Source organism: Geotrypetes seraphini, chromosome 10 (genome assembly GCF_902459505.1).
Source record: "Geotrypetes seraphini chromosome 10, aGeoSer1.1, whole genome shotgun sequence".
Taxonomy (NCBI): domain Eukaryota; kingdom Metazoa; phylum Chordata; class Amphibia; order Gymnophiona; family Dermophiidae; genus Geotrypetes; species Geotrypetes seraphini.
Window position 1 is genome coordinate 142022250 of NC_047093.1, and position 72089 is coordinate 142094338.

Consider the following 72089-nt stretch of genomic DNA (forward strand, 5'->3'; position numbering starts at 1 on the left):
ATAAAGGTCTACAGGGAAAAGAATTAGGAATGCATCTAAATAATTCATCCTCTGAAAACAAGATCCCTAGAAATGACTTTACTTCACCTGGAGAATCTAAAAAAGTTTTTAAATGTTAAAATTAGGTCATCAGGCAGGTCAAAGTTTTATAAGTATAATACCTGATTTCATATCCTGAGAAAGAGGCTTATCCAGTCCTGATTTTGCCCCAAAGAACCCTGGGACTTGTGGTTTTGATTTTTTTAAGGAGACCAGTCAGAACTACAAGTCCCATGATTCACTGGGGTAAAACCAAGCCCATAATACTTTCTTCTTTAGGACATGAAGTTAGGTGGCAAATCTATATATAAAAATCACCCTGAAAACTCTGATATTTGATAAATAGGAAAACAAGTCAAGGAGGCTAATGTTTTGCTCCTTACAGGCAAATCTGAAGTGATCTTGTTTTCAAGAATCGAGAAAATTATACCCAGAGAAAATCCTAAAACCAGTCAAGAGACAGGAGTTTCCAAATAGCTCCAGTTGTAACAACAATTTCTTTCTAACCATTTCTATTCACCCTGCTTTTGAATATCTTTGCACAGGACCAGCAATAATTCCTTCTCCTATAGGAAAAGTCCCTTATATAAGATCTTTGGACCATGGGAAGAGTAACCTCTCCTATAGGAAAAGTCCCCTATATAAGACCATTACACAGTCCCAGCAGTAATCCCCCTATAGGAATATTTTCCTCTATAAGATCTGTGTGCTTTCTTCTCTGCGGTATCTTTGCTCAGTACCTCTCTAACTCTTGCTCTTTCAGTCTCACTCATTCTCCAAAGGTTGATGCCACTTTATCTTGCTTCAAATTCAATGCTGACATTATTCCTAGACCTGATGGATGGCTCCTGTTACCTTGTGCCACCCCACCCCCGCTTACCTGTCTGCATTTCTTGGGTCTCAGGGAGTGGTTTGTCCTCTTTGTAAGCCTCTCTTCTGAGAAGAGGGCTGGAGTAAGCTCCTGCCTAGAGGACTTGGCTATGTCAGAATTCCTTGACAGCCTGCCTGTAGAGAGAAGGGAGTAATTAGACCTGCTGGTCTCTGGGTTGGTTATGATGAAGGCTGCAGGTGAGAGAAGAAGGAGGGCTATCAGTATACAGAGACTGCAAAAGAGATGGAGGTGAAGTACCACGAAGCACTATGGAACCTGGCACTGACTGCACAGCTGAGTTTTATTGTTGGTGGAGGGTGGCAGGCAGTTTTTGCAGAGAACAGACCTTCCACGTCAAAGAAATGTAATTAATGCTCCAGATAATGTCCAAGCCTGGAGCAGCCAGCTGGTGGCTAAGACCTTGGCAAGGGTACCTGTCCCTGTCTGGGCTGTTGAGGGGCCATTTGAGGGTGTAGGGAGGGTTTAAAGGTTTAGGGGGGTAAACCGAAGTGCCCATTCCAGTGTGGCACTCTCCTTCAGGCACCTGACACATTAGATCCTTAAGACCAGGACTCTCGCACTCTGATATGATCCGGGAGATACCGGACAAGTCAGTTTATTCCAGAGTCTTGGTCTATTAAGATAAAATGTGGAAGATAAGGTAAGGAGCAGAGGAAGGTTTCAACTCACGTAATACAAGTTGAGCTGCAGCCAACCGCAATAAGAGAAAGGATAAAGGGGGGGTGGGCACTCGATGTGTTCCAACATATCTGGAATCTGTGCTCTAAAGCAGCAGCATCTGGAACAGAGGTTGAAAATTCCCAGAAAAGAGCAGAGAGAGAGACAGGCTGGAGTGAACAGGGCACAGCTGGGAGCTTGGGGTGGGCAGACTGCTTCTCTTCTCAGATATGGGGAGCGGGTCAGCAGGGTGTGCCACTGTTATGAGCTCAACCTGGTAGAGAATAAAGAGGAAGACCCCCACCCCAGTACCTAATCACTGTCAATATCCCAGCCCATCCTTTCTGTCTCCTGCTGATCTTCCTACTAGAGAAGGACACGGGGAAAAATTTTGTTCCTGTCTCCGCCCGGCCCCGTGAGCTTGGTCCCAGTGCCCACCCCATCCCCACAAGCTCAGTCTCTGTCTCTGCAAAGTATCTGATTCCATCCGCACAAGCCTCAAATAGTTATGATTTTATATTAAACTTATTTTATTAAAGTATAAAAAGAGACTATTCTGTACAATTGTCATTTTATAAACACAAATAATACAGAGCAAGAATCAACAAATCCCCTGTCTCTCCTCCCCTTCACAAATATCCCCTCCACTATGGAGAAAACTGAATAAGCCAAATTATTACAGAATGCTGCACAGAAAAATCAAGCTAACAGAATACTTCAATCACACATGGCAGGAATAATGTTAGGGGAGTGCAACTAGGGCAACTGCTCCCTGGTCAGAGAGCCCTAAGCCAGCTGGAAGCTAAAGAAGCCTGGCCTGGGCTTTGCAGTCTTCAGTTATGTCTAACACCAGCTCTAGCAGGATACATATTTGAAATCTGATATATTCTAATTACCAAATAGAAAATAAAATGATTTTTTTCTACTTTTTGCTGTCTCATCATTTTATTCTTCAAATCATATTGGTCTCAGGTGCTGGTCTATTTTCTTTTGTCTTCTCTTAATTCACTTGCCAGGGTCTCCTGGCTATTTGACAGTTCTTCATGCTCACCATCCATCTTCTATCTCTATGTATGTATTGTTCCCCATGTTCAGCATCTCCCTTCTCTATGTCTTCTATACATCCCTTTCTAGTATTTCCCTTGTGCCCATCTCCCTGCCTTCATCATCTCACCATTCCATGATCCCTTCCCCCTTTATACAGGGGATGGAGAAAGAGAAAGAGACAGATCCATGGTGCATCTCTCCCACTCCCTCTACTGCCACATCCAACATTTCTCCCTCTCTCATTCCCCAGATCATGTGCAGCATTTTTCACCACTGCCCACCAGCCCCATGCCCAACATGTCTCCTTCTATCACCCCTCTCCAGCACATATCACACCTCTCCTTCCATAATTATGTCCAACATTCCTCCCCTTCCTCCCCTTTAATCTGTCCCACTGTTCCCTCTCCACCCCCTCTCATCCTTCTTTTCCCCATGTATCTCTACCCCTCTCCTCTTTCTCTATGACCAACAATTTTCCTCTTTCATGCTTTCCCCATGTGCACCATCTCTTTCCCTCTCACTCACACACTCAAGCCCAATTCTCTCTTTCTATTCCCTCCCTCCTTCCTATGTCCGGTTAGTGCCCCCTTATTCCCTCCCTTGTGGTCCAAGTTCAGGCCCCCTTCCTTTTGTGCCCCCTGTTCTTGCCCCCCTCCCTGCCTTCCAGCCTATGTCCCAAATTTGTGCCCCTCCCATGTCCCAATGCTCCATTCCCCCTCACTTTCTCCCATATTCATATCCCCTCTCTCCCTTACATGTTTCCTTCAGGGCCTCACTTGCTCTCTTCAGGGCCATACAACTGGGCTGCTTCTTCCTGCCTTCAGCCACACTTGTTCTTTGCTCTTGCATGCTGCACATGGCTGACCTGCAAGCATTCCCTCTCTGACCTGCAAGCATTCCCTCTGACGCCAGCTCTGACTTTGGAAGGAAGGCTTCCGGGTCAGCCACCTGCAGCATACAAGAGCCATTACCCGCATCCCTGCAAAGAACAAGTGCGGCTGAAGGCAGGAAAGAGCAGCCCATATGGAAGAAAGACTGTTGAGATAACTGAGATCCCCAGCTGACCCTGAAGGTTTCCCTCCGACGTCAGTTCTTTTTTTTTTTTTTAATAATTCTTTATTCATTTTTGCATCTTACAACAAGTGAATTAAACATAATATAAACAATTTCCACATATCACTTGTATTTACAATCAAATATTCTTATATGATAAATTAAATACCCCCTTTTTATTATCAATCCTATTCCAAATGATATACATTCCCCAACCCACCCCCACATATATACTACCCATGTGCTCTGACATTGGAGGGAAGTCTTCCAGGTTGGCTTCAGCAGAGACGGGGTATACAGCTGGAGGGCAGGAAGGAGCCATGTTTACAAATGGGATCCCCAGTGGCGGCAAAAGGCAGTGGCTCCCCATTAGGGAGGAAGGGGGCGGAAGACCCGCACTGTGTTGTGTACCCCCCACAAGCAGTTAATGGTAGTAAGGAATGAAGGGGTGCTTTCAACTGTGGGGACAAAACTTTACACCGTTCTTGCTGGTGGTGAAAAGTATTGTTCCTGTGTCTCTTCTTCTTCTTCCAGCCCTGTTGAGGCTTGCAGCTATAATCCATGATAGAAAATATTCAAATAAATCGTAGCTCCCGGAATTAATCCAGTAAAAAGATCTCACAGAAGTCCCTTGAAGGCCTATTCCAGAAAGTGGCCACAGAGGGTGCCACTTTATTCAGTCATGCTCAGTGCTGCCACTTGGTGGCCATTATCCAGAATATAAGTTGGGGGCTGTGTTAGTCCACCGTTTCTTTAGTTTTACTTCAATTTATTACCTGAGTTGCAGAGAGGGTGAGCCACCTGCTCGGAGCCTCCCCAGACCATGATGGAGCTATTTTCTCTTTTAAATATAACAGTAAACTAGTGTTTTAGCCCGTTACATTTGTTACAGTAACGGGTGCTAGAATAGCCTCACCTATACCCTGATCCTGACTCTGACCCCACCCATGCCCCGGCTCTATCATGCCCGTACCCTGCCTCCCACTGATCCCAGTCCCACCACCTCACCTTTCACCATTTCCTTTGTACCCTTTAGCCCTCATAGATCCTCCATTGCATTTATCACCTGACAGGGTCTTTACTTACCCGAGTCGGCAGTAGCAGTCCTGACGTACCAACGTTTCCTCCCTCAGTGCCCCAAAGCAGCAGTGGTCCTACCATTTCCATCTCTCCCTTTCCCCCTTTCACATCCTCTATCATCTCTCTCTGGCCCTGTTTCACCCCTTTTGCCATCTTTCCCTTTCCTGTCCCCCTCTATCCCCTACCATCTCTCCTGGTCCCCCTAGTAGCTCCTCTGTCCTTCTCATCCATCTGTCTCTCTCTCCTTTCCTCACTTGAGTCCATTTCTCCCTTCTCCCACTCCCTCCCCCAAATCCATCACCTCCTGCCTCTCTACAGCCATTTACACTGGCTCCGGCTCGGGGGAGAGAGAGAGAGATTTGCGCGCATGCGCACTCCTACCTGCGGTGCCCTACAGCGCACGGAAAACGGAACACGCAGGTGGGAGTGCGCATGCGCGCTTAGAGTTTTATCATATTAAATAATAATATCCATTCCTGAAGCTGTGTATTGAAGAAAAAACCACTCAGTGAAAGATAAGCATGTGTCTGCTTGAGCAGAAAGGTTACATGAAGCATAAACATGAACAGACACTGTGAGTCAGTCATTGTGCAACCACAGGACATTCCTTTGACTGGAGACATTTCTGCATTTTTGTGATTTGGTCACACTCAGATGCGAATGAAGACTCTGTAGTTAGTACCAATTATTCACTCCTTTGATGCCACTCACAATGCCAACAATGGAAGTAGCAGTGACTTCCAAGAGCCCTGGGCACCATTTTGTCATTTTTGAATGCTTGAGTGTGACACTGTCATATTTATTTATTGGGGCTTCAGCCATCTACACTGGCTCCGGGTTCGCCTGCCTCGGCCTGCAGCCGCCGACAGCCGCCAACAGCCACCACGGCCAGCAGCTGCCACACCATCTTGTTGAAGAGTGTCGAGCGGTGACGGAGGCGACGGGGAATGGAGAACAGGTTCAGGGCTGCAAGGGGGGAGGGAAGAGGGGAGGAATGAGCCCGGCTGAGACTGGCAGGAAGAGGAAGGCGGGGCAGGTGAGGCTATCAGGCAAGGGAGAGAGGGGATGCCAGGTGTGAGGCTGGGCAATCAATGGAGATGGGGGGGGGGGGTCATGGTTGAGACTGGTAGGCAATGGGAGGAGAAAACAGCCGCCGCGGCCGACATCCGCCTCGGGGGAAAGAGAGACAGAGATTCGCGCGCATGCGCACTCCTACCTGTGGTGCCCTACAGCTCACAGAAAACGGGAGCACGCAGGTGGGAGTGCGCATGCGCGGCTTTGGGTTTTATTATATTAGATACTTCCTGTACCTAAATGAAGCTTGCCTTAGAAAAAGGCGTGAGCTAAATGCAGTGGCGTACCTAGCATATGTGACACCCGGGATCCATCATTTTTTGATACCCCCCATCTATATGAAAAATATGATTTTTAGTAACAATCCACATATCGCACAACAAGAGTGTACCTAGGAAAAGGCTGCATCTTAAACACTGCAGTGAGCACTAGAACACCAACACATACATTGTAAAACTAAACAAACCAGATCCTGCACAGTCAATTGATCCAGTACAGTCGATGCTATCAGAAAGCCATGTTCCTTTCATACACACAGACAGATACACCTTTACCCAATATGGAATAATCACAAACTAAAAATAGAAATATGTAGACAAAAGTTAAACTGAACTGCCAAGAAACCAGACTCTGCATACAATGCAACACCACAACGCCACAAAAATAGTAATACATGTCCTCTAATACTGTGCAAAATATAAAGACAGTAGATGTAAATTTGAAAAACTGATACATAACAATCACCACTTTACAAATCAACAAATAAAAATAAAACAAATAATGAGAAATATGAAAATACCATTTTATTGGACTAATCCCCGTAAGCTCGGTCCTCATCCCCACAAACCACCTGATTCCATCCACACAAGCCTTGAATTGTTTTATATTGAACTTATTATATTAAAGTATAAAAAGAAACAATATTCTGTACAATTGTCAATTAATAAATCAGCGTCTTCTCCCCACTCTCTCTTCCCCATTTCCCTTCAGCGTCCTCAGCCCACTCTCTCTCCACTTTCCTTCAGTGCACGCATATAAAAACAAGCAAGTAATTTTATATCATTTTCATTCTATTCATTCATAGAAATTAAAGTCTAAATAATGCCTTTCACATAACAAAACATGATTTTACAAAAATAATTCCCTGCAGTCAAGCCTGCAAGGATTACTAGATGTCTTTCAGCAGCTCCCCTCCCTCCCTCCCCGTTACCTTCGTGGCCAAGTCAAAATGATCTACCAACAATAAAATTTTAAAAACACAAAGCACATTGTACGCAGAGAAAATATTAATTATTATTTATATTCCGCGGGTTTTCAAAGAGGTCAAGGCAGATGACTTTATGCAATGTCACCTCAGTAACAACTATACAAAAATAGACAAATATACCCCCTCCCTTTTTATTAAACCGCAATAGTGTTTTTTAGCGCAGGGAGCTGCGCTGAATGCCCCACGCTGCTCTCGATGCTCCTTGCGCTAAAAACTGCTATTGCAGTTTAGTAAAAGGGGCCCATAGTGCAAAATATAGACAGCATATATAAATTCTCAAAACGGACACATTTTGATCACTAAATTGAAAATAAAATCATTTTTCCTACCTTTGTTTGGTAATTTCATCAGTCTCTGGTTGCACTTTATTCTTCTGACTGTGCATCCAATATTTCTTCCCTTCTTTCAGCCTCCTATATGCTTCCTCTCCTCCAGACTTCATTCCCTCCCCCAACTTTTTCTTTGTTTCATCCTGTCCCCTTCTTTCTTTCTCTCTTCATGCCCCCTTTCTTTCTGTATGTCTGTCTTTCTCTCTCTCTCTCTCCGTGCCCCATTTCTTTCTTTCACCCTACCCCCTTCTTTCTTTCTCTCTCCATGCCCCCTTTCTTTCTTTATGTCTGTCTTTCTCTCTCTTTCCCCATGCCCCATTTTTTTCTTTCTTTCACCCTGCCCCCTTTCTTTCTTTCTGGATCCCTGTCTCCCCCTTGCTTTCTTTCTAGCTCCCCCCCCCTTTCTTTCTTTCTCCCTTCCCTCCCCCATGCCACCGCCGCTACCACCACCATGCTGCCACCACTGCCGGAGAAAGGCTGCCACTGGCCATCGGAAACAGGCCGGCGCCGAATTCGCCCTCCTTCTTTTCCCGCGGGCCAACCAACTCTGGCTGCCCGACGTCAATTCTAACGTCGGAGAGAACGTTCCGGGCCAGCCAGGCAGCGATTGGCTGGCCCAGAACGTCCTCTCTGACGTCAGAATTGACGTCGGACGGCTAGAGTTGCTCGGCTCGGGGAAGAGAAGCAGGGAGGGAGAATTCGGCGCAGACTTCTTTCTGATGACAGCAATGGCAGCCTTTCCCCGGTGGCAGCCTATATCCCGGTAAGTGGCCAGCTGTACACCCCCCGGGCCTTGCACCCGGGGCGGACCTCCCCCCCCCCCGCCCCCCGCCTTGGTACGCCACTGGCTAAATGCTTAAATAATAATTATTTATTTTTACACATCATTTTTACAGAATCTCCAGGACATTCACAGTGCTGATCGGTGATAATAAATATTCAGTACATTAAGTCTCAAGCTTCAAAGCTTAGTTAAAGGCTTAATGAGCATTTAAGGCAATGAAAGATACAATATCTTGCATAAAGTCACAAGGTGTGTTGGTGGTAGATGTGAGATTGGAACCTAGATCCCAGTCTGCTTCTTTAACTAATATGCTACACTTTCTCAGAGTGATGCAGTCCTGTCCAACAAGCATCTCTTTAGCTGTTCTTTAGCTGCTCTTTCTGCTCATACTTCTGAGGTCCTCGGACTGAAAGGACCTGGCATTTACTCTGAATCATGCATAATTTTAATTTCTCAAGCTTTGCTTCCAGAAATTTACCAAATATGTCCTAGAAAGATCTCAGATTTATTCAGATTTTGACAAGTAAGAGGAGAAAAAGGGGTTAATTTGATTTCTTTAGTTTTTGAAGAAGAGGTGAAAGGTCAGCAGGGATCCCCTTCCACTCTGGTAGGAAAGCAGCATCGTAATGGAAGACTTTCAAGAATGCAGACTCTGGTAGAGTGAAGTTGGTGAGGTAAATAGTCTCCCCTCCTGTCATGTAGCCCGCCCAGTAACCAAAGGTGCCTATGGTCATGATAGTGTGGTTACAATGAGCAAGGATGGCAAAATCCTTCCCAGGTGAGGACTCCATCCCATCCCCGGAGAAGTGGACGTCTCCTCTAGAAACATTAATGTTCTCCTTACACCACTCCATTCCATTACTGGTCACCACAAAGACAGGTTCCTGATACTTATTACGGAAATAGCTCATTGCCTTCTCCAGGTAGGTCTTGTCTGCCACTACTCCTTTCCATGTGTTGGGCATTACATTGACGTAGTCTCCCCTTCGCACGTGAACTCCAATGAAGGTGGCATTCTTCCTTGTCCCTTTCACTTGCTCTAAATACTTGTTGGTCTCATCTCTGATGAAGTCATGGAAGGTGAACTCCCGGAGGATCTCCTCTCGGATGTGGTGGTAGAAGGTCCATGAGCAAGGGTAGCCTGTGAACATTACGTATTTCCCTTCAATGTGCTTGTATTCCTCTGACATCCAGTCATGGACCCAATGGTATTTCCAGGGTATCTTACCAACCACATCTTTGTGTAGCACTGGTAAGCTGATCTTGAAAATTGGGGCCAACCAGTTAAAAGTTGCCTGTTGTAAGTAGGCCTCATAACCATTAAGTTTTGCCAAGGCATACAGTGTGGCAAATTGTCCCATTTGGTTGCCCAAGCGACCACTGCTGTTCACTGTCCAAATGCCCTTCCCCTTCTTGGTTTTGCATTGCTTGTTCTTGTTACTGTCCTCTGTGGCTTTATCCATGCTTGGCATGAGAGAAGCATCCAGGAGCTCTTTACTTTGTTCATTGACCCACTTATTACTGAGTTGAAAGATTACAGACAGAGAGAAGACAACCAGGAGGAAGAACCCAATGATGTAATACTTCCAGGACATCCTGAAAGCTGCCTCTTTCCTCTTCACTGTGATCTGAGGATGGCCTAGGAAAGGAAAATGAAAGAGTTACAGTAAAACATAATTTTTCTAAACCATAATGTACCAAAGAGCTCAAGAAAGTTTGCAAAGAAAGCATTCATATACATATGGTAAACCAAACCAATATCATGCCATTATATCCTACTATTAAAATATAAACTTAGAAATATACTTTACAAAAAAATTTTATTTTTTTTTCCATGAAAATTTTATTGAATTTTCAAAAAGTTGTAGGAATGATGCTGCACACACAAGGCTCAGAGTGGGATGAGGCGACCTAAATGGATGGTCTCTCCCCCTTTTATTGCAAATCATAGTTCCATTAATGACTTAGCTAATGCTCTACAAGGTTATGATGTCATAATGCATTTACAGTGAGGATTAGATCAAGTCAATACTTTGTTTATCTATTTCATGTGATTATAAAGTTACTATATCACGTGACATATGAATACATAATAACAGTTACAATAAAGTGAATTCCAATGTGTACATTTCTGATATGTCTCAAATCTTACTATAGCATGTGACAGTCCAAAGGTTATAATGCATACTCCTTAAGCTCTTAAGTCAATGCCTGCTCAGGCAAAGTCTGATTGTTGCCCATATAAGGGATGCTTAAACAAGATATGAGATAAGATGGGAATAAACCTGTGTCAGGTTAATAAGTGGCAAGAGTCGGGGGGCTCAAGGTGTAACCTTTGTCCTTGCTTAGAATGAATACATGGCAGGAGGGAGAGGGAGAGGGAGAGGAGATGAGAAACAGGGCCTCAAAACCAAACTCAAGCCTGGATCCACACACAGGCCTATATCCGCACACAGGGCCTAGGTCGGTGTGCCGACCTGACCTGCGCTCAGAACCACCTGAGTGTTGACCCTGCCTTTGTTCTGATGCCTTGGATCAGAACTTATCAGATCTCCATCCCTACAAAAAGTTACATGAAAACTAGAACAGAACTTCTTTGAGTTTCACAGTACATCATTGCAGATATCAGCATAAAGTATAGCAGTGCAATAACAATGGGTATGCTTACAATGATACAAAGGAGACAAGAAAGTTGGCATGAGTTAAATAAAAGAAAAAAATCATTAAACACTATGTGGTAGTGACTGCAGATACAATTGTAAAGGAGACCAATTTTTATTAAAAGAGATCGTGTGCGCAAATTTCTTGGCAAGGGTCGATTCATATTTATAATACTGCATAACTAATTGCCACCATAGGTGTGAGGAGAGAGAGTTAGCCGATTTCCAGTTGGAAAGAATATTTTTAAGTGCTATGGAGAGAAGAGCATCTATGAGTTTAGTATGATCATCGTTGATAACTTCTCCTAAAGCTTGAGATTTGAATATTATTGTGGAGAGAGAGATATCAATTTGAATACATACATACATTCATATATCATATGAAGCAATGAGCCAGCAGCTTGTCCACAATTCCAACAATTGCTAGTATGGAGAAGACCTGCCAATGAAAGTTTATGGGGAGTCCACGGGGCCTTATGATACAGAAAAAACATGGATTGGGATATACTAGCGGAGGCTAGTGGTCGTGCAGATTTTTTCCAAAATACAGACTAATCTTGTTTGCTTAAGGACAAACCACAATCTTTTTCCCAAATGTGTTGCAGACTCTCAACAGACGAAGTATCTGCAGATATTAGCATGTTATATAATTTTGAGGCCGTGTGACCATTATGCAATAGAACGGTGGCATGGGTTGAAATAGAGGGGATACGAGTGTGAAAATTTTGTAGAAGATTTTTGTGATGTAAACAGTGATAAAGTTGCAGCCACTTATAGTAATCCTTAACATCAATTGAAAATTTGTCTTGTAATCCAGAAAAAGGAATTAAAGTTTTCTCAGGGGTTAGGACATCTTGAAGTCAAAGAATACCTTTATCAACCCATTCTTTCCAAAGGAAAGGAGTTCTGTTAATATGTATTTTAGAGTTGAATCAAAGATAGGCATATGTGGATATGTGAAAAGGAAATTCAAGCGACTTATCAAATTCTTGTAAACATTAATATGTAGAAAGTACAAGTGGATTTTTAATGAGCGAGGTCGGCGCTGACAATAGTGTTGTTAAGGGGATAGGTTGAGATATTTTTTCCTCCAACGAGTAACAAGAGATCGTGTAGTCAGAGTGATCAGTGAGCCAATGAAGCCCTTGTTGAGTAATAAAGGCTTTATGATAACTGATAAAGTCAGGGAACAGCACCCCACCTTGTTCTCTCTTAAGTTTTAATTTTTTCAAAGCCAATCTAGGTTGTTTATGTTTCCATAGAAAAGCTGTGAGAATATGATCTATATTTTTATAGAAGGAGGCATGGAATAATACGGGGATCATGAGTAAAATATAATTTATTTTTGGAGTAATCATCATTTTTATTGTTTCCAATCGACCCCACCAAGTTAGATTGAGTGGATGCCAAGAGTGAGTTAATGATTTAATGGATGAGAATATTTTATCACTATTAATGGCAATCGTATCATCTAGGGAATGAGAAAGTTCTATGCCAAGATATTTAAGTTTGTTTGGCACCCATATCAGCCCAAGTGAGGTGACTAAAGAAGAATGAACAAGTGAATTTAGAGGTAGGGACTCTGTTTTTTGTTGGTTTATTTTGTAGAAGGTAGAGAATTCTGCAATAGTGTTTAAGATCGTGGGGATCGACGTGTTGGGATCTGAAACGTACAAAAGGATGTCATCTGTGTATGCGGATAATTTAATGTCCAGAGAGTCTATTAAGAGTCCCTTAAAATCTACATTCATTCGTAGTGCAATAAGCAATGGTTCGAGAGCAAGGTTGAATAGATATGGAGAGAGGGGGCAACCCTGCTGAGTACTTCATTGCAAATGAAAAGGAAGAGATAAGGAATTGTTCACTATAATTGTTGCAGACGGGTTAGTGTAGAGGGTTTGTATCATTTTGATGAGATTAATTGGAGCACCAAACCATTTAAGAATTAAGAAAAGGTATTTCCACTCTACTCTATCGAATGCCTTTTCTGCATTGAGCGAAAGGGCTAGAGCAGGAGCTGAAAGAGATTGCGCAATGTGAGAGGCGTGAAAAAAAAAACGTGTATTGTCCGAAATTAATCTGCCCGGCATAAATCCAGTTTGGTTGGGGTGGATCATCTTGTTGACAATAGATTTGAGCCGGTTAGAAAGGACCTTTGCATAAATTTTGTAGTCAACATTGAGAAGGGAAATAGGTCTAAAATTTTGAACGAGAAGAGGATCTCTGTTAGGTTTAGGCATGACAGTGATAACAGCATCAGTGAATCTGGTAGAAGAAACTGATTCTGGAGAAAGGTGTTGATAGAAATTAAGGAGCCATTTTGATAAATCGGATTTAAAAAGTCTATAGAACTCAATTGGGATTCCGTCTGGGCCAGGCGATTTTCCAATAGGCATTTGTTTAATAGCTGTGAGTATCTCTTCCTCGGAGATCTCTTTTTCTAAGAAATCAACATCAGAGGAGTTCCACTTGGATCCTGACAAAGTATGGAGAAAGTTTTGAATACAAGAAGCCTCTGAAGTTGATTTTGATTGATATAATGTTGCATAGAAATCGGAAAAGACTTTAAGGATGTCCGGGAATGCAATGACAGTTTTGTCATTATTATCTTTTATAGCTGTTACGCGTAATCTTTCTGTTTTTCGTTTGAGATAATTTGCTAACATTTTGCTTGATTTATTGCTTTCAATATAGAATCTAGCTTTAGTAACAAATATTTCCTGTCCTGCTTGCACAGAGAGCTTTTTATTATATTCATATTTTAATTGGCAGAGTTTGTTGTAAACAAGAGGGTCATTAGAAACAATATATTTGGATTCCTCAAGTTTAATAGAAGATTCTAGTTGTGATAACGCAATTTTGTCCGATTTAGTTTTAAATGCCGCCATGGAGATAAGTTCGCCACGCAGGGCAGCTTTAAAGGACTCCCTAAGGGTTGAGGGAGATACATCTGAGCTATTGTTGATAGAAAAGAATTCCTGAATAAACTGCTTGATATGTGGGAGATTATCTTCTGCCAGAAGTGAAGGTTGCAGTTTCCACAAAGGAGATCGAGGAAGGCTTGTTCCCCGCCATATAAGTGAGATAGAGGTTATTGCAAGATCCGAGATAAGGATTGGTGAGATGTTAGATGAAGTCACTGATTGTAGTAGGGAGTGGGATACAAAAATATAATCTATACGAGAAAAACAATGATGTGGAAATGAGTGGTGGGTGTACTCTCGAGCATCAGGGTGCTGAAGTCTCCATGGATCCACCAGAATTAATTGCTGTAATATGGAGTTAAGTGCGGATGTGGATCTCTGTGGAGAGAGCTTGTGTTTAGATTGTCTATCCAGGACATGGTCTACTAAAGTATTAAAATTGCCAGCTACTATTAGTGGGTGGGGTTCAAGCTCTTGAATCTTATTGATAAGACTGAGAAAAAATTCCGGAGAGTCAGAGTTGGGAGCGTATATATTTACCAACAATAAAGTGACATCATTCAATTTAACTTGTGCTATTATCCATCTGCCCTCTGGATCTATAAATTGTTGAAGAATTTGAAAGTTAAGTGATCTGTGAAAGAGAATAGAAACTTCACCTTTTCTTCCGATAGAGGGAGAATCAATAAAAGTTTTAATCCACTTGCATGTTTTGGTGAGATAAGAGATATCTGACACATGGGTTTCTTGTAGCATGATTATGCTAGGTGCAAATTTCTTAAGATGAATTAGAATTTTTTTCCTTTTAATAGGATTTTTAAGACCATTTACATTTACATGATGTTAGTGGGCGGACGATTCAAATTAGTCATAAGGGCTGCTGAAAAAGGAGTTGTAAAAGCCGTTATTGATGTAACATATCAATATTGTGTAAGCATGACATATACACAGGAGGAGCAATGAAAACCATAATGTACTTGTGAGTCTCAAAACAAACGGTAACAGGAACACTAAAGGTTCCAACCTAAAGGGAGAACTTTTCAATGGAGTCATTGACTGAGAACAGAGAATGGAGCACACAAGCCATTCTCTCTGGTTATAAAGCTAGAATGATTGTGTTTGAGCACCTAGGAAACAGAAAGTTAGCATATGCATATACGTTATAAAGAGAGTATAATTTTGAAGAGATTGTGTGAAGCTTAAATCATGTGAGAGCATGATAAGAGGAATACTTATAATACAAGCAGTTGGGAGAATTAGTATGAGCTGCTAGTGAGAGAAATGGAAGAAAGTATGGAAAGGCAGAGACAGGGAAGGGCGTATCCATCGGACCAACGAGTGGTTTCGCGAATGGTGTTTAGAGATGAACTTTGGATTCCTAGACCACGGAGAGGCGCTACAAGGACTACAGGGACCTGACGGATTACACCTGACCAAGAGAGGCAAGAAAGTATTTGGACATCGACTAGCCCGCCTACTTCGGAAGGCTTTAAACTAGGTAAGTTGGGGGAGGGGACATACACACATTCCAGAGCAGCAAGGATCCACCCTGGGGAAGCAAGTAGCACCCACACTTCTGAGCCTAAGGTAAGTACCCATAGTATACACAAAGAAACAAGAGCCACACTAACGGGGACAGGCATCTCATCACAAATTTGGAGAACAATGTATGTTAACGCACACAGCTTGGGCAACAAAATCCTGGAACTAGAAACAGAGATAAGGAATGCTGACCTTGACGTAGTAGCGATATCCGAGACCTGGTTTACAGACTCACATGGGTGGGATATGGTTATACCAGGCTACAATCTACTTCGTCGAGACAGAGAGGGCAAGTTAGGAGGGGGGATAGCACCATACACTAAGGATAATATCAAAACTACCAGAATCACAGAGGTTAGATACACAGGGGAATCACTTTGGGTAAACCTGGCCAGAGGGAATGAAAAATGCCTTTACCTCGGTGTGGTATACAGACCTCCAAGACAACAGGAAGACAAAGACAGGGAATTGATTGAGGACATAAAGAACATCACTTTGCGCGGTGACACAGTACTGTTAGGGGACTTCAACATGCCAGATGCAGATTGGAACACACTCTCTGCGACTACGAGTGGTAGCAGAAGAATATTAACTCAAACAAATGGTATTAGAGCCCACCAGGGAACAGGCAATACTGGACCTGGTACTCACAAATGGAGACAGTGTCTCGGAGGTATCAGTAGGGGACACGCTGGCCTCCAGCGACCACAACATGGTATGGCTCAACCTCAGGAAAGGCTACTCTAAATCAAACACAGCAACGAGGGTCCTCAACTTTAGGGGCGCAGATTTCGACCACATGAGAGACTTTGTCCATCAAGAGCTGCAAGACCATGCAGAAACTGACAATCCGGAAACTATGTGGTCAAATCTGAAATCCATCCTGAACGAAGCAACTAGCCGCTACATAAATACAGTAAGCAAACGCCGGAGAAACAAAAAAACCACAATGGTTCAGCAAGGAAATTACGGACCTCATTAAAAAGAAAAAAAAAGCATTTATCACCTACAAACATCTTGGGAAGAGGGAGGCAAAAGAAGACTATCTGGCCAGATCTAAAGCTGTCAAAAAGGCAGTCAGGGAGGCAAAACTTCGAACAGAGGAAGATCTAGCACGGAACATTAAAAAAGGGGATAAATCCTTCTTCAGGTACATTAGCGACAGGAAGAGAAACAAGGATGGGATAGAGCGCCTTAGGCAATCAGACGGAAACTACGCAGAATCTGATTCTACCAAGGCAGAACTACTAAACGAATACTTCTGCTCAGTATTCACCTGTGAAGCACCGGGAGCTGGTCCACAACTACAGACAAGAGACAGCCAAAAGGACCTGTTTCATGATTATGAGTTTACACCCAGTAGCGTCTACTACGAACTTTCAAGACTCAAAGTAGACAAAGCCATGGGACCTGACAATCTACACCCCAGGGTGCTCAGAGAGCTGTGTGAAGTTCTGGCTGAACCACTATCCGTGCTCTTCAGTCTTTCCATGCGCACGGGAAGAGTACCCTGGGACTAGAAAATAGCTAACGTAATTCCACTCCACAAAAAGGGCTGCAGAACAAAAACAGAAAATTACAGACCGGTGAGTCTCACATCCATAGTGTGCAAACTCATGGAAACACTGATCAAACAGAAACTCGACAAAATTCTAGATGAAGAAAATCTACGTGATCCACACCAACACGGATTTACCAGGGGAAGGTCCTGCCAATCTAATCTGATTGACTTCTTTGACTGGGTGACTAGTCATCTGGATGCCGGGGAGTCCCTGGACGTGATATATTTGGACATCAGCAAAGCTTTTGATAGCGTCCCACACCGCAGGCTGTTGAACAAACTAAAATCTATGGGATTAGGGGATACACTCACTATATGGGTTAGGGATTGGCTAAGCGGTAGGCTTCAAAGGGTAATGGTAAACGGTACCCCCTCCAAAACGTCAGCAGTGACGAGTGGAGTACCACAGGGCTCTGTTTTAGGGCCGATTCTATTCAATTTATTCATAGGAGATATGACCCAAGGGCTTAGAGGAAAAGTATCACTGTTTGCCGACGACGCCAAACTATGCAACATAGTAGTTAAAAGCAGTGTGCCTGACATTATTTTTTTTTGTGTGTTCAAAATATTTTATTGGTTTTAATGAAATATACAAATATATGGAACATTAATAACAAAAAGAAGATCTCATTGTGCAGAAATATATCAGTAGCAGGATATTGGATGCATATATACAGAAGTGAATTACAGAAGGTTATACAAGAGCAATATCATATAATAACAATGATAATTCAGTAGACCATGCCAAAGGTTAAAAATCATAGATTAAATAACTGATTCACAATAATGAATAAGGGGTGACCAAATGAGAGTAAACAGCTGTGTTTGATTATTTTTTTCAGCTAATACCTTTTCATATTTCCCGGTTAAACAGATAGAATTCCACCAAGCATGAAAATCAGCTTTAGATAGATCTTTCCAATTGTAGAGAATGTTTTGGATGGCCGTGGCCATTAGTATAGTAAACAATCTAGCAGCGTGAGTGTCTAACTGTTTATGTAGGCCTTGAGACATGCATATTACGATATAAAGTGATAACGGTTCAGTGATGTCCAGAATATCTGATATAGTAGACCATACCTTGGACCAGTAGTCTGTAAGAAATGTGCAGTAATATAGAAGATGCGACAATGAGCCAGGTTGTGATTTGCAGGACCAACAATTAGGTGATATAGATGCATCTATTTTGTTCGATAAAAGAGGAGTCCATGTGGTTTTATGTAGCATAAAAAATATCGATTGAAGTAGAGAGGCTGATCTGATAGACTTAAAAAATAGGAGCCAAACAGTTTGCCAATCTATAGCATCTGAAGGAAGATTCAATTCTTTAGACCATTTAGTCTCAGTAGGGTTACGGATGTCAGTATGTATTTTTTTAATCAGTTTATACCATAGCGATGCTTTACCACCAAGTGATAGTATGGTAAGGTTATTTGAAATAAGACTTGGTACTAATTGCAAGGAGAGAACATTCGGATAGTAGCTCAATATGCAGTGTCGTAGTTGCCACCATGCGAAATATTGATTTGGGGGCAGATGAAATTTGTCAACCAGTTCAGAGAAAGATAGCCACCTGTTATGAATCAACAAGTCTTGTATGTAATGGATTCCAGCATTTTGCCAAAGTGGCCACGTTATTGGTTTATCTTGAATTTTTAGTCTGTTGTTATTCCATAAAGGTATGCGACTAGTGTTCGACCAAGATATAGGAAGGGAGTTATCAATTGAAGTTAAAACTTCTTTCAATGACGTCAAGATGATATTTTTACGCTCATTGTTTGATAGGGAGATGCATGCTATACATTGAATCTTGCTCCGGCCATACATAGCCCATTCCAGTTTAGTCCAGGCGGGTACTTGACATTCAGAGGATTTAGAGGAGAATTTTGACCATTGTTGAATGATGAAGGCCTGATGATATTGAAGAAAACAAGGAAAATTAACTCCACCTCTAGCTCTACACGCCTTCAATTTTGATAAAGCAATCCGGGGATGTTTCTTATTCCATAAAAATTGAGAAAGGAGAGAATCTATTTGTTTATATATTTGTTTAGAGAGGAGAAATGGAATCATACTTAATACATAAATTATTTTAGGCGCAACTACCATTCAAATTGATTCTAATCTTCCCCACCAGGAAAGATTAAGTGGGGACCATTTTTGAGTTAAAGATTTGACAGTGTTTATTAAGTATTCAGCATTAAGGTGATTAGTTTCATCAATAGTAGGCCCAAAAAGTATACCTAAATACTTCATTTGTGTTTCCGACCATTCAAATCCGAGTTGTAGAGTTTCATATTTGGTATCAGGACAGTTAAGGGGCATGATTATAGATTTATTTTTATTGAGTTTATATCCAGACTCTAATGAATATTTTTCTATCGTAGTTAATAGTGGTGAAAGAGATGTAGGCGAAATATATAACAATATATCATCAGCATAAGCTGAAACTTTTATTTCTTGATTTAGATGCCGGAAACCATGAATGTGAGAGTTGTTACGGATAGCAATAAGTAAAGGTTCAAGGGCAAGGTCAAATAAAAGTGGAGAAAGAGGACAACCCTGTCTCGTTCCTCTGCTAGGGTTAAATGCAGATGACAATTTGCCATTTATGAATGTCTTAGTAGAAGGAGATGTATATAGTAATCTAACTTTTTGAAGAAAGGTAGACGAAAAACCAAACCATTGCATAACATTAAAAATAAAAGACTATTCTACCCTATCAAATGCCTTCTCAGCATCTAGTCCCACGGCTAACATTTGCTGGTCCGTAGAAGAATGTAGGTTGGGTAATGAAGAAATAATATTTGAGAAAGTATATGTGTTATTTGAGGAGTGACGGCCATTAATAAATCCACATTGATCAGGATCTATGAGTTTAGTGATGACCGATTGAAGTCTGCTGGCAAGAAGTTTAGCATAAAGTTTGGCGTCTATATTTATTAAAGAAAGGGGTCGATAATTGGTAACTTTAGATGTATCTTTACCAGGTTTCGGCAGAACTATTATGTTTGCTTCAGTGAATGAGCCAGATGGGTGGCCAGAATTAATTAGATGATCTAGGAATCTAAGATATTGTGGTAATATTAAGTCCTGAAATTCCTTGTAGAATTCTACAGTGAGACCATCTGGTCCGGGAGCTTTGCCAAGAGCCATAGTGTGAAGCGTTCTGGATAATTCTTCTATGGTTATAGGTGAATCCAATATTTCAGAGTGAGCAGTATCCAGCTTGGGATGTGGAAGGTCATCCAGAAAGGAAGAGGCAGGGGAATGGTCTGGCAATTCAGAAGTATATAAGGTGCGATAGTATCTCATGAAGGCTTGTGATATATCAGCTGAGTCAGTTAGGATAGTCGAGTCTTCCAAAATTATACTAGCTATGTCTGATTTTTTTGCTCTGTTTTTCAGAAAAGAGGCAAGGAGATGTCCACATTTGTTACTTTCGGAGAAGTAGGATGTAGATTTTTGAAATACCGTATGTGCAGCAGATTTACTTAACAGAGTGTTATACTGAAATTTCTGTTTACCCAGTTGTGTCAGGAGGGACATATCAGAGGGAGTTTGCTGATGTAGAGTTTCTAGTCGTTTGATTTCCAGCTCCATTTGATTCAATTTATTTCTCTGAGTTTTGTGTTTGTGAGCTACATAGGAGATGATGTGTCCTCTGATGGTAGCCTTAAAGGCATCCCACCAAGATATCCAGGAAGTATGTTCCGGTTGATTAAGATGGAAGTATTCATTAATGGCTGTTCTGATATGTTCAGTAAATCCGGAGTCTTGTAATAGAGACGAATTAAATCGCCAGAGCTTTTGTGTAATTGCAGGTAGTGTGATGTTAAAAGTCATGGTAATGGCCGCGTGATCCGAGACGCTAATTGGGTGAATAGTAGATTCTGTTACTTCAGGTATTAGAGGGTGACCAATAAGAAAATAATCTATTCGTGAATAGGAGAGGTGAGGATGTAAGAAAAAAGTATATTCAGAATGGCTGGGCTGTTTGAGTCTCCAAATGTCTGACAATTTCAGGTTAGCACACATTTGTTGCAGAGCAAACCAAGCTCTTGATTTTTTATATCGGACCTGGGATTTACGATCTTTAGAAGGATCCAAAGCTAAATTAAAATCACCTCCGAGTATAATTGTACTACTGGGTTGAGCAAGAACAGATGCTGTGATTTCATGGAAAAACTCCGGAGTATCTGCGTTGGGGGCATAGATGTTGTATAGAGCAGTGTTTTTCAACCGCTGTTCCGCGGCACACTAGTGTGCTGTGAGATGTTGCCTGGTGTGCCGCAGGGCCGCCATCAGGGCAGTACTACCAGTCCTGCATTCAGGGGCCTGGAGCTGACAGGGGGCCCGAGGCAGGGGCGCCAGTAGCTCGCCAAGGCAAAGTGAGTCGATCACCCAGGACTCACTTTGTCTTGGCGATCTAATCTATCGAGCCGATACGTCTTCTTCTCCCCGACGTCAATTCTGCAGTCGGAGAGGAAGTTCGGGCCAGCCAATCGCTGCCTGGCTGGGCGGAACTTCCTCTCCGATTGCAGAATTGACGTCAGGGAGAGCATGCGTCGGCGTCGGCTTTGGGGCCTGTTATCCATTGGTGGGTCCTGTTCCCCGATGGCAGTGGCAGTGGCTTGGGGAACGGCAGGGAGAAAGAAAGAAAGGGGGCAGGCAGGGAAACAGAAGGAAAGAAGAGAAACAGAAAAAAAGAAAGAAAGGTCAGGGAGAGAGGAAGAAAAAGTTGGTGGAGGGAATGAGGTGTGGAGGAGAGAAAGCATACAGGCTGATAGAAGGGAAGAAAGATTGGATGCACAGTCAGAAGAAGAAAGTGCAACCAGAAATCACCAGACAAGGTAGGAAAAATGATTTTATTTTAAATTTAGCAAAGTGGAGGCAGTATTACCACAGTTTTCAAAGGAATTTGCCCAAATAACTTAATAGTTAACTGGGTAAATTCCCAGAGATGAAAACTTCCCTTCACTTACTATGCACAGTTCTGAATTTATATCTGCTGTCTATATTTTACAATATGGTCACCTTTTACTAAACCGCAATAGTGGTTTTTAGCGCAGGGAGCCTATGAGCGTCAAGAGCAGCGCTGGGCATTCAGCGCAGTTCCCTGCGCTAAAAACTGCTATTGTGGTTTAATAAAAAGGATGGAGGGTATATTTGTCTATTTTTGTATGCTATAAAAACCAAATACAGAGAGAGACTGAGAGCTGTTGACGAAGAGCTACGTGTGTGTCTTTCTTCGATTCCAGCCAGAATATCAGCTTTGTGTTCAGCCAAACAGGCCCAGGTTTCGCACTGAATAAAGTATTTTATAATTTTTCACTATTCTGTTTACTTAATATTTCATAATAAAGTAATTATAAAATACTTTCTTTGTGTTTATTTGATTCCTATTCAAGAGAATTACTTTATATATAGTCAATATAGGCACAGAGTTAAATTTTTTAACATTTTCTAATGGTGGTGTGCCTCGTGATTTTTTTCATGAAACAAGTATGCCTTTGCCCAAAAAAGGTTGAAAAACACTGGTATAGAGTAATTACATTCACTCCGCAAGTAATGCATACTCTTACCCATCTTCCACGGAGGTCCGAAGCTGATGAGTGAACAGTCAATCCCTGTCGTTTCTTTATAAGGATTAGCACACCACCTTTTTTCTCAACTGCAGGAGAAAAATAAGGGGGCAAGGCCCAGGGTAAATGTATCTTTTTGGAAGCACATTCATCTAAGTGAGTTTCCTGAAGCATGATTATGTCCGGGTTTAGGTTTTCAACATAAGACAATATTTTCCGTGCTTTGATCTTATTATTCAAACCTTTAGCATTCAGGTAGTTTAAGTGACATAAGCGTGCTTGGTATGATGTAATATGAACTAAAATTGATAAAAAGCGAGAATAACATATAGCCCTTGTATATATACAAAGTTAATGCAAAATGACAATGAAGGATGCATTTTTACATAGAAATAAAAATCTTTGCAACACAATGCACAATGAGACCGTGATGAAAACATCAAAATACTAGAAAAACCTGTGGGGGAGAGAAAAAAAAAAAAAACAGCTAAGGTGCCGCGATGAATGACAGGGGGAGGCACCAACAAGTACGAATTCTTAGCAAGCATATTCTGCTCTAAGAGAAATATATCAACAAGCAAAACAGTGAAATAGTGTAAAAAACAACGGAAACAATCCTTTAGTGTGAGCAGTATGGATCTAGTCATAAGGCAATCAGCAAAGGTTGAAGAGGTGAAAAAGTGACATGCATGCACTTACATTTCAAAACATAAAATTATACAATCAAGTGTATTCATAAAGGCATCATCCATAGAAGAGATACAGGAGATACAATTCATAAGAGAGTGGAGGCATGCCAGAATCAGCATAAGTGTAGTGCATTCATGCAGCGTGAAATTACATGCTAGCAGTATTCAGAACTTAAGAACAGGGCAGGCAGCAATCCGTGCAAGGAAAAAACATGTGCTTTAACACAGCGTGCTCAGCAGGCAAAATCACAGTGTGCTAGCATGCAACTAGTATGGCAATTAATCATAATTAAACTTAACAGTCAGTGAAAGGGACACATGCAGAGTGCAGCACAGCACACTTCAAACCTGATGTATAGGGGTTGGTGAGTGCTGTTCAATGAAGGCAGCCAGGTCTTCAGGATTTAGAAAATCTTTTGTGGTGGTGTTAAGAGTCACTCTCATTCTGGCTGGATACAGAAGCCCATACCTGGCGGAGAGCTGCTTCAATTGGGGTCGGTAGGAGAGGAGCTGCTTTCGCTTGTAGGCCGTCGTCTTGCTGAGATCAGGGACAAAAAGTATGGCAGCCCCCTCATGCTTTAGAGGAGCGCGTATCTTTGCGCGTTGCATTATATCAATGACCTGCTGGTAACGGAGAAGCTTCACTACCACCGGTCTAGGGTAGCGGTCAGAAGAGGTGCGATGTGAAGGTACTCGGTGCGCCCTTTCAATCTCGAATTCCTGTGTGAAAGTGATATCTAGGATTTTTGGTACCCATGTTGTTAGATGTTTGATCAGGTCGCGGTCTGGAATTTCTTCAGACAATCCAAGAATTCTGAAATTGCTCCTACGAGAGCGATTGTTGCTATCTTCCAACTCACGTTCCAGGGCCGTAATGCGCAATGTTTGCTTTCTTAGATCAGTTATATGGGCAGTGTTCACCTCCATTTTGTTTTCCAAGGAGGCAACACGTGCCTGGATCGCTGAAAATTCAGCAGTAAGATTTCTCAGTTTCTCATTGATTTCTTCAGTGTCTGACTTCGTATCAGACACCATGCTTTTTAGTTCTTTCAGTTCCTCTAAAAGTTCGCGGTTGCTGACTGCAGGGGAATCCGGGAGCGGAGTTTTCGACGGCGATGGTGGTTCTGGCTTGTGCCGTTTATTAATCTTCTTATCCGACATGCTCGTTGCTTTTCCGGGGCTGGGGTTGCAGCGCGACGATATGCTGAGTCACCGTGCTGTTTCGGAGGTGCAGGGAGAAAGATTTGTGCGAGCAGGCTAGCGATTTTTACAACGTGGTGCAGGAGCTCTTCCCTCAAGCTGCCATTTCCCGCAGGCTCAGCAGCACACACCCCCCCCCCCCCCCCGTGTGCCTTACATTATGACGCAGGACCTACAGCAGCTGGAACAGTAGTCGTCAACTTGGCAGCTAAGCTTCAATGCTAAAAAATGTAAAGTGATGCACCTAGGTAAAAAAACCATGCAGAACTTACACACTAAATGGTGAAACCTTGTCCAGAACCACGGTGGAACGTGACTTAGGAGTGATCATTAGCGATGATATGAAGGCTGCCAATCATGTGGAGAAGGCTTCGTCCAAGGCAAGAGAAATGATGGGCTGCATCCGTAGGGGTTTTGTCAGCAGAAAACCTGAATTCATAATGCCGCTGTACAGATCCATGGTGAGACCTCATCTGGAGTATTGTGTTCAATTCTGGAGACCACACTACCGGAGAGATGTGTTGAGAATTGAGTCGGTTCAGCGAATGGCTACCAGGATGGTCTTGGGGCTCAGGGATCTCACGTATGAAGAAAGGCTAAAAAAACTACGGATGTACTCACTGGAGGAACGAAGAGAGAGGGGAGACATGATTGAGACCTTTAAGTATATCACGGGACGTATAGAGGTGAAAGATGATATCTTCTGTCTTACAGGGCCCTCGGTTACCAGAGGGCACTCGCTGAAAGTCAGGGGAGGGAAATTTCAAGGTGATGCCAGGAAGTACTTCTTCACCGAAAGGGTAGTCGATCATTGGAACGAGCTACCTCAGCAGGTGATTGAGGCCAACAACGTGTCAGATTTTAAGAGAAAATGGGATATTCACGTGGGATCTATAGGGGAGTAAAAGTCAGGGAGTAGGTCATTGGTATGGGCAGACTCGATGGACTGTGGCCCTTTTCTGCCGTCAATTTTCTATGTTTCTATGTTTCTATGCAATGTGACTGTAGTCAATGAAAAGTATGCATTTCAGATAAGTCTCAAGATTTCTACATCTGAAAGTGAAGAGGAGGTGTGTTGAGTTACTTATATCTGAGGAAGTAATTGTGGTGTGTGAGATCAGTATATGGAGAAGAAAGGAACATGCATATATCATATATCATATATGTAACATAGTAACATAGTAGATGACGGCAGATAAAGACCCGAATGGTCCATCCAGTCTGCCCAACCTGATTCAATTAAAATTTTTTTTTAATTTTTTTTCTTCTTAGCTATTTCTGGGCAAGAATCCAAAGCTTTACCCGGTACTGTGCTTGGATTCCAACTGCCAAAATCTCTGTTAAGACTTACTCCAGCCCATCTACACCCTCCCAGCCATTGAAGCCCTCCCCAGCCCATCCTCCACCAAACGGCCATACACAGACACAGACCGTGCAAGTCTTCCCAGTACTGGCCTAGTTCAATATTTAATATTATTTTCTGATTCTAAATCTTCTGTGTTCATCCCACGCTTCTTTGAACTCAGTCACAGTTTTACTCTCCACCACTTCTCTCGGGAGCGCATTCCAGGCATCCACTACCCTCTCCGTAAAGTAGAATTTCCTAACATTGCCCCTGAATCTACCACCCCTCAACCTCAAATTATGTCCTCTGGTTTTACCATTTTCCTTTCTCTGGAAAAGATTTTGTTCTACGTTAATACCCTTCAAGTATATGAACGTCTGAATCATATCTCTCCTGTCTCTCCTTTCCTCTAGGGTATACATATTCATGGCTTCCAGTCTCTCCTCATACGTCTTCTGGCGCAAGCCTCCTATCATTTTCGTCGCCCTCCTCTGGACCGCCTCAAGTCTTCTTACGTCTTTCGCCAGATACGGTCTCCAAAACTGAACACAATACTCCAAGTGGGGCATTACCAATGAGCTGTACTGGGGCATTAACACTTTCTTCCTTCTACTGACTACGCCTCTCTTTATACAGCCCAGCATCCTTCTGGCAGCAGCCACTGCCTTGTCACACTGTTTTTTCGCCTTTAGATCTTCGGACACTATAACCCCAAGGTCCCTCTCCCCGTCCGTGCATATCAGCTTCTCTCCTCCCAGCATATACGGTTCCTTCCTATTATTAATCCCCAAATGCATTACTCTGCATTTCTTTGCATTGAATTTTAGTTGCCAGGCATTAGACCATTCTTCTAACTTTTGCAGATCCTTTTTCATATTTTCCACTCCCTCTTCGGTGTCTACTCTGTTACAAATCTTGGTATCATCTGCAAAAAGGCACACTTTTCCTTCTAACCCTTCAGCAATGTCACTCACAAACATATTGAACAGGATTGGCCCCAGCACCGAACCCTGAGGGACTCTACTAGTCACCTTTCCTTCCTTCGAGCGACTTCCATTAACCACCACCCTCTGGCGTCTGTCCGACAGCCAGTTTCTGACCCAGTTCACCACTTTGGGTCCTAACTTCAGCCCTTCAAGTTTGTTCAACAGCCTCCTATGAGGAACTGTATCAAAGGCTTTGCTGAAATCCAAGTAAATTACATCTAGCATATGTCCTTGATCCAGCTCTCTGGTCACCCAATCAAAAAATTCAATCAGGTTCGTTTGGCACGATTTATCTTTTGTAAAGCCATGTTGCCTCGAATCCTGTAACCCATTAGATTCAAGGAAGTACACTATCCTTTCTTTCAGCAACACTCCCATTATTTTTCCAACAACTGAAGTGAGGCTCACCGGCCTGTAGTTTCCTGTGACCACTTTTATGAATAGGGACCACATCCGCTCTCCTCCAATCCCCAGGAATCACTCCCGTCTCCAGAGATTTGTTGAACAAGTCTTTAATAGGACTCGCCAGAACCTCTCTGAGCTCCCTTAGTATCCTGGGATGGATCCCGTCTGGTCCCATCGCTTTGTCCACCTTCAGTTTTTCAAGTTGCTCATAAACTCCCTCCTCCATGAACGGCGCAGAATCTACTCCATTTTCTCGTGTAACTTTGCCAGATAATCTCGGTCCTTCTCCAGGATTTTCTTCTGTGAACACAGAAATATTTGTTTAGCACATTTGCTTTCTCCTCATCACTCTCCACATATTGGTTCCCAGCATCTTTTAGCCTAGCAATTCCATTTTTTATCTTCCTCCTTTCACTAATATATCTGAAAAAATTTTTATCTCCCTTTTTTTACATTTTTAGCCATTTGTTCTTCTGCCTGTGCCTTCGCCAAACATATCTCTCTCTTGGCTTCTTTCAGTTTCACCCTGTAGTCCTTTCTGCTCTCCTCTTCTTGGTTTTTTTTATATTTCATGAACGCCAACTCTTTCGCCTTTATTTTCTCAGCCACTAGGTTGGAGAACCATATCGGCTTCCTTTTTCTCTTGTTTTTATTGTAAAACATGGTCAAGTATTCAGTTGTAAAGGAGACAGATGTAAAAACAAAGTTATGGTCACTTTCAGTTTTAAAATTTTAATTATGTTCCACCTTTTTTTTTTTTTAGTTGTTTTTTTGTCGTTGTTGGGTCTTTTCCCCCCTTTTCTTTTAGTATAACCTTTATTTAGGTTGTACTCTCCCTTTTCCAAAAAAAAAAAGAACCATAAGTATAATTTAGAGCATTAAATCTAGTCGAGTCAATGCTATGTTCTGGCATACAGAGAAGAGCACAAGGCATTAAAGATACTGAATTCACTAGTATAAAGTATGTACCAATAAAAGTCAACAGCCATACAGTTCCATCAGAGAAAGTACATCTTAAGAAGAGGAGAAAGATGAGGCCAGGAAAAATAATTCTGTCATTTTAAATATTTCAAATGCAAAGTCGGTCATCTATGTTATCCTTCAAAAACAGCTAAATGAAAGTTTAATAGAAAAACGAATAACAATATGCAATATTTATCGTGAGCAGCGAAGACAAAAATCTATGGCATGGTATAGGCAATGGTATGAAGCAAAAGGAGGCAGGAGGGACCTGACGCATGAAAAACGTAAAGTTAGCAGATAGTATTTAATAATGGAAAACCAGATTAGGCTCAGTAGATTATGTCAGAAAAAGTGTAATTTGTTAAAGAAGCATATGAGCATTTAAGCAATGACACTCTGAGAAAGAGTAGTAGTTAAGAATTAACAGAGCTGGGGTGTAGAATGGAGAAAAGGATTTTTAACATAATAGTGGCAGATATCACAGAGTATTACTAAGCGGTACTTATACCTAAAATCACAGAAAATAGGAGTCTAGAGGAGAGAGATTCAGTGTGAAGACATATTGAGAAGAGATGCAGGTTATAACAATCACCATATGCAATCCAGGAGAGAGACCAAACATTAGAGAAACAGTAGTGTCAATTAGATAAGAAAAGTACAGCCAAGGCACAACAACTTAGCATACGAGCATAGGAAGAAATTAAATAAAGAGTAATCATATGGTCATTGGAGTAGATAGAGTATATCTTATCTGGGGGGCGCCGCTGAAAACTTCCAGAGCCATGATCGATAAGCAGCAAACTGCACTGCAAAGATCGTTGTGTATAGCTGGTTCAGTTGCTCCTACCCCCTCTCAGTCGGCGTTGAGGCCATGAATACCATCATTTTGCAATATAGTTCTGCTTAGCGAAGCTCCGGAGCAATGATCTCCTCCTAGTGTTCAATTCTGGAGACCACACTACCGGAAAGATGTGTTGAGAATTGAGTCGGTTCAGCGAATGGCTACCAGGATGGTCTTGGGGCTCAGGGATCTCACGTATGAAGAAAGGCTAAAAAAACTGCGGATGTACTCACTGGAGGAGCGAAGAGAGAGGGGGGACATGATTGAGACCTTTAAGTATATCAGTCTTACAGGGCCCTCGGTAACCAGAGGACACTCGCTGAAAATCAGGGGAGGGAAATTTCAAGGTGATACTAGGAAGTACTTCTTCACCGAAAGGGTGGTCGATCATTGGAACGAGCTGCCTCAGCAGGTGATTGAGGCCAACAGCGTGTCAGATTTTAAGAAAAAATGGGATATTCACGTGGGATCTATAGGGGAGTAAAAGTCAGGGAGTGGGTCATTGGTATGGGCAGACTCGATGGGCTATGGCCCTTTTCTGCCGTCAAAAAAAGAAAAAAAAAAAGAAGAATGTAAGAGCCGCCATTGACAGAGGCAGTTGCTGCCCAGCACAACCATTGTCTGGTTGCAAAAAAAAAAAAAAATTATGCTGTAAGGACCACCACAAGCAGCGGCAGCCGCCACCCCAACCTGATCGCAATCAGTGTTGGTGCCGCGAAAACCACAGCAGCATGACAAATCTCGTTCTCCCCAGCAACAGGCTGAAGGAAGCAAAAAGACGGTATCATGGAAGGGAAACCAGCATATAATAACTAAGCAGCACCAGGGAGAGAGAAGCAACAGGTAAGGTTGAAGCAAAGTAACAATGCTAGCAATTGATGAAAAAGAGCAGACAGGGAAAACAGATCGACAATTTTAGCAGAGACCGTCTCTCTCCTTGAATTGGCCCAATTTGGCTCAGTTAGAGGCAGATAAGCCATTACTGTGTTTGGATAGATAGAAAAAGCAAATAATTTTACAGATCTAGCACTATATATAATCAAAAAAGATTTAGATATTGTGACTAATGAGAAAAAGAAGAGGAAAAAAAAATTCAGGAAGTGTATGATTGAGAGCTAAGTGAGAAAGTTTCAAAGTCAGTGAATACTTGTTGGAAGAGAAGGCAGTATGGCGTCTTAGAGCCACGTGGAGGAGAGTTCCTGGGTTGGTAGCAGAAGATCACAAAAGTTAAGAAGAGGACATTCCCTGTAATTGAATTTGATCGAGGTATTTCTGTAATTGTTCTGGAGAATCAAAGGTGCGAGTTGAATTGTACAGGGTAACAGTCATTTGTGCTGGATACTGAAGACCATAGCGAGCTCCTAGAGATTTCAGACGAGCCCTCATTTCCAGAAAAGATTTCCTTTTCCTGGCTGTCGTTTTAGCCAGATCAGGGACAATGAGGATCCTTTTTCCTGCGCATTGAAGGTTAGCAGTGTTCTTTGAAGCTGTAAGAATTTGAAGTGCTTGTGGAAAATGGAGCAGTTTAGCTACAGTGGGTCTGGAATGAGTCAGACCTTGCTTGAGGAATGAAGGAGTCCAGTGTGCTCTTTCAAATTTCAGTGGAAGATCAGTAGAAATATTAATGAGTGCAGGAAGTTGATCAAGAAGGAATTTAGTGAGATCTTGAACCTTCTGAGGATTCTGGTAAACCAATAATTATTAAGTTATTCCGTCTGCTCCTATTGGAAAGGTCTTCAATCTCTTGTTCCAGTTGCTTTATTTTCAGCTGGATTTGGTTCTCAAATTGAGCAGCCGAAAGTGCAGCTTTGTCAGCTCTAGTTTCCAAAACATCAATTCTTGTTTGGCAAACTTGAAGAGAAGCGGTTAGCGAGGTTAAATCCTGTTTAAGATCACATGTCACTTTGTAGTTCTTAGTAATGAGATCTTTAAGGGATCGAAGTTCTTCCAGCATAATATCTGAGGCTGATCCCATGTGCTTGCTAGCCGAGGATTTTTCAGGAGGAGGATCATGTTTCTGGCGTTTTGAGCCTGAAGAAGGAGCATTTGAGAGACTTGGTCCCTGACATTTCCAGAGAGATATTTAGTAGTTTTGTCCAGAAGAAATTGATCAAAAATAGGTGTTCAAACCAATATTCTAGAGCTATAGAGAGGAGAGAAAGCTTTATGCAGCCATCTTGGTTCTCAGCTCAGTGGCGACCCCTACAAAAAGATTTTAAATAAACGGAGACCATGATGAAAAGCTGGTCCAACTAGAAGTAAGCAAAGAGGATGTTCTCAGACAGATAGACAGACTGAAGAGCGGCAAATCACCAGGTCCGGACGGCATCCACTCAAGGGTATTAAAGGAACTGAGAAATGAAATAGCGGAAACACTACGCCAAATTTGTAACCTATCCTTGAAAACTGGGGAGATCCCAGAGGACTAGAAAATAGCCAATGTCACGCCCATCTTTAAGAAGGGATCAAGGGGAGACCCGGGAAACTACAGGCCGGTGAGCTTGACCTCGGTTCCGGGAAAGATGATGGAAGCACTGGTCAAGGACACAATCTACGAACACATAGAAAACAATGGACAACTGAAGGCGAGCCAGCACGGCTTCTGCAAGGGAAGGTCATGCCTCACGAACTTACTGTATTTCTTTGAGGGAATAAACAGCCAGGTGGATAAAGGGGAATCCATAGACATCATTTACCTTGACTTCCAAAAGGCCTTCGACAAGGTACCTCATGAAAGACTGCTTAAAAAGCTGTGGAGCCACGGGGTGCAGGGGGATGTCCACTGATGGATCAAACACTGGCTGGCAGGCAGGAAACAGAGGGTTGGAGTAAAGGGCCATTACTCAGACAAGCGGATTTCCACAGGGGTCGGTGCTGGGACCGCTCCTGTTCAATATATTTATCAACGACCTGGAGACGGGGACGAAATGTGAGGTTATTAAATTTGCTGATGACACCAAACTCTGCAGCAGGGTTAGAAACATGGAAGACTGCGAAGACCTGCAAAGAGACCTAATGAGACTGGAAGAGTGGGCAAAAAAGTGGCAGATGAGTTTTAACATAGAGAAATGCAAGATCATGCATGTAGGGAAAAAGAACCCAATATTCAGCTACAAAATGGGAGGATCACTGCTAGGGGTGAGCAACCTTGAAAGAGATCTGGGGGTGATGGTGGACACAACATTGAAAGCATCAGCACAATGTGCGACAGCCTCAAAGAAAGCGAACAGAATGTTGGGTATCATTAAAAAGGGTATCATGACCAGGACGAAGGAAGTCATCATGCCGCTATATCGTGCATTGGTGCGCCCACATCTGGAGTACTGTGTCCAGTACTGGTCGCCGTACCTCAAGAAGGACATGGCAGTACTTGAGGGGGTCCAGAGGAGAGCAACTAAACTGGTAAATGGTATGGAAAACTTTTCATACGCTGACAGGTTGAAAATGCTGGGGCTGTTCTCCCTGGAAAAGCGGAGACTTAGAGGAGACATGATAGAAATCTTCAAAATCCTGAGGGGCATAGAGAAGGTGGACAGGGACAGATTCTTCTGACTGTGGGGAACCACAAGTACAAGGGGTCACTCGGAGAAATTGAGAGGGACAGGTTTAGAACAAATGCGAGGAAGTTCTTTTTTACCCAGAGGGTGGTGGACACATGGAACGCGCTTCTGGTGGTTGTCATAGGACAGAGCACACTACAGGGTTTCAAGGAAGGTTTAGATAGGTTCCTAAAGGATGACGGGATTGAGGGTTACAGATAGATGTAGAGGTAGGTTACAGAAATGGTCAGGAACCACTTCACAGGTCACAGACCTGATGGGCCACCGAAGGAGCGGACCGCTGGGCGCGATGGACCTCTGGTCTGACCCAGTGGTGGCAACTTCTTATGTTCTTATAATAATAATAATAATAACAGTTTATATACCGCAGGATCGTGAAGTTCTATGCGGTTTACAATGATTAGAAATGTTACAGATTGAGTCAATAAACAAAGTTACAGATTGAATGAATAAACAAAGTACAGATTTAGCGACAGGTAGTTCTTGCGCTTGGTTGTTAAGGACTAAGATTGAATAGGTTGGTTTCCTAAGTATTTCAGGAATAGATGTGTTTTCAGGCTTTTCCTGAATTCTCCATAGGTAGTAGGCACAAGCAATTGTTCAAGGTCTTTACCCCATAATGCTGCTTGATGTGCGAGAAGGTGTTGATGATGATTTTTTAATTTACAACCTCTAACCGGTGGAGAAACGAAGTTCAGTTGTGAGCTTCGCTTGTGTCTGTTGGTTGAGAAAGAGAAAAGATCTGTTATGTATTTAGGGGCTATGCCTTGAAGCAAAAACAACCAAACTTGAATTTCACACATGCCTCCATCGGTAGCCAGTGTAAGAGTCGATAGGAAGGTGTCATATGATCAAACTTCTTCAGTCCACAAAGTAGTCTAACCGGTGTGTTTTGAACTAGTTGCAATCGCCGCATGTATTTCTGGGGGAGTGCCAAGGAGTGCCAAGTAGTTTATGAAAAGGTGTTTAATGTTGTTCATCTCGATTCTTCAGGAAAAGAGTTCCATATCTGCAGGTTTTAGCTATATTAAATTCTTATATGAAAATGACAATCTAATTTTTAAAATGCAGCCGTCAATTTGATCCATTCTGAGCTTGTAAACTCATGAAATTTTATAGGGCCATATCATCCTTGATTAAGTTACATTAGCTTGTATTGTTCAGGCTTATATTGAACTTATGCATTTCTTCCTGAAAAGTGCAAAATATAGACAGCAGATGTCATTTCTCAAAACTGACACAATTCAATCACTAAATTGAACATAAAATCATCTCCCCTACCTTTGTTGCCTGGTGATTTTGGTTTTCAAACCATCTTTCCCAGTCTCTGGCTGCACTTCCTTCTGTCTGTGCTCTTAACTGTGTATCCAGGGCCACCTTATCCATTTGCTGGCTTTCTCTCCTTCACTTTCTGACATATATCCGTATTGAGCATTAACTTTTAACATTCAACTTTCTTTAATTTTTCTGCTTTCTTCCCAAAATCTATTTTTCCATGCCTTCCCTTCCCATTTATCCATATGTACCATCTCCTTCCTCATTCTTCTCCCCTACTCCCATCTATCCATAAGATGCATTTCTTCTTATTCCTTCCCTGTTACACCCATAGCTGTGCACCATCTCCTCCCTCTGTCTCCCATTCCCCTCCATCCCTATGCATCAACTAATCCCTTTCCCATGGTCAGACATCTCTACCCCCCCTCAAATGGTCTGGCATCTATCTACTCTCCTTCCCATAGCCTGGAATCTCTCTCCACTCCCATAGTCTGGCATCTCTCTCTACTGCCCTCACTCTTCCCAATGTCTAACATCTCTCTCCTCTCCTTTCTGCAGTCTGGCATCTCTCTCCCCCCTCCTTCCTTTCCATTCTGTAGTCTGGCATCTCTCTCTACTTCCCATTCCAGTGGTCTGACATCTTTCCCTTCTTTGGGTTATCTCTCCTCTCTCCCAGTGTAACATTTCTACCTCCTTCCTCTCCACCACTATTATGTCCACAATTCTCCCTCTTTCTTCCTTTCCCCATATACATTATCTCTGTTACCCTCTCACACCACACACTTATGTCCAACAATTCTCTGTTCCTATTCCCTCCCCCACCGGCAATATTTATTTCTCTCCCTTCCCAGCATCTCTCTTTTCCTCCTTTCTTAACCCCCCCAGCATTTGTCCTTCTCAATCCGCTCCCAGTACGTGCAGTATCTATCTTTCCCAATCCGCTGAGCATCTGTCCTTCCTGCCTTCCCAACGCCTTACCCTCTGCACCCAGCCTCTCCCTGCCAGGCTCTGCACCCAGCCCCCTCCCTCCCTCCCTTGTCAGGCCCCACACCCAGTTCCCCTCCCTCCATGTCAGGCACTGCACCGAACCCTCTGTCAGGCTCTTCACCCAGCCCCCTTCCTTCCCTCCCAACCCCTATCATGCTCTTCACCCAGCTCCCTTCCTTGCTTCCCTCCCAATCCCTGTCAGGCTCTGCACCTAGCTTTCTTCCCTCCCAACTCCTGTCAGGCTCTTTACCCAGCCCCCTTCCTTCCCTCCCAACCCCTGTCAGACTCTGCATCCAGCTTCCTTCCTTACTTCCTTACCAATGCCTGTCAGGCTCTGCACCTAGCTTTCTTCCCTCCCAACTCCTATCAGGTTCTTCACCCAGCCCCATTCCTTTCTTCTCTCACAACCCCTGTCAGACTCTTCACCCAGCCCCCTTCCTTTCCTCACAACCACTGTCAAGCTCTTCAACCAGCCCTCTTCCTTGCTTCCCTCCCAACCCCTGTCAGACTCTGCACCCATCTCCCTTCTTTGCTTCCCTCCCAATCCCTGTCAGGCCCTGCACCCAATTCCCTTCCCTCCCAACTCCTGTCAGGCTCTTCACCCAGCTCCCTTCATTGCTTCCCTCTCAATTCCTATTAGAATCTGCACCTACCTCCCTTCCCTCCCAACTCCTGTCAGGTTCTTCGCCCAGCTCCATTCCTTCCTTCCCTCCCAACTCCTGTCAGACTCGGCACCCAGCCCCTTTCAGACTCTTCACCCAGCCCCTTCCTTCCTACTCTCCCAACCCTGTCAGGCTCTTCACCAAGCCCCCTTTCTTGCTTCCCTTCCAACCTCTGTCAAGGCTCTGCACCAAGCTCACTTCCTTGCTTCCCTTCCAATCCCTATCAGGCTCTGCACCTATCTCCCTTCTTTCCCAACCCCTGTCAGACTCTGCACCCAGCCCCCTGTCAGGCTCTTCACCCAGCCCCCTTCCCTCCAAACCCCTGTCAGACTCTGCACCCATCTCCCTTCATTGCTTCCTTACCAATCCCTGTCAGGCTCTGCACCCAGGTACCTTCCCTCCCAACTCCTATCAGGCTCTTCACCTAGCCCCATTCCTTCCTTTCCTCCCAACTCCTGTCAAACTCAGCCCCCAGTCAGATTCTTCCCCAAGCATCCTTCCTTCCCTGCAAACCCCTGTAAGGCTATTCACCCAGCCCACTTCCTTGCTTCTCTCCCAACCCATGTCAGACTCTGCACCCAGTTCCCTGTCAGACTCTTCACCCAGCCCCCTTCCTTTCCTCCCAACCCCTATCAGACTCTTCACCCATCTCCCTTCTTTGCTTCCCTCCGAATCCCTATCAGGCTCTGCACCCAGATCCCTTCCGTCCCATCTCCTGTCAGGCTCTTCACCCAGCCCCCTTCCTTGCATCCCTTCCAACCCCTGTCAGTCTTTCAACCCAGCTCCCTTCCTTGCTTCCCTCCCAATCCTTGATAGGCTCTGCACCCAGCTCCCTTCCCTCCCAACTCCTATCAGGCTCTTCACCCAGACCCATTCCTTCCTTCCCTCCCAACTCCTGTCAGACTATGAATCCAGCCCATCAGACTCTCCATCCAGCCCCCTTCCTTCCCTCCCAATCCCTGTCAGGCTCTTTACCCAGCCCCCTTCCTTCCTTCCCTCCCAACTCCTGTCAGACTCTGCACCCAGCCCCTTTCAGACTCTTCACCCAGCCCCTTCCTTCCTTCTCTCCCAACCCTGTCAGGCTCTTCACCAAGTCCCCTTTCTTGCTTCCCTCCCAACCCCTGTCAAGGCTCTGAACCAAGATCACTTCATTGCTTCCCTTCCAATCCCTATCAGGCTCTGCACTTATCTCCCTTCTTTCCCAACCCCTGTCAGACTCTGTACCCAGCCCCCTGTCAGGCTCTTCACCCAACCCTCTTCCCTCCAAAACCCTGTCAGACTCTGCACCCATCTCCCTTCATTGCTTCCTTAACAATCCCTGTCAGGCTCTGCACCCAGCTACCTTCCCTCCCAACTCCTGTCAGGCTCTTCACCTAGCCCCATTTCTTCCTTCCCTCCCAACTCCTGTCAAACTCAGCCCCCTGTCAGATTCTTCCCCAAGCATCCTTCCTTCACTGCCAACCCCTGTAAGGCTCTTCACCCAGCCCACTTTCTTGCTTCCCTCCCAACCCCTGTCAGAGTCTGCACCCAATCCCATGTCAGACTCTTCACCTAGCCCCCTTCCTTCCCTCCCAACCTCTGTCAGACTCTTCACCCATCTCCCTTCTTTGCTTCCCTCCGAATCCCTGTCAGGCTCTCCACCCTGCTCCCTTCCATGCTTCCCTCCCAATCCCTGTCAGTATCTCAACCCAGCTCCCTTCCTTGCTTCCCTCCCAATCCTTGATAGGCTCTGCACCCAGCTCCATTCCCTCCCAACTCCTATCAGGCTCTTCACCCAGACCCATTCCTTCCTTCCATCCCAACTCCTGTCAGACTCTGAACCCAGCCCCTATCAGACTCTCAACCCAGCCCCCTTCCTTCCCTCCAAACCCTGTCATGCTCTTCACTCAACCCCTTCCTTCCTTCCTTCCTTCCTTCCCTCCCAACACCTGTCAGGCTCTTCACCCAGCCCCCTTCCTTGTTTCCCTCTCAACTCCTGTCATACTCTGCACCCAGCCCCCTGTCAGACTCTTCACCCAACACCTTCCTTTCCTCCCAACCCCAGTCAGGCTCTTCACCCATCTCCCTTCCTTGCTTCCCTCCCAATCCCTGTCAAGGCTCTTCACCTAGTCCCCTTCCTTCCCTCCAAACCCCTGTCAGGCTCTTCACTCAACCCCTTCCTTCCTTCCTTCCCTCCAAACACCTGTCAAGCTCTTCACTCAACCCCTTCCTTCCTTCCTTTCCTCCAAACACCTGTCAGGCTCTTCACCCAGCCCCCTTCCTTGTTTCCCTCCCAACTCCTGTCAGACTCTGCACCCAGCCCCCTGTCAGACTCTTCACCCAACACCTTCCTTCCCTCCCAACCCCAGTCAGGCTCTTCACCCATCTCCCTTCCTTGCTTCCCTCCCAATCTCTGTCAAGGCTCTACACCCAGCCCCCTTCCTTGCTTCCTTACCAATCCTAGTCAGGCTCTGCACCCAACTCCCTTCCTTCCAAACTCCTGTCAGGCTCTTCATCAAGCCCCATTCCTTCCTTCCCTCCCAACTCCAGTCAGACTCTGCACCCAGCCACTTCCTTCCTTCTTTCCCAACCCTGACAGGCTCTTCACCAAGCCCCCTTCCTTGCTTCCCTCCCAAACCCTGTCAAGGCTCTGCACCCAGCTCACTTCCATGCTTCCCTCCCTATCCCTATCAGGCTCTGCACCTAGCTCACTTCTTTCCCAACTCCTGTCTGGCTCTTCACCCTGCCCAATTCCTTTCTTCCTTCCCAACCCCTTTCAGACTCTGCTCCCAGCCATCTTTCAGGCTGTTCACCCTGCCCCCTTCCTTCCCTACCATCTCCTGTCAGGCTTTTCACCCAACCCCCTTCCTTGCTTCCCTCCCAACCCCTGTCAGACTCTGAACCCATCTCCCTTCCTTACTTTCCTCCCAATCCCTGTCAGGCTCTGAACCCAGCTCAATTCCCTCCCAACTCCTGTCAGGCTCATCACCTAGTTTCCTGCATTACTTCCCTCCTAATACCTATCAGGCTCTGCACCTAGCTCCCTTACCTCCCAACTCCTGTCCGGCTCTTCTCCCAGCTCCATTCCGTCCTTCCCTCCCAACCCCTTTCAGACTCTGCATCCAGCCCGCTGTCATACTCTTCACCCAGCCCCGTTCATTTCCTCCCAACCCTTCTCAGGCTCTGCCCCCAGCTCCGTTCCCTCCCAACTCCTGTCAGGCTCTTCACCCAGCCCCCTTCCCTCCCAACTCCTGTCAGGCTTTTCACCCAGCCTCCTTCCTTGCATCTCTCCCAACCCCTGTCAGACTCTGAACCCATTTCCCTTCCTTACTTCCCTCCCAATCCCTGTCAGGCTCTACACCCAGCTCCCTTCCTTCCCAACTGCTTTCAGGCTCTTCACCTACCTCCCTGCATTACTTCCCTCCTAATACCTATCAGGCTTTGCACCTAGCTCCCTTTCCTCCCAACTCCTGTCCGGCTCTTCTCCCAGCTCCATTCCGTCCTTCCCTCCCAACCCCTTTCAGACTCTTCATCCAGCCCCGTCAGGCTCTTCACCCAGCCCCGTTCATTCCCTCCCAACCCCTGTCAGACTTTGCACCCAGCCCCCTTCCTTGCTTCCTTACCAATCCCTGTCAGGCTCTGCCCCTAGCTCCCTTCCCTCCCAACTCCTGTCAGGCTGTTGACCCAGCCCCATTCCTTCCTTCCCTCCCAACTCCAGTCATACTCTGCACCTAGCCCCCTGTCAGACTATTCACCCAGCCCCTTCCTTCTCTCCCAACCCATGTCAGGCTCTTCACCCAGCCCCTTCCTTCCTTCTCTCCCAACCCTGTCAGGTTCTTCACCAAACCCCCTTCCTTGCTTCCCTCCCAACCCCTGTCAAGGCTCTGTACCCAGCTCACTTCCTTGCTTCCCTCCCTATCCCTATCAGGCTCTGCACCTAGCTCCCTTCTTTCCCAACTCCTGTCTTGCTCTTCACCCAGCCCCATTTCTTTCTTCCTTCCCAACCCCTTTCAGACTCTGCTCCCAGCCCTCTGTCAGGCTCTTCACCCAGCCCCCTTCCTTCCATCCCAATTCCTGTCAGGCTTTTTACCCAGCCCCCTTCTTTGCTTCCCTCCCAACTCCTGTCAGACTCTGCACCCATCTCCCTTAATTACTTCACTCCCAATCCCTGTCAGGCTCTGCACCCAGCTCCCTTTCCTCCCAACTCCTGTCAGGCTCTTCACCTAGTTCCCTGCATTGCTTCCCTCCTAATACCTATCAGGCTGTGCACCTACTCCCTTCCCTCCCAACTCCTGTCTGGCTTTTCTCCCAACTCCATTCCTTCATTCCCTCCAAACCCCTGTCAGACTCTGCACCCAGCCCACTTCCTCCCCTCCCAACCCCTATCATACTCTGCACCCAGCCCCTTCCTTCCTTCTCTCCCAACCCTGTCAGGCTCTTCACCCAGCCCCCTTCCTTGCTTCCCTCCCTATTCCTATAAGGCTCTGCACTAGCTCCTTTCTTTCCCAACTCCTGTCTGGCTCTTCACCCAGCCCCATTCCTTTCTTCCTTCCCAACCCCTTTCAGACTCTGCTCCAGACCTCTGTCAGGCTCTTCACCCAGCCCCCTTCCTTCCCTCCCAACTCCTGTCAGGCTTTTCACCCAGCCCCCTTCCTTGCTTCCCTCCCAACCTCTGTCAGACTCTGCACCCATCTGCCTTCCTTACTTCCCTCCCAATCCCTGTCAGGCTCGCATCCAGCTCCCTTCCCTCCCAACTCCTGTCAGGCTCTTCACAAGCTTCCTTCATTGCTTCCCTACTAATACCTATCAGACTCTGCACCTAGCTGCCTTCCCTTCCAACTCCTGTCCAGTTCTTCTCCCAGCTCCATTCTTTTTTCTCTCCCAACCCCTGTCAGACTCTGCACCCAGCCCACTTCCATCCCTCCCAATCCCTGTCAGGCTCTGCACCCAGCTCCCTTTCCTCCCAACTCCTGTCAGGCTCTTCACCAGCTCCCTTCATTGCTTCCCTCCTAATACCTATCAGACTCTGCACCTAGCTGCCTTCCCTTCCAACTCCTGTCCAGCTCTTCTCCCAGCTCCAAGTTTATTCCAAGTTTATTATACAATTTGATTAATCGCCTAATCTATATTCTAGGCGATATACAAAATAGTACAAATATATAAAAACATAGGTAAATATTACATAGACAAATAATATTTCAATATTTCAAAAACAAACAATATAGAAACAATAGGAAAGTTCTTTAAAGGTTACAATCTGTATCAAGTTCAAGATATAAGGATAACAACATTAGGAGGGAAGACGAACATAAGGAGAAGGAAATATAAAATAAAGAGGGATAGTAGAATCGTTTATTCACTAAAAGCATCATTAAAAAGGAAACTTTTAAGCTTAGTCTTGAATTTGACTAAGTTCTTTTCTTCTCTTATATAGAGAGGGAGATCATTCCAAGACTGGGGGGCAGTCACTGAAAAAATAGTAAGACGTCTCGTATTAATGACTCTCAATGAGGGAATGGCCAATAAATGTTGATCCTGAGATCTTAGTGTTCTAGAAGTAGTGTAAGGAATTAAAACTCTAGCTCCATTCTTCTTTCTCTCCCAACCCCTTTCAGACTCTGCGCCCAGCCCTCAGTCAGGCTCTTCACCCAGCCCCCTTCCTTGCTTCCCTCCCAATCCATGTCAGGCTCTGCACCCAGCTCCCTTCCCTCCCATCCACTGTCATGCTCTTCACCCAGCCCCATTCCTTCCTTCCCTCCCAACCACTGTCGGACTCTGCACCCAACCCCCTTCCTTCCCTCCCAATCACTGTCAGACTCTTCACCCATCCCCCTTCCTTGCTTCCCTCCCAACCCCTGTGAGATTCTGCACCCATCTCCCTTCCTTGCTTCCCTCCCAATCCCTGTCAAGGCTCTGCAACCAGCTCTCTTCCTTACTTCCCTCCCAATCCCTGTCAGGCTCTGCACCTAGCTCTCTTCCCTCCCAACTTCTGTCAGCCTCTTCATCTAGCTCCATTCATTGCTTCCCTCCCAACCCTTCTCAGACTCTGCACCCAGCCCCCTACCATCCAACCCCTGTCAGGCTCTTCACCCAGCCCCCTTCCTTGCTTCCCTCCCAATCCCTGCAGGCTCTGCACCCAGCTCCCTTCCCTCCCAACTCCTGTCAGGCTCTTCACCTAGCTCCCTGCATTGCCTCCCTCCTAATACCTATCAGGCTCTGCACCTAGCTCCCTTCCCTCCCAACTCCTGCCTGGCTCTTCTCACAGCTCCCTTCCTTGCTTCCTTCCCAACCCCTGTCAAGGGTCTGCACCCAGCTTACTTCCTTCCTTGCTTCCCTCCCTATCCCTATCAGGTTCTGCACCTAATTCCTTTGTTTCCCAACTCCTGTCTGGCTCTTCTGCACCAGCCCCATTCCTTTCATCCTTCCCAACCCCTTTCAGACTCTGCGCCCAGCCCTCAGTCAGGCTCTTTACCCAACCCACTTCCATCCCTCCCAACCTCTGTCAGACTCTGCACCCAGCTCCCTTCCTTGCTTCCTTACCATTCACTGTCAGGCTCTGTACCCAGCTCCATTCCTTCCTTGCATCCCAACCCCTGTAGGCTCTTCACCCAGCCCCCTTCCTTGCTTTCCTCTCAACCCATGTCAGGCTCTGCACCCAGCTCCCTTCCTTGCTTCACTCCCAATCCCTGTCAATGCTCTGCACCCAGCTCCCTTCCCTCCCAACTCCTGTCAGGCTCTTCACCCAGCTCCCTTCCTTGCTTCCCTCCCAATCCCTATCAGGCTCGGCACCTTGCTCCCTTCTCTCCCAACTCCTGTCAGGCTCTTCACCCAGTCCCATTCCTTCCTTCCCTCCCAACCCTTGTCAGACTCTGCACCCAGCCCCCTGTCAGGCTCTTCACCCAGCCCTCTTCCCTCCCAATCCCTGTCAGACTCGGCACCCATCTCCCTTCCTTGCTTCCTTCCCAACCCTTGTCAGGCTCTGCACCCAGCTCCCTTCCCTCCCAACTCCTGTTAGGCTTTTCACCTAGCCCCATTCATTCCTTCCCTCCCAACTCCTGTCAGACTCTGCACCTATCCCCCTGTCAAACTCTTCACCCAGCTCCCTTCCTTCCCTCCCTACCCCTGTCAGGCTCTTCACCCAGCCCCTTCCTTCCTTCCCTCCCAACCCCTGTCAGGCTCTTCACCCAGCCCCCTTCCTTGCTTCCCTCCCAATCCCTGTCAGGCTCTGCACTCAGCTCCCTTCCCTCCCAACTCCTGTCAGGCTCTTCATCCAGCTCCATTCCTTCCTTCCATCCCAACCCCTGTCAGACTCTTAACCCAGCCTCCTTCCTTCCCTCCCAACCTCTGTCAGGCTCTTCATCCAGCCCCCTTCCTTGCTTCCCTCCCAACCCCTGTCAAACTCTCCACCCAGTCCTCTCCTTCTCAGGCTCTGCAGTTCATCTTTCCCCATCCTCCTACCTCCTCTCAGTTGGTGGCAGCTTATTTCTTCTGCTGTTGAACGGTAACCAGCAGGAGCATGCTTTGGCGCTGCCTGCTTGGCGCTCAGCAGCTTCTTTGATTGGCTCCTGTGAATTATCGTGAACCACGTAAATTCGCGAGAGCCAATCAAAGTAGCTGCTGAGTGCCGGGCAGGCAACGCTAAAGCACGCTCCTGCTGGTTGCCGCTCAGCGGCAGAAGAAATCAGCTGCCACCGACCGGGTTAGCAGCAGGCAGGAGTACGGAAAGCTTGCTGCTGGCTGTTGCTCCCCTGGACCACCAGAGGTCAAATTTTTGGGGAGGCCACGGCCCCTGTGCCCCCCCCCTTCCGGCACCCATGCCTTGTAGTTCAATCTGGTTACAAACAATAATGGAATCTTTACATATGCAGAGAATTACAACTATAACTCACACATACACCCTTTTACAAAACTGTAGTGCATTTTTTAGCTCCGGCCGCAGCAATAACAGCTCCAATACTCATAGGAAGTCCATGAGCATCAGAGCTGTAACCACCGTGGCCGACGCTAAAAACCATGTTACGGTTTTGTAACAAGGGGGGACAATTAATAAATCGACAATCATAAATCCAAGTTCCCAAGTTTATTTAAAATTTTCTATCCTGTTCAAGGCAGCTTACAAATGAATATTTAAATGCTAGGGGCTCATAATTGAAACTTAAACACATTTAAACACCTGCCCAAGTCAGCACTTGGACGACCTAAAAGACAGGTCATACAAATGCCAATAATCAGACCAAATTTCTGGACGTATACAGGTACTTTTTAGGCTTCTGAATGCTGCTGTGCGCCCACAGATAAAAGGGGTATATCTGGAGGAGTGATTAGGTCGGTATTTGGGAGGGATGTGGGCCGACCTAGATTTAGTCGGCCTGCATCATAAGTTAGGCGCTGATAGTGGGTGGGGAAACCTGTGTAATTAGGAAGGGTTTGGATTTTTTTAAAAATCTTTCATAAACTGCATGGATTGATAGATGCTTCCTCTTTTCTGATGCTGGTACATTCCTTGCGCATGATTTAACTGGATTATGCTAATGCAGTACTTCCTGGTCTCTCTGGTAAGGATTCAGCCAAACTTCAAACTTTGCAGAATGTGGCAGTTCGTTTGGCGAGCAGGGTAGGCCAATTTGATCATGCGAACTCTGTCGTTGATAGGAAAACAGGGTTTATTTTTCTTTTATTTTGCCCTGGTTTTGTGGAATTCTTTTTGGTTCGTTTTAGGAAGAGTTTGAAAGCTTACTTTTCTTTCCAGCAAGCAGGGGTTGAAGTAGGGTTACCAGATATCCGGGAAAATCTGGATATGTCCGGGCTTTGGAAGTCCTGAGCTTGGAGGCCACATCTGAAAGCCTTTGCGCATGTGCGGCCGTCACCGTGATGACATCATAGGCACATGGCATGCGCGAAGGCTTCCATATGCTGCCTTCGAGCTCATGGAGGTAGGGTTGCCTGATTTTCCGTTTGGAAAATCTGGACCCCTAGACCTGCCCCCAGGCCCACCTAGTCCCACCCTCAATCCTGCCCTAGCCCCGACCTCCACTGCATAACCTTGTCGGGCAGGAGGGCATCCGCGCAAGTGCACGTGACATCATCGCATGGCATCCACGCATGTGAAGATGCCCTCCTGCCCAATGGCGATTTCTTAGAAGCTTTTCAAAACCCAAAGTTCCAGGTTTTGAAAAGCCGTCCAGACCCCCAGGCATGTCCTCAAAATGAGGAAATGTCCGTGGAAATCCGGATGTCTGGTAACCCTATGGGGAGGTTCATGTGGGGGCGGGGTTGGGGGAGGAACATGGCGGTGCCGGAGATGAAACAAGGCGGGACTGGGGGCAGAACGGAGTGGGTCTGGGTGTCCTCTTTTTTCAAAGAGGAAATCTGGCAACCATAGGTTGAAGCCGCATGGCGCTTAATATAAGAACATAAGAATGGTTTTACTGGGTCAGAGCTATAGTCCATCTAGCCCAGTAAATCATCCTCACGGTGGCCAATCCAGGTCACTAGTACACATACGTAAACTTGTTTTTTTGGAATTTGGTATTTCAATTGATTTGCCTGATTGAGGGGTGCTTTTCAGGGTTACTGTTCTATTGACAACTGTATTTCTTTTCTGGTTTTGAAATGCTGTGGTGGCCGTGTTAGTCCACTTTCCAAGGCACTAGGCTAATCTTATCTCCTCCCTGTCAGGGCTGAAGGTTAACCTGTTTCATCAGTATCTTTCAGAAGACTATTGCCTATAGATCCTGCAAAGTTAACCGGGCTGTGGAAGCATGAGCTGTGTTCATCCTTCCTCCAACAGTCTGCTGATCTGATAGAAGCAAAAAGTACACCTCTCTCACTTTGTTCCTGGAATTCCAAACCTCACTCCCATTCTCCTAACCTCTCCTTCAACAGCCTCCTGAGTTGATTATTTTTGTCCCTTTGAATCAAAGGCAGAAAGGCGTGAAATGATAATACTGTGTACCATACAGCCAGAAAAGAATAAGGTTACCACAGCCTGGGATTTTTTTTGTTTGTAAAGGATTAATTTGAATCAACCTCAAATCTAGTCAGCAAACAGGCCTGTGCCAGACCTTGTGCCTTCATCTCCTTGTATAATTGTATTGCCAATCTGTATTTCCCAAACTGAGGGTTTTGGTTAGCAAAACAGGTTGGACTGCTGAGCACGATGGACCACTGGTCTGACCCAGCAGCGTCAATTCTTATGTTCTTATGTGCCATGGCCCTGGTTTAACTATCCCTAATTTCTGCTTTCTTGGAACAAAGCCAGGTTAAAGATTTGTGGATATTTGTGGTGAAACTTTTACATCAGTCGAAGTTGGAACCTGATTCACTAAACGTCATCTTCCCAGGGACTGAGACACCGAAGTTTTCGTTTCCCTCCCTGGGTCTCCAAGAAGGCAAAGTTTAGTGAATCAGGTTCCAAATTTCTTACCCCACAAACTTATTTTCCAAAAGTAACTTATTTGCCACTTCCATTTAATCATTATATAATTATCTTGTGTTTGGAATTCTGTGTTAAAATAAAAACACATCAATTTACTTTCTACTCCCTTTCATACGGTTAACCTAATTATCTTCCATGTTTAACTATTCCTTACATTCGACAACGCACACTCCAGTCTATTAATGATCATCGCTTGGTCCTGCCTGCTCCTCTCATTCGGGTCTTTATCTGCCGTCATCTACTATGTTACTATGACTTGAATCCACTGGACATAGTGCTTTTTTCTTTATAGTTCCCCCTCCTGCACTTTGGAATTCATTACCGCTGGCGACTCGTAGTTAAAAAGTTCAAAACTGCTATACAAACATAGCTTTTCGAACTAGCCTTCAGCGAATAATGGTTGGACTTCCCAGGATCTGAACAGAAATGTCCGCTGCCCTCTATAACACCCTTTTAAGAGTTGTAGATTGATAGCATGGTCCCTATGTATGAATGACTTTATCTTATCCTAAATTGTAGTTCTTTTCCAATATTTTAATCATAGACTGTACGTAGCTTTGCTTTATCATAATAGTTAAAAGCAAAATTAATTTAAAAACAACAGCACCACCTACAAAAACCACCCTAGGAGCAAAACTGTCCTTTTTCAACACCTCTGGTTCTGAGTGATATTTTCCTGTTCTGATTTTATGGGCCCTTATTTCTTAGAAGCAGCTTAGACTTCGTCAGCTAGGTCAACTCTGCAGAATCTGAAGACAACAGCCTTTGCACAGACATGGCATTCTCTCCATTTTACAGCGATTTGCAACGCGAGATCATTCTGCATGTACCATGAGTTGAGCAGCTAGCTCAGCCGTTCTGAAAGGACATACAGCTGTGAGGTGATCAACAGTACCTCCATTTTGTATATAAAATTGGCCCTGCCACTAGGTATAGATATTCTTCTTGGGCAACTGTAACTGGGGTGCATTAGGGGTAAGAAGAAGAGAAAAGGGGAGGACGATGATATGTGAATAGGTGGGTGTAATGGAAGGGAAGGGGAGATGCTGGACTGTGAGAGGGGGGAAGGAGAGAAGTAAAATGCTGGATGGGTAGGGAAGGGGAGATGCTGGACTGTAGGAGGGGTAGGAAAGGGGAGAGGTGAGATGTGAAACTGAGGGGTAGGAAGGAGAAGAAGAGAGTTACCGGATGCTAAGGTCCACCTTGGGGTTTAGCGCCCAAGAAAAGGACCTGGGTGTCATCGTAGACAATACAATGAAATCGTCCACTGATGTGTGGCGGCGGCCAAAAAAGCAAACAGGATGCTATGAATTATTAAAAAAGGAATGGTTAACAAGACTAAGAATGTCATAATGCCCCTGTATTACTCCATGGTGCGACCTCATCTGGAGTATTGCATTCAATTCTGGTCTCCTTATCTCAAGAAAGATGTAGTGGCACTAGAATAGGTTCAAATAAGAGTGACCAAGATGGTAAAGGGGATGGAACTCCTCGTATGAGGAAAGACTAAAACGGTTAGGGCTCTTCACCTTGGAAAAGAGACGGCTGAGGGGAGATATGATTGAAGTCTACAAAATCCTGAGTGGAGTAGAACGGGTACAAGTGGATCGATTTTCCACTCCATCAAAAATTACAAAGACTAGGGGGCACTCAATGAAGTTACAGGGAAATACTTTTAAAACCAATAGGAGGAATTTTTTTTTCCCCTCAGAGAATAGTTAAGCTCTGGAACGCGTTGCCAGAGGATGTGGTAAGAGCGGATAGCGTAGCTGGTTTTAAGAAAGGTTTGGACAAGTTCCTGGAGAAAAAGTCCATTGTTATTGAGAAAGACACGGAGGAAGCCACTGCTTGCCCTGTATCAGTAGCATGGAATAATGCTACACCTTGGGTTTTGGCAAGGTATTAGTGACCTGGGTTGACCACCGTGAGAATGGCTACTGGGCTCGATGGACCATTGATCTAACCCAGTAAGGCTATTCTTATGTTCTTATGCTAAACTGTGAGGGGTAGTGAAGGGGAAATACTGAGCTGTGGGGGATAGGGAAGGGAAGATGCTGGACTGTAGAAGGGAAAGGAAATGGGAGAGGGGAGATGTAAAACTGAGGGGTAGGAAAGGGAAGATGCTAAACTGTGAGGGGTAGGGAAGGGGAGATAATGAGCTGTGGGGGATAGGGAAGGAGAGAGGGTATATGCTGAACTATAGGGGGTAAGGAAAGAGAAGGAGATGGAACTTGATATACCACCATTTTTAAGGTTACAATCAAAGCGGTTTACATATTATATACAAGCACTTATTTCGTACCTAGGACAATAGAAGGGAACTATTGGATTGTGTAGGGGGTAGGAAAGAAGAGAGGGGAGATGCTAGACTATGGAGGGGGGTAGGTAAGAGGAGAGGGGAAATTTTGGATTGTGGGAGGAAAGGAAAGAGAAGGGAAACGCTGAACTTTGGGAGGTAGGGAAGGGGAAAGGGAGATGCTGGACTGTCGAGGGTAGGGAAGTGGAAAGGGGATATGCTGTGCTGTCAGAGTAGGGAAAGGGAGAGAAGAAATGCTGAACTTGGGGGTAAGAAGGGGATTTGTTGGATTGTGGGGAAGTAGAGAAGCTGGACTGTAGAGAGCATAGAAGGGGAGAGGGGGATGTTGACCTGTGAGGGGTGGAGAATAGGGGAGAGGAGATGCTGGATGTGAGGATCGAGGAAAAGGAGACTCGGGAGAGGGGAATGTTGGACTGGGAGGGGTAGGGAAAGGGAGAGGAGAGATGCTGGTCTGTAGAAGATAGGGAAGGAGAGATGCTGGGATTGAGCAGCCTATTTGGTGGGGGAAGGGGCTTGTGCATAGCTGAAGGTTTACCTAAGCTGTTGAAAACCCTTGGTCCAGTGTTACTCTCAAAAAGCAGACTTTTCCTAATGCCTGTGCCTCAGAGCTCCCTGATTCTTCCAGTCATGGGCAATGATTTCCATCCCCCCCAGCCACACCCCTAATTTCTTTTTAGCCTTATTTCAGTGGCTGTTTTTAGAATTTGTCATCAAAGGATGTGGTGAAAGGTTAAAGGTATAGAAAAATTGTTTCAGGACAGGTGAACTTGGGGAATGGATACCACATGCTTTTAAGAGCTCCCGACTCACCGGTGGTGAAAAATGAATGTCCGGTATCATGGATCATTGGTCTGACCCAGCTGGATACATTTAATGTTCTGATGAAAATCTACATGGGACAGAGCCACGTATCACCAAGGGGTAGCTCGCTGTATTTGCATATTCATTATTCAGAACCAGCAAATTCTACTGGTTGAGCACCTGCTGGAAGAGAAAAAATGTCAAGAAGTCATATAATTAGTATTAATTTGATTCAACTAGAATGGGACAGGAGAGGGATTCAGTGTCTGAGTGTCAGCTGTGAAACAACATTACCCATTACAGAAGGGAGTCTTTTTGGCCATCCTGGTTTTAAAATTACATCCCAAAGAAGTGTGGGATTTGTAGTCCATGATTCTACTCATTGAAATCAATACTGTAGGGTCCCATAATGCACCAGGATGAGGTTGGCAGAAATCCAGGACTGGTCAAAAAATGTCCCTTCTGGAATGGATAACCTGCTCACTCTACCCAGTGGGATCCCCTTCCATTCAGGGGAAGTGCAGGTCACCTAGATCTGAGAAATCTTCTCTTAAGGGGATAATAATAATAATAATAATAACTTTATTCTTATATACCGCCAACAATCTTGCGACTTCTAGGTGGTTTACAGCAAAGAATATTGCAATGTACATCTGATAGTAACAACATTAATGATAATAACAACAGTTATGTATTGCAGGGTCGTGAAGTACCTTGCGGTTTGCACAGGGTTGGAAGTTAGTGATTGGGGTTAACAGTTTACAAGAACAGATTTGGGGAGTGATTACGAGGGGGGTTATTGTCCTTGTTCGTTGCCTAGGTATTTTGTGAACAGGTATGTTTTCAGGTGTTTCCTGAATTCTCCATAGTTGTTTGTGTGTGTAATTAGTTTATCTAAGTCTTTGCCCCATAAGGCTGCTTGATAGGATAGAAGTTGTTGATGGTATCTCTTATATTTGCATCCTTTGGCTGGTGGGGAGACGAATTTCAGGTGTAATCTTCTCTCATGTCTGTTGGTTGGGTATGAGAAGAGGTCTGTTATGTATTTAGGGGCTAGACCTGATAGTACTTTGAAGCATAGACATCCCAGCTTGAACTTCGTGCGTGCCTCCATTGGTAGCCAGTGCAGGAGTCGGTAGGAAGGGGTTATATGATCGGACTTCTTCAGCCCGAAAATCAGCCTGACTGCTGCATTTTGTATCAGTTGTAGTCTCTGCATTTGCTTCTGGGAAATTGCCAGGTGGGTGACACATCAAACTCTCAGGCATAAAAAGCGGCAAGAATCATTGGATGGAAATGTCCGGGTTGAGGTCCAGAGTGAGATCTAATCTAATCTAAGACTTAAGTCTGTATACTGCATCGTCTCCTAAAGGGAGCTCAACTTGATTAACAAGTGAATATCTGATTAGATAGATAGTATTTGAATTGAAAGTGAGATGGAGTTAATTAATCCAAGAGTTTCTGCCATCTTATAAATAAGTTCACAATTGATAGAAAGTGAAGATTATTCATATTCTCTGAGAAGATTATCTAAGTACTGTTGAAATAAAAGCCTTTTCATAGACCTACAAAAAGTCTGAAGAGAGATGAGTGTTCTAACAGAAGATGGAATTTCATTCCAGATCTCTACGAATCTATGCATATAAGATCGTCAGAACTTACCTGTTGATCTTATTCCCTTAAAAGATGGAAAAGGAGAGTTTATATTTTTGAATATTTCTTGAATCAAGAGATCTTTGGGTATTCAGGGATGCAAATATACCATGTAAGAGTTTGAAAATTACACAAGTGCATTTAAATTGCATTCTGAAATAGACAGTAAAGCCAGTGAAGTTGCCTTAACAAAGGAGACACAAAATCAAACTTTCTCTTTCCAAAAATCAATTCTGCCACCGTGTTCTGAATCAGTTGGAGTCGATTTAAGCTGCCCTTGCTCATAGTTCAATTGGTCACTACAGTAAAAATCTTAGGAGTTGTAATAGATCAAAAGTTGATCTTTCATGATGAAATTAGTATGGTAGTTAAAAACTGTTTCTGGAAATTAAGGATGATCAGATCAATAGCTAACGTTCTAGCTTCTGCCGCTCTCAATATCCTCATTCACTCATTAATAATATCCAAATTAGACTACTGTAATTCTCTATATAAAGGCTTTTCTCAAAAGGAAATATGGAGGCTACAAATAATACAAAACACTGCAATAAAAATCATGACCAACTCAAAAAAGTATGAGCATGTTACTCAACTACTAAAACCAGCTCATTGGCTTCCAATCCAACACAGAATTTACTATAAATTCTTTTAACATTCAAAATCAGACAGTCAAAATTACTAGCTTTCCTGGATAGACTCCTTATTCCATATTCTACATCAAGAACCCTAAGATCAACAAATCAACATCTTCTTACAACCCCTTCTTTAAAGGTAATTAATACAAGGCGAAATGAAATATTTTCTGTTACAACACCCCAGCAATGGAATTACTTACCAATTCACCTCCGGCAAGAAACTATATTAGAACGATTTAAATGTTCACCAAAAAGCTTCCTTTTCGTTGATGCTTTCAGGAAATAGCCTTAGCATAAAACCACTGATTTCTTTTGCTCCGCCATTAATGCTGTGATCTTGAAAAATAAGCATGTCTAGCTAAAAGGGTCTCTCTCCTTTAATGATTTTTTCCTTAATTGTTCTTTTCTTTTTGAAATTGAAGTTCTATCCTACCCTTTTCCTCTCCCTTTCAAGTATGACGCCTATAGTTAGTCCATTGTATTTCTCTATGTAATTAATTTTAATGTACATTGCTTTGAATTTATTATAAAAGTGTTTTTATCAAATTTTAATAAAACTTGAAACTCTTGAAACTAATATAGACAGAATTACAATAATCTTCAGTTTAATTCTCCACGTGCGACCCTGGCTTATGATTTAACTTCCATCCCAATCCTGCCAAACTCTTTCAAGTGCATTCTCTTTCTATATCAGATTAGACATGTTTGAAATTAATCCCCCCTCCCCCACACACACACATGGTTCCAGCCTCCATCCTGTCTGGGGATTCAGTTCACCTTCTTCAGAGCTGAATTTTTGAAAAAGGTTTCCAGGACTTTAGGTCTCCTCCTGCTTCCTTGCGGAGGACAAATTTTAAAAGGATTTGCATACTCAGAATAAAGGTCTACAGGGAAAGGAAGTAGGAATGCATCCATATAATTCATCTTCTGAAAACAAGATCCCTAGAAATTTCTTTACCTCACCAGGAGAATGTAAAAGAATTTTTAAATCTTAAAATCAGGTCCAAGTCATAAGTTTAATACCTGATTCCATATCCAGAGGAAAAAGGCTTATCCAGTCCTGATTTTGCCCCAGTGAACCCTGGGACTTGTGGTTTTGATTTTCTAAGGAAACAAGGGGACAACCAGAACTATAAGTAAATTTAAGTAAATATTATGACATCGCTTATGCTGTTCCTGCAAACTTTTAATGTAATTCTTGTTAACTTTGATGTAATCTGCCTTGAACCACAAGGCATTGGCGGAATAGAAATCACTAATGTAATGTAATACGCCAGATAGCTGAACAGTTTGTCCGGTACTATGAGGGCCTTTATGGGAAACGCCCTTTGGATATGAATGCTCTCGCTGATTTCTTTCAGGGCCTGTCTTTGCCACAGTTGGAAGAGGATCAAGCAGCCTCTTTGAGTCTACTGATCTCTGAGGAAGAGTTGCGTGTCTCCATTCGGTCTCTTAAATTGACGAAGGCGCCGGGCCCGGATGGTTTTGGCCCGGAATACTACCGGATTCTTGCGGATTTGGTGGCTCAGCCACTGAGTGCGATGTATAACACGGTGGCAGAAACGGGAGGCTCCTACCCAGATAATATGGCTCATGTGGTTTTGCTTCCCAAGCTGGGTAAGGACCCGGATCTGGTGGTGTCATTCCGTCCCATTTCCCGTTTGGATCAGGATATTAAACTCTTGGCTATGACTCTGGCGAGGCGACTGAATTGCTTTCTTCCTGCCCTCATTCACCCTGACCAGGTTGGTTTTGTGCCGGGGCGCTACGCCTCCATGAATTTGTTGAAGGTTCTGGGAGCGATTCATGATCGGGCAGGTCGGGGTGGTTTGGAGGCCGTGGCGAGTTTGGACATGGAGAAGGCGTTCGATAGTATCTCGTGGGATTATCTTTTTTGGGTTCTGCGCCGGGGTGGCTTTCGGGGGGAGGGGGGGTTTCTGGCCTGGGTGATGGCTTTGTATACTAATCCTAGGGCGCACTTGATGATCAACGGGGGTCTTACACCCGATTTTGGCCTGCAGAGGGGTACGCGACAGGGCTGCCCTTTGTCCCCACCTTCTTTTCCTTTTAGCTATCAAGCATTTGGCTGCTAAGATTCGGCAGGATGGGACTATCCAGGGAATCTCGGTGAGAGGACAGGAGTGTAAAATCAGCCTTTTCGCTGATGATATCTTACTTTACTTAGAACAGGTCACCCCTCACCTGCAGAGAGCCTTAGCTGTGATCCAAGCCTTTGGAGCTCTGTCTGGTTTACAAGTAAACTGTAGCAAGTCAGAACTCTTACTGTTGTCGGGAGGCCCGTCGGAGCCTTGGCATGCTCTGTTGCCTATTGCTCCTACGGCAACACCGATGCGCTACTTAGGAATCTATCTCAGTACTGATTTACCTACTCTCTACAATGCCAATGTTAGGCGTCCCCTTGAGACCATTGGGAAGTTGTGCCAGGCCTGGCAAGAGCTGCCGTTGGGCATTTTGGGATGGGTAGCTTTGGTGAAGATGGTCTTGGTTCCAAAACTTCTGTATCCTTTGCAGACTATGCCTCTTTGGCTTCGTCGTCAGGATGAACTTACTTTTAAATCGGCTATTACACGTTTTATTTGGAGATCTCGGGCACCACGGATTGCGATGCCTAAACTTACTCTGGATAAATGTTTGGGTGGTCTTAATGTTGCATCATTCTTCCGTTGGATTCATGAGGGACACACTGGATGTTCTCGTTATTCCCCCCAGGGCTGGCTGGCCGGTTGGAGCTCCCTCTTTCATTTTTTGAATATGCTTCACCATCGGGTGGATCCGGGGAGGAGGTATCAGGCATACTTTCGTTTTTTACGTCCCTTCCGGATGGCCTGGCGGTGTTGGCGCTGTAGACAACAGCTGCCTTCGGAGACTTCCCCTTTCTTGCGTTTGGAGGGCAACTCTCAGTTTCTCCCGGGCTGGGGCCGGTCAGTGTTTCAGACATGGGCGGATAAGGGTTGTGTGGCTATGGAACAATTGCTTGACTTGTCCACCGAGGGTTTTCCCTCATTCCAACAAATCCGAGATAGGTGGGGCCTTCCTTCTTGCTATTTATTCTCCTATTTTCAACTTCGTCATTACTGGGATGCTGAGCGTAGAGGTCGGGAGGGGGCATGGGTTAAGGGGCACTTGGATGCCCTATTTTCAGCCACCCCGCCATTGGCTAATACACTTGCACACTGGTACCGAGTACTTACATCTTCCCTTCCCCTGCCAGTGCTTACCCCTTTACGCTCTTCCTGGGAACGGGATTTGGGGCAGAGTATCTCTGAGCCGCAATTTATGGCCTGTTTCCAGACTCTCTACTCTTTTACTAAATCGGCCGATTTCCAGGAGCTCCAGTTTAAAATCCTCCACCGAGCATATCTCACGGCGCAGCGAGGGGCGCGCCTGGGGCTTTGGGGCAGTGCTATCTGTATTAAATGTAAGGGCCAGGCTGGCACGTACATACACTCCTTTCTGGAATGCCCCCTACTGAGTATATGGCAGGAGGTTCTTCCTCTCTTGGAGCATACTGTTCAACGCCCTGTAGAGTGGGATTATGGGTTCCTTCTCCTGGGTTTGCAGGTCTCCCTCCAGGACCAGGGATTTACCGTCCCCCAATGTCGCTTCTTATATAATGCTATCCTCCTAGTGAAGAAATTGATCCTGACTTACTGGTTGTCGGTGGATTCACCTCCGATTCCCCTTTGGAGGAGTAGAATTTGGAAAGTGGCTTTGTTTGAAATTCGGTCTTATGTTGGGTCTCTGAATGTGGTTAAGCAGCACTACGTCAGTTTGTGGGTGAGACTGCGGGACTTGGTGTCATCATGAGTGCCGGTGAGGGGAGTATTGGCTTGGGCAGGCTCCTCTACGTCGGTTCTACTGTGTCTTTGCTTTGCTCTGTTTCTTTGCTTCTTTTTGGTGCCTTGGGGATGGGGGGTTAGGGGGGAGTGGGGTTTCTGGAGCATATGGGGGGGTCAGTGTTCTGCTGAGAGGTATGGATGTGGTTGTGTGTGCGGTGATGCTTGTTCTGCATGGTCCTTTTAGGACCCCTATATAACAAAAAGGTGAATGGTCACCGTACTTGCTTTAAGGCTTCCTTGTTTATTCTATGTCCTATTCAGCCCCTCTCTAGGCCAACCCAGTTTATTACTCTTTGAGGGTCTCTTATTGCATTTCTCAGCGGGGCTTGCCTAGGAGGCCAGTTGTATGTTTTATGTTTTCTACCCATTGTATTGGACCGTTTTTCTATTGATGCTTTTTGAGATTGTACCCTCTTGGGTGGTGTACTTTTCACTGTTAATAAAAATACATTAAAAACAAAACAAAACACTAATGTAATGTAATAAGTCCCATGATACACTGCGGTAAAACCAAGCCCTTTCTTCTTTAGGACATGGAGGTAGGAAAACAAGTCACAGGGGCTAATTGTTTTGCTCCTTACAGACAAATTTGAAGTGATCTTGTTTTCAAGAATTGAGAAAATTATACCCAGAGAAAATCCTACCCAGTCAAGAGACAGGACTTTTCAAACACCTCCAGTATCTGTTGTAACAACAATTTCTTTCTAACCGTTTCTATTCACCCTGCTATAGAAGATCTTTGCACAGGACCAGCAATAATTCCTTCTCCTATAGGAAAAGTCCCCAATATAAGATCTTTGGACTGTGAGAACAGTAGCTTCTTCTATAGGAAAAGTCCCCTATATGAGATCTTTGGACCGTTGCAACAGTAACCTCTCCTATAGGAAAAGTCTCTTCTATAAGATCTTTGGACCGTGGGAACAGTAACCTCTCCTATAGGAAAAGTCCCCTATATAAGATCTTGATTTCAAATATGTTTATTGGGTTTTCAGTAACAAACAGAAAAAAATCAGCAATTAACACTGAGAAAAGAACCAAAACTTAACAAGTGAACAATAAGGTTCAACAGAACCATCCAGAACACCAATGGAATGACAAACAAAATATCTCAGAAGTAATCTTGGAGGAAATCCAGAGGGTCCGGGAGAACCAAGAAAAAAAATAAAAACCTGAAGAGGAAGCAGTAGAGGAGAGAAAGGAGAGAAAAAAGAGCAAGGACATAGAGAAGATAAGAGAAATAATCTAGTGAGTAGAAGAAAGGGGGACAAACATCCCGCTCTAGAAGGGTGAACAAAAAAAATATAAATAGAGTGAAGATGAAGACAGTAAGAAAGTAAGGAAGGACAACGGTTAAGGAGAAAAATGTTGAATAGGATCCCAAATTCTGGAGACATGAATAAGTCTATTAGAGAAATCCGCCGCCTTTATCTCATACTTATGGATCATAAGGACAGTATTCCACCAGAAAACAATATTAAGTAATTCAGCAGACTTCCAATTGTGAAGAATCATTTGAATTGTTAAGGCAATCAGTATATTAAGAAGAGATTGCTGGTCAGCAGAGAGCGGGTCTGACACTGCTAAGGCTCTGAACAGTAGAATATCAAATGAAAAGTCTAAGGAGATAGGGAGAATGCGCTTAATAAGGCGCCATACTTGCGTCCAGAACTCCTTAATGAGAGGGCATGCAAAGATCATGTGGTGAAGGTCCCCCAACTCCGATATGCAATGCCAACATAAATTGGAATCTCCAAGTCCAGCCATAAACATTTTGTTGGGGGTCCAGAAAACCTTGTAAGTCAGAAAGTATAAGGATTGATTCAGGCTGGCAGAAGCCGATGGGCGTACAATCTTACCAAAGTAATGATCCCAATCAAGGTCAGATCCACGCCAAGAGGCGTGAGAAGACCAAACCTCGGTAGATCTCTTAGATCTGGGATATAGATAGGATCGGAGCTCTTTGTAGAAGAGAGAGGTGGCGTATCCAAGTTCCAAAGCTATACGTGAAGAAGTCATAAAGGCAGAAGTTGGAGTGTATGTAAAAATGGAGGGAGAACATTTCAACAGGCAATGAGAAAGCTGTAACCAATGAAAGCATTCCGATGGAGATAAAGCAAACTTCTCCATGATCTGGGAAAAGGATAAGAGCTTTCCATTATCTAAGACACCGGTGTCAAAGTCGGTCCTCGAGGGCCAGAATCCAGTCGGGTTTTCAGGATTTCCCCAATGAATCTGCATAAGATCTATTTGCATGCACTGCTTTCAATGCATATTCATTGGGGAAATCCAGAAAACCCGACTGGATTCCGGCCCTCGAGGAGGGACTTTGACACCCCTGATCTAAGAGTTGATTCAATGTGCAAACCCCTCTATCTTTCCATAAGCGCCAGTGGATAAGACAGTTATCAATACAAAAAGAGGAATTGTACCAGAGAGATGAAGAAGACGTAAGACGTCTGTCAGACCCAGATATACGATCAAAGTGGTGAATCGCTTGAAGAGTAGCAGTTATGACAGTGGATTTGGATGGCAGGGAAGAGAGAGAGATAAACGGTAAATTGGCTAGAGGAACCGGGCTTATAACATGCTGTTCAATGCGAAGCCAGGCAGCCGAATTCAAATGCAAGGTGGGATCCAGAGTCCATAAAGAACTATAGCGCAAGAACGACGCAACATGGTAGAGAAAGAAATCAGGGAATCCCATACCTCCATTTTCTTTAGATGATTTAAGGATATGCAATGAAATGTGAGGGGTCTTTTTACACCAAAGATAAGCGGATAGTTTGCTTTCAATAGATTTGTAGAACTCTTTCGGGGCCAGCCGAGGAAGCATGGAGAGATAATAATTAACAATCGGAGTAATAGTCATTTTGATGGCTTCAAGGCGACCCCACCAAGACAATGAGAGAGGGGACCATCTCTTCACCAGAGCATCTACTTTAGATGTTAGGGCAGATAAGTTAATGGACATCATGGTATCAGTATCTTGATGGAAGAGGGTACCTAGATACTTCAAGGAGGAGCTGGCCCACCGGAAGGACATAAGTCCGCAATCAGCTAGGGAAGTAACATCGTTAAGGAGCATAACTTCGGACTTGTCCCAGTTTATACGATACCCCGAACAACCAGAGAACTCAGCTACCAATTGGAGGAGTACAGGAATTGAAGAGGCAGGTTTAGAGAGAAACACAAGTAGATCGTCAGCATAAGCTAAAGTTTTGACTTGAAAGGAGCCCACAGGGACTCCCAGGAGGAGAGGGTGTTGACGAATGGCTATGTTAAATAGAAGAGGAGACAGGGGGCAACTCTGCCGTGTGCCTCTATGAAGATATATTGGGCTGGATAAAGAGTCATTAATTCGCAGTCTAGAGTAAGGCTGGGTATATAGTAGTCGAATCCAGTGTACAAAGTCCGAACCACAACCAAACCATTGAAGAGCAGCAAGCAGATGATCCCATTCTACCATGTCAAAGGCCTTCTCAGCGTCCAGGGAGATTGCTATCATCGGGTCAGGAGAGGAATGTGCGATGTTCAAGACGGCATGGAAAGTACGTGCGCTATCACCTATGAAACGGGATTTCATGAAGCCAACTTGGTCAGGATGGATTAAACCTCCCAGAACTTTATTCAAACGTGAGGCTAAAATTTTGGCTAGAATTTTACAGTCGGTGTTAAGTAGCGATATAGGATGATAATTGGCTACTAAGGTATCATCTCTGCCCGCCTTAGGTAGAACAATAATATGCACCTCTGCAAATCCACCCTGGTCCATGGGATTAGAAAAAAGGTAATCAAAAAGATGTTTTAGGAGTGGAACAAGATCAGCAGAGAAGGTTTTGTAAAATTCTACTGGAAAACCATCAGGTCCCGGAGATTTGTGAGAAGGTAGGGACTTAATAGCTTCAAGAATTTCGGCCTCTAAAATAGGTGCACCGAGACTGGTAGCCTGAGTGGGATCCAAGGAGGGATGAGAAATGCCAGCGAAAAAATCAGTGCTAGAGATAGAGGAGGAGGTCGTAGACGAAGAGTATAGAGCTTTGTAAAAAGTGGAAAAAAGATGGGAAATGGAGGCATCATCCGTAGCAGAAGAACCGTCCTCCTTCTGTAAGGCTGCCACTCTAGATCGTTGTTTACGATTAGCCAGATATTTGGCTAAGTAACGTCCCGATTTATTGGCAGACATGTAAGAACCAGTTTTGAGTATTAAAAAATCTTGTTGGGCCTTAAGTCAAGAAAGTAAATTAAATTCCATCTTTTTCTTGATTAATACTGGGGAGACTTGGGTGTGATTATTATTAACCTGTTGATTTTCAAGAATGGATATATCCCTTTCCAAAGACTCCATGTCAGAGAGATCGGATTTACGCTTCCAAGTCAGATAACTGATTATTTCCCCTCTAAGACTAGCCTTAAAGGCTTCCCAGATGGTGTTATAGGAGGGAATAGAAGAGGCATTGGTAGTGAAAAATTCTGAAATAAAGCAACGAATTTTATCAAGAAAAGCTGAGTCTGAAAGAATAGAAGTGTTAAAACGCCAAATACGATTTGGACGAGTGTGTTGAAGTTCCACATGCAGTCCAACAGGAGCGTGATCAGAAAGAATAATGGGATGGATAATAGAGGCCCGAACCAATGGAAGAAGAGATTTAGAAATGAGGAAAAAATCGATTCTAGAGTAGGAACGGTGAGGGGCAGAATAGAAAGTAAAAGAACGTTCTTCAGGATGGAGAGATCTCCAGGGATCACAGAGACCCAAATCATGAATAATATGATGAAGTTCAGTCCACATTTTAGAAGGGCGGAATTGAGAAAGAGAGTGTCTGTCCTTGCTACCATCCAAAGGAAGATTGAAATCACCTCCTATAATTAAAGGGTGATCGGCTACATCTAGCAGTGTTTCTCTCAAAGAGGACATAAAAGACGGTAAATCGATGTTTGGTGCATAAATATTGACAATGGAGAAGTGAAAATTCCCAAGTTGAATCGAGGCGGCAATCCATCTGCCCTCCAAATCCGAAAGCTGATGTGAGACATGAACCTGTAGAGAGTTTTTAAAAAAAATGGACACACCTCTCTGTTTATGTAATGCCGGAGAGAATAAATGTGTGGCATAGCCCGGGATATGGAGCTTAGAACAGTCAGTATGGTTAAGATGAGTCTCCTGAAGAAGCAAAATATCATAATTTTTCGATTTAAGATAATCTATAATTTTTTTGCATTTGAGAGAATGATTGATACCGTTGACATTCCATGAAACTAGTTTAAGGGATACCATTAGAGAAAAATAAGAGATGAATGAAAGAAGAGATATGAGAGGGGATGTCCGTCCTGGTAAATAATATGATAAGGGGTAGAAAAGCAGGAAAAGTACAGAGAAGAGAAGCAAAGAGAAATCCTCTACAGGAAGAAGGAGGGAGAGAGGAGAGCGCCAGCTTGTCGAACATATGGCAAAGAGCTATAGAGACCCACTCAATACATGAAGTAGTATAATCAGTGCAGATACCAACAATGGTAAATGCTGAATGAGCAGGGAATTCAAAACAGAAAGGAAAGATATGAAATCAGGGAAGGAGAGATATATAAGAGGTATATAATATAATGAGGAGTGCAGCATATGTATAAAAAAAAACCGAAAGTGAAATATACATAACAATCACATTTGTGTGAGGAGACCTTGAGTTAAAGAATAAAGTAGTCATTCCAAATACCAGCAATGGTAACTATAACATGTGGAAACAATCCAAAACAGTAATAGGAAATATAATATTTGTGAACATATAGTGAGAAGGGAGAACATAGGGAAAAGTAATGCATTCATCAAATACAATCAGGAGATGCAAATTGTAGGGAGTAATACAGCTTCAGGAAAGTGGAGGGTCCTTTGTGACATCATTGAAACAGAAATTATTCTCAGAGAGACAGGAGAAAAAGATGCACTTTAGGACCCAATAAACCGTAACCGTGCTTAATATAATAAGAGAAGTATATGGTCCGATGACAGAAAAAAACCAGTGGAGTCATCAATATAGAAAATAATAATGAGCCCAGGGGAATGCAAAGAAAAGGTGAGGGAATCAGAGGAGGAATGTAATAATGAAAATATAGGGTGGGATAAATATAATAGGGGAGAGAGACAGTGCTAAGGGGAGAAGGATAAGTGTCGGATAATAAAATAAGTACATGATATAAATTAATGTAATACGGAATAGACCTTATAACTATAAAAATATAAATTAAGTGCAATTGCACATTAAATGAATGTAACAAAATAAGTAAAGGGTATAGAGAAATCCTGATACGGGGAAAATTAATCATATATAGTTCATCATAAGTGGACAGTTGTGCAAAGAGAGCAATTAAAATACATAATTGAGGGAACAGTTAATCTGAATATAAAGCAACAATAAAGGGTTGAGAAACATAATACATGAGATAATTTAAATGACATGTCAAATTCATCCAGGGAGCAGTACCTCATGGTAATAGATAAGGTAGATTCATAGGGAAAGGAATTTCCCAGTCAGCTAGCATACAGATAAAATAAAATATATAATATAGTCGGAAAGCAATGTAATGAAATTAAAAGAGAGTACGTATTTTAATATAAGTTAATTAGCAGTACAAAAGCAATTTCAGAAAGACAAAAAGTGAGATATATAATATAATAAATAGTTAAGTAAGTGCATATTCATAAGGTAAATGAGGAGGCAGTGCAGCCTAGAAAAATAAACAAGTAAAGTGTAAGGTGGGAACATTATTTCATCAGGGAGATAAATCGGTATGATGAGTCCACAGTAAAAGTTAAATGAGAAAATCAAATTGTCAAGTCAATTCATACAGAGAACATTACAGCATAACGAGAGAGGAGACACATAGCAAGCAGAGAAATTAAACCAAGTAGAGGGATACAACCAGAGCAAATTCATAATGTGTGGAGAAAGGCAATATCAAGGAAGAAAAACAAATTAACGTAGATTGCACAGTAAGTGGACATGATGAGGTCTAATAAAAATCAGTGATCAATATATAATTCATAACAAAGGACCACTATTAATATAAATAGAGAGACGCAAAATTATCAAACAATTGAGGCTGCGAAGCAAAAACAAAGAGAGCATACGTTCGAAACAAAAACATATCTGGAGAACAAAATACCAGGAAAGGGACAAAAGAGAAAGAACTTTAGCAAATAAAGGGGGGTATTATTGTGTGTAATGCACGGAAGAGCAGGAAGATAGAGCAAAAAGAAAAAAATATCAAGAATGAAGCAGCAGGTGTATCAATGGCAGTAAGAAGCATATATAAAATAAATCATGAAAAAAATGCGATGGCAAATGAGCGAGGCTGCAAGGATGGAAACTCAGTAAAAAAGGAAAGCAAAGGTTTAAGCAGTTCTTTCAGGCAGGAGAAGAGTGATGTAGAAAGGATTAGAACCGAAGTAAAGCAAGAGGGGAAAGAGGACGGCCATTAAGTCGAGAGTAAGGGAAGCAAGGAGAGACAGAAAACAAAATGGCGAAAGTAAAGCAAGTGGAAGCGAAAAGCAAGGAAGATTAAAAACGTGTAGAGCAGGAATGGGAGAGTAGTAGAGGAAAAGCCAGAGAAGTATTGTACGTAAATCAATAAAAACAGAAAGAAAGAAATGGAGAGAAGTATAATGTCCCCTGATGGAGAAGACAGTTCATCGATCATGAAGAAGCAGGAAGCTGTTCAGCACGGGCAGGCAGGTCACGAGAGGAGATCATTAGGGAGCTCATCGAAAGGAGAATCAGCAGAGTCGATCATCGAAAATCATCTCATCTTGGTCTGGTGGAGCCAGGTACGCAGGAGCTCAGGATCTGTGTAGTTGTCAGTTCTATTTTTGTAGGTGACCCGGAATCGCGCCGGGTAAAAGAGGCCGTACTGCACTCCCAGCTCCTTGAGGTCTTGCCGCATGGCAAGGAAGGCTTTTCGACGAGCTGCCGTAGTGGGAGCAAAATCGGGCACAATGATAATTTTTCGGCCTTGGTGTAACATTGATGCCTTGCTTTTCGCAGCATTCAAAATCTGCAGGGCGTGCTGAAACCTGAGCACCTTTACGACCAGCGGGCGTGGGTGTTTGTTGCCGGGCTGCAGAGAAGAGGGGGATCGGTGAGCTCGTTCTAGTTCCAGAAGCGGAGAGAATTCAAGGTCTAGGAACTTAGGGAGCCATGCGGTCAAGAAGGTGAGCGTGTCATTACCTTCGGCCCCTTCCGGCATGCCCAAAATCTGCAGGTTTGATCTACAATTTCGGTTAGCTAGATCCTCAAGATCAGCAGCAAGTTTGGTAATGGCTGCCGAATTAGCTCGTATCGTGGGGTGTCTTTTTCAACAGTTGCGACTCGTTCAGAGAGGAGATCAAAGCGCTGTTGAGAAGCTGCAATCTGGGTATGTATAGATTCCAATTCAATTCGCATGTCTTTTGAGATCTCCATATGTGATTTCATAAGTGTTTTAATACTCTGAAGCTCAGCAAGGATCGGATCGTTTTCTTCCTCAAGGATCGAAATGGCGCCAGATTTGTCTGGAGAAGGTGGTGCTGACTTTAGGCGTTTATTCGCCGGGAGCACATCCGATTTAGTTTTCTTATTAGCCATATCGCTGAGAAAATTGTAGAAATTAAATAGTAGAGCTGCAAACCAAGAAGCAAGGAAAGAATGCAGGCAATTCTAGAGCGATTTACTGAAAGGGAGGTGGGAGCAATCAGCTCACACAGCCATGCTTGTTCGAGTCCAAACCGGAAGTCCCCTATATAAGATCTTGTGCGAATATTAACTTCTCCTATAGTAAAGGTTGCCTATATAAAATCTTTGGAAAGTGGGAACAGTAACATCTCCTATAGAAAACGTTCCCTGTGTAAGACCATTACACAGTCCCAGCATTAATCCCCCATAGGAATATTTTCCTCTATAAGGTCTTTGTGTATTCTTCTTTGCAATATCTTTGCTCAGTGCCCCTCTAACTCTTGCCCTTTCTGTCTCTTTCATTCTCAAAGCGTTGATGCCTTTTTATCTTGCTTCACATTCAATGCTGACATTATTCCTAGACCTGATGGATGTCTCCTGTTACCTTGTGTCCACCCCACCCCCCGCTTACCTGTCTGCATTTCTTGCGTCTCAGTTTTTTCCTCTTTGAAAGCCTCTCTCCTGAGAGGAGTGCTGGAGTAAGCTCCTGCCTAGAGGACTCGGCTTTGTCAGACTTCCTTGGCAGCCTGCCTGCAGAGAGAAGGAAGTTGTTACACTTACTGGTGTCTGGTTGAAGACTGCAGGTGTCTGGATGAAGACTGCAGGTGAGAGGTGAAGGAGGGCTCTCATTGTACAGAGACTGCAAAAGCTAACATCTGCTTGGAAGATTAATGTCGAAGAGATGGAGGTGAAGTACCAGGAAGTTGACTGAAGCACTAGCACATAGCACTATGGAACCTGGCACTGACTGCACGGCTGAGTTTTACTGCTGGCCAAAGATGGCAGGTAGTTTTCGCAGAGAACAGACCTTCCCCATCAAACGGATGTAATTAATGCTCCAGATAACGTCCAGGTCTGGAGCAGCCAGCTGGTGGCTTAGACCTTGGAAGGGGTGCCAGTCTCTGCCTGGGCTGTCGAGGGGACATTTGAGGGTATAGGGAGAGTTTAAAAGTTTAGGGGGGGTCAACCAAAATGCCCATTCCAACGTGGCACTCTCCTTCAGGGACCTGCCACATTAGATCCTTAAGACCAGGATTCTCGCTCTGTGATAAGATCCGGGAGTTACCGGACCAACCAGTTTATTCCAGATTCTTGTTCTATTAAGATAAAATGTGGAAGATAAGGTAAGGAGAGGAGGAATGTTTCAACTCATGTAATACAGGTTAAGCTGCAGGCAACCGCAGTAAGAGAAAGGATAAGGGGGGAGGAGGGGGGGGTCACTCGACGTGTTCTAACACATCTGGAATAACCCCTGCAGAGTCCCCCAAGGTTTGCCACTATCCCCAACACTCTTCAATCTCTACATAGCCACACTCGGCACATGCCTAGACAAATTAGACATAATGTCATACAGCTATGCAGATGACATCACCATCATCCTGCCTTTCGACCAATCCACCAATGACACAACAATCAAAATACACACATCACTAGAAACAATATCACAATGGATGAGAGACCACACACTAAAATTGAACCAAGACAAAACCAAATTCCTACTTCTAGAAAAAAACAAAACACCTTCCATAACAAACCTAGAATTAAGCTCCATCCTGTACCCCTTACACCCCAACTTAAAACTGCTGGGAATAATGATAGACAAGGGCTGCACCATGCAACTTCAAATCAGCAAAACAGTCAAGAAGGCATTCCCAGCCCATCCTTTCTGTCTCCAGTTGATCTTCTTACTAGAGAAGGACACGGGGAAAAAATTTGTCCCTGTCTCCGCCCAGCCCCGTGAGCTCGGTCCCAGTGCCTGCCCCATCCCCACAAGCTCAGTCTCTGTCCCCGCAAACCATCTGATTCCATCCGCACAAGCTTAAAATAATTATGATTTTATATTAAACTTATTTTATTAAAGTATAGAAAGAAACAATATTCTGTACAATTGTCATTTTATAAACACAAATAAAACAGAGCAAGGATCAACAAATCCCCTGTCTCCCCTCCCCTTCACAAATATCCCCTCCACTATGGAGAAAACTGAATAAGCCAAATTATTACAGAATGCTACACAGAAAAATCAAGCAAACAGAATACTTCAGTCATACATGGCAAGAATGTTAGGGGAGTGCAACTAGGACAACTGCTCCCTGGTCAGAGGGAAGAACGTCCTGGGACGATGCCTGGCTCACCTGCTCCGGAAGGCTTTAAACTAGGTGAGCCGGGGGAGGGGACCCATTTTCACACCAGTTGGGTAAGTAACTCTGAGGTAAATAATCGCGTGAATACTAAAGGGAACAGAGGCAATACCAAAGGAAAAAAAGGCATGATCAAGGAAGATGAATTATCTCACATCACTACAGTGAGAGGCAGAGCGAGAGACAGAGACTTAGTATCTGAAGTAAGTAATCAAGTCGGAAAAGTGGGGGACAGAGGGAGAGACGGGGACTCCATCTTGGAGTCAGGGGTAAGAAATCGCATGGTCACAGAAGGAGACAGAGGTAACACTAAGGGCAATAAAGGCAAGATTGAAGGGGACAAATTATCTCAGAATGAAAACACTCCATGCAAACAGAAAGAATGGACCGCCATGTATGCTAATGCCCATAGCTTAGGCAACAAAATGCTGGAACTGGAAACGGAAATGAGAAATGCCGACCTCGATGTAGTGGCGATATCAGAAACGTGGTTCTCGGAATCCCACGGATGGGATATGGTCATACCAGGGTATAACTTACTTCGTCGCGGCAGAGAAGGCAAATCAGGAGGAGGGGTAGCTCTGTACATTAGAGAAGACATCAAAGTTACTAAAATTACAGATATCAGGTATAAGGGAGAATCCATCTGGGTGAACCTTGCAAGAGGCAATAACAAATGCCTGTATCTTGGTGTTGTATACAGACCACCAAGACAAAAGGAGGATGCAGACAATGAACTAATTGAAGACATTGAAACCATCACACTGCGTGGAGATACAGTACTGATGGGAGACTTCAATATGTCCAATGTGGACTAGAACATACCTTCAGCTACAACAAGAGGCTACTAGCCACCATGCTGGGAGCATGCCTCAAGTAGTTGGTATTAGAACCCACCAGGGACCAGGCAATCCTGGACCTGTTACTCACCAACGGAGACAGTGTCACAGAGGTATCAGTGGGAGATACCTTGGCCTCCAGTGACCACAACATGGTGTGGTTCCACCTCAAGAAAGGAACCGCTAGGTCAAATACATCAACTAAGGTCCTAAATTTTAAAGGAACAAATTTTCAGGACATGGGGGTCTATGTCTACAAGGCGCTGCAAAACCGAAGCATGAAGGACAAGGTAGAGGCATTATGGCCAGAGCTGAAATCTACCCTACAGGAAGCAACCAACATATACATAAAAACCGTGAGCAAACAACGCAGAAAAAATAGACCATAGCGGTTCTCAGCGGAGATCTCAGAACTAGTAAAGCAAAAGAAAAAAGCTTTCGTTACCTAAAAGCAATCACAACGACTGGAAGCTAAAGAAACCTATCTAGCGAAATCCAGAAAAGTTAAAATGACAATCAGAAAGGCCAAACTCCGGATGGAAGAAAACATAGCTAGGCAGGTAAAGAAAGGGGAGAAATCCTTTTTTAAATATGTTAGCGACAAGAAAAAGAACACAATGGTATTGGACGCTTAAAGAAACCTGACGGCGACTTTACAGACTCGGATGCAGACAAAGCAGAACTACTCAATAATTACTTCTGCTCAGTCTTCACCTGCGAAGCGCCAGGATCAGGTCCTCAGCGACAAATGAAGGGGAGCGCGGAGGACCCATTCCAAGACATGGAATTTACCGCAAGCGACATCTACCGCGAGCTATCAAAACTAAAAGTTAACAAAGCAATGGGCCCGGATAATCTACACCCTAGGGTACTTCGAGAATTGAGAAATGTCCTGGCAGAACCGTTAGCCGAGCTCTTCAATCTTTCCCTAAGCAAGGGAAAAGTGCCCCTGGACTGGAAAACTGCCAACGTTATCCCGCCCCACAAAAAGGGATGCAGGTTAGAGGCTGAAAATTATAGACCGGTGAGTCTCATATCAATAGTGAGTAAACTCATGGAAACGCTGATTAAAAACAGATTGGACACGATTCTGGAGGATGAAAGATTATGGGATCCCCACTAGAATGGCTTTACAAAGGGAAGGTCTTGTCAATCCAATCTGATAAGCTTCTTTGACTGGGTAACAAAAAAACTGGATGGGGGTGAGTCCCTGGACATCGTTTATTTAGACTTCAGTAAGGCTTTTGATAGTGTCCCACACCGTAGGTTATTGAAAAAGATGAACTCGTTAGGACTAGGAGAAACACTGACAGCATGGGTAAAAGACTGGCTTAGCGGAAGATTTCAAAGGGTAGTGGTAAACGGTATTGCCTCAAAAATGTCAGAAGTGACCAGTGGAGTGCCACAGGGCTTGGTCTTGGGCCCAATACTATTTAATATCTTTATAAGGGATCTGACTCAGGGACTTTGAGGCAAAATTACATTATTTGCCGATGGCGCTAAACTATGCAACGTTGTGGCCAGGGCAGCAGAACCTGACAACGCAACCAGGTCCAACACTATGGAGCAGGACCTACTTTTATTGGAACAATGGTCCAGTACTTGGCAACTAAACTTTAATGCCAAGAAATGTAAAGTAATGTATCTCAGAAGCGGAAATCCATGCAGAACATACACCTTGAACCGTGAAAACTTAACAAGAACTACTGCAGATAGGGACTTGGGAGTACTCATCCAAGAAGACATGAAAGCTTCAAATCAGGTGGAGAAAGCTTCAGCAAAGGCTAGACAAATGCTGGATTGCATCAGAAGGAGCTTTATCAACCAAAAGCCTGAAGTCATACTGCCGTTGTACAGATCCATGGTGAGACCGCATCTGGAGTACTGTGTCCAGTTCTGGAGGCCGCATTATCAAAAGGATGTGAAGAGGATGGAGTTGATTCAGAGAATGGCTACTAGGATGGTCTCAGGACTTAAGGATCTCCCATATGAAGAACGTCTGACTAGACTGCGCTTATATTCTCTTGAAGAGCACAGAGAAAGAGGGGACATGATAGAAACATTCAAATATATCACGGGCCGCATTGAAGTGGAGGAAGAAATCTTTTTTCTTAAAGGTCCCACAATGACAAGAGGGCATCCGCTAAAACTTAAAGGGGGAAGATTTCATGGAGACACCAGGAAATACTACTTCACCGAAAGGGTGATTGATCGATGGAATGATCTACCACGCCAGGTGGTCGAGGCTAGTAGCGTGCTTGACTTCAAGAGACGAGGGGACAAACAAGTGAGGTCGCTACAGAGTTATGCTTGTAAGATAGATTCTCATGGGAGTGGGGACTCTTGAGTGGGCAGACTTGTTGAGAAAGGTCGGACTTGATGAGGGAGGGTTCTTGAGTGGGCAGACTTGTTGGGCAGCCGACCCTTTTCTGCCGTCATACTCTATGTTTCTATCTGGAAGCTAAAGAAGCCTGGCCTGGGCTTTATAGTCCTCAGTTATGTCTAACACCAGGTCTAGTGGGATACATATTTAAAATCTGATATATTCTAATCACAAAATAGAAAATAAATTTATTCTTTCTGCCTTTTGTTGTCTCGTCATTGTATTCTTCAAGTCATGTTGGTCTCAGTTTTCTTTTGTCTTCTCTTAACTCATTTGCCAGGGTCTCCTGACCATTTGACATGACTTTCTCCATGATCATCATTCATTTTCCATCTCTGTGTATGTTTTTCCCCCATGTTCAGCAAGCATCTCCCTTCTCTGTCTCCTATACTTCCCTTTCTAGTATTTCCCCTGTGCCTATCTCCCAGCCTTCATCAGCTCACCATTCTATGATCTCCTCCTCCTGTGTACAGTATCACTCCTCTATATCCCCCCTGTCTAGCATCTTAAGAACATAAGACTAGCCTTACTGTATCAGACCAATGGTCCATCAAGTCCAGTAGCCCATTCTCACGGTGGCCAATCCAGGTCATTAGTACCTGGCCAAAACCCAAGGAGTAGCATTCTTATTCTCCCCCATGTCTAGCCATCTTCTCTCTTTGTCCATATACCCTCCCATGTCTAGCATTACCCCTCTGTCCATATACCACCCCATGCAGATACAGCATTCCCCTTTTTTGTCCCTGTTCCTTTACTCCAGTCCATGCCCACCATCTTCCCTCTTTTTGTATATCTCCCCATTTCCAGCTTTTCTCCTTTCTTACTCCCTTACACCAATGCGTCTCTCACACTCTCTCTTTCCTCCCTCCCTCCACTATGTTCAATATTTCACTCACTCTTCCTTCATCCCTTTGGTTCAGCTTTTCTCTTTCCCTTTCTTTCTCTCTCTTCTTCCCTGCAGACACTGCATCTCTCTCCCTTCCCTCTAGACCCCTTCCCATGGGTCTATCCCCTCCCTTCAGTACCCAGTTATGGGTCTGGTGCCTCTCCCTTCCCTCTAGCTCCACTCCATAAGAACATAAGAATCGCCGCTGCTGGGTCAGACCAGTGGTCCATCGTGCCCAGCAGCCTGCACACACAGCGGCCCTTGGTTTAAAGACCAGTACCCTAACCGAGCCTAGCTTTACCTGTGTACTTTCTGGTTCAGCAAGAACTTGTCTAACTTTATCTTGAATCCCTGGAGGGTGTTTTTTCCTATAGCAGCCCAGGACCTTTTCTTCCCCCCCACCCCCAAATCCCCAGACCAGATCCAGCAACTGTCTCCCTTCCCTTCAACTCCAGCCGGTACAGCAGGCCAAGCAACAGCCTCCCCACTTCATGGATGCAGCAGCAGCCCCCCTCCTTTCCTATCACTGGTCCAACAGCCCTACTTCCTAGCTCCTGATTGTGGGTCAAAACCGGTAAAAAAAAACAACCCTGCAACTCCCCTGGGTCGGTCCCTTTACGCCTCCTGGGGCAGGCCTACCAGCCTCTCAGAAGCAATGTGGACGAATAGGCAGGCAGCATCACACGCAGAGCAGCTCCAGTTCACCGGATGTTACATTGGAAGGAGGGACTTGGCCAGAAGAAGGTCCCGGACCAGCTCTGCGTGTGATACTGCCTGCCTCTTCATCCACGAAGCTTCTGAGAAGCTGGTAGGCCCGCTCCGGAAGGTGCAAAGGGGCCGACTCGGGAAGTCGCAGGTTTGTGGGGTTTTTTGCCAATTTTGACCTGCAATTGGGAGGGAGGGAGAGGGGATGTTGGACCCACGATAGAGAGGGAGGAGGGCTGCTGGACTTCTGAGGCGGACTGCTGGCCGGGAGGGGTGCGAAGGGAGGCAACTCGCGGCAGATCCATTGTAGGGAAAAGGCCATTTATCGCTTCATGGGGCGATGAAAAGCCTTGTCCCATACCCGTGGCAAAGGGCCAATCCCCCCTCCCCCCCCCCGTTCCTGAATGTTAGCCACAGGAAACAGCCCCCATGCTTGTGAGCATGTCATTCTCTACTTCCTACTTCTCTGGCCACCAGTCTGCATCTTTTATTTCCATATGTAATGATGGTGGGATTTATTTTTAGACAGGAAAAATAGAAGGAAAGGGGGAGTGAAGGGGATGGATTAGTGGAAGGAAAGATAATGTACAGCCTCATGGGACTGTGTCTGGTAATGAGTGAGTGCTCCAGCATCCCACTTAAAGCCCTTCTCAGTTTCTTTCACAGCATCCTTGGGTGTTTGTCAAGCCTCTTCCCAGGATCACACTAGTGGGGATCATCAATGCTGTGGTACGGCCTGGAAAAATGTTTCTCAACACCCTCTGGCTTTTCTCCACAATGTGGTATCTTGGGTCCGAGAAAGTTCATTCTGGGCTCGTTGCACTGGTGTAACACCCTCTCCGAAACACGGCCCGTGTAGGGTCCGAGTCTCACTTCTTGTGAGCATGTACCATAAGTGACACAATTTGTACCTAATTGACATTTAGGTTGCTTTTTAGCCTGATTTTAAAGTGTTCTGAATAAATTATTTATCCTGGACATCCAGAGACTTGTGTTCCCCTTTGCGTTTTCATAACACTCTCTCCTCACATGTTCTTATCACATTTACCTAACCCTGCTTGCCATCTTTAACATCATAGCTAAGTATCCTGATACAGCTGTGATCTCACTGGAACCTGATACAACTGGGCCCCAGATTCCAGATGTGGTCTCACTGGATCTTGACACAGCTGTTCCCCAGACTCCAGCTGTTGTCTCACAGGAGTGTAATATAGTTGTGGACCCAGTGACCAGGGCCATCCCTGAACTTGGACCATGGTCAGGGTGCTCAGAGGGAGCTGCTTTGACCATTGTCCAGTGAATGCAGGTTCATCTGTAACCTGTCCTCAAGCCTCATAATTACTGCT

General features: G+C 44.4%; 1 protein-coding gene across 2 annotated transcripts; it reads right to left on the bottom strand.

Moving 5' to 3' along the window:
• Positions 1-8343: 8343 nt before the first annotated feature.
• LOC117368079 (galactoside 2-alpha-L-fucosyltransferase 2-like) lies at positions 8344-49108 on the bottom strand. Of its 2 annotated transcripts, XM_033961367.1 has the most exons (3): positions 48952-49108; positions 22495-22583; positions 8344-9861 (listed from the first exon to the last, which is right to left on the bottom strand). In XM_033961367.1, exons 2-3 carry the CDS (start codon positions 22496-22498, stop codon positions 8765-8767), a joined length of 1101 nt encoding a protein of 366 aa, XP_033817258.1. In that variant the 5' UTR covers positions 22499-22583; positions 48952-49108; the 3' UTR covers positions 8344-8764. The 2 variants fall into 2 exon arrangements, with proteins under 2 accessions (XP_033817258.1, XP_033817257.1); XM_033961366.1 differs by lacking the exon at positions 48952-49108 and having other exon boundaries at positions 22495-22631.
• Between the last annotated feature and the right edge of the window lie 22981 nt (positions 49109-72089).